Here is a 60,948-nt window from a genome sequence, read left to right as displayed (position 1 = left end):
CATTCCCATGGGACCAGGGCCAGTTGGGACACCACAGGTGAACAGTGGGGCTCCTGTCATCAGAGATGGTGGCGCAGACTGAGGGCCCTAGGTCTCCGTTCCCCAGGAGTGCCAGGGAAAGCATCCATCGTGTGGGATGTTGGATTGGGTCCTCTCAACCCAGCCCTGCAGCCCACAGCAAGTCTACTTTCTCTCCTGCTCACCAGCACGGCAAGGAGTCCAGCCCATAGCGCCCCTATCGGAGGACAGGGCAAAACTGCCCAAGTCTTCCCAGGAGTAGACAGCCTTATCTCCTGTGCAGTGGCTGATGACTTCAAACTGCTGACCTTGGGTGAGCAGCCCAACATGTGACCTATCTGCCACCAGGGCTCCCAGGTTCTCTCTCCATCCCTTCCAATTCTCAATTCCGGGACATTCCAACGATGACCCTCACTCCTCTTCTGCCCACCTCGGAGTGGCCAGCGGTAGGAAGGGGTAGAATGGAATCACCTTTTTCTAACTCTGCCACAGCCACAGCTTCCTCCTGGCCCGACCCCGTTCCTGCATCCTCTGAGTCTGCTCCACTCCTTGGAGCATTTTCTGTACCATCACCTAACCTGCTGGACTGTCTGGTCCCCTCCACCAAGCCAGGGGTAGTTGAAATAGAGCTGAGGACTGAGGCTTGGCGACCCTGGCCCTCGCCGGGCCTCACACAGCGCTGTGGCCACAAGGGGACTTCTGTGAGTGAGGCACGTAAGTGCAAGCCCAGAGAAAAGGTTGACAGGACCATTAGCATCCTTCAACAAGGGACTTGTGTAGTGGGGACATGACCGACCTCAGGTCCAGCTACCGCACTGCAGTCCCTCGGAGGGGCGGGCAGTGCTTGCTCTCCTTGGCTCCCCCACCCCCCTGAGCATGCAGACACCCGGTCAGGAGACAGAGAAAGGACCAAGGGGGTGGGCAAAAGGCCCCAGTTTATTCCCTGGGGAGAGTCTGGGGAGGGTGGTGAGAGAGTTCCACTGGAGCCAGTCGCAGGGGAGGTCTGGTGGAGCTCCCGCTCAACCTCAGAGCTTCTCCAGGTAGGACCCGGGGACGAAGCCACGCTGCCCGTGCAGCTCCACCGTCCACCAGCCGTCCTCTCCTTCCAGGATGACCCCCAGGATGTCTCCTGCGGTGATGTCCAGCTCATCGGGATTCTGGCAACAGATTTCGAACACACCAGGCTGGGGTGGGGGGCATGCGGGGTGGGGCTGGGCAGACCCTCAGGTAGGGGTGGGCACGTCCCAAGGGACTTGGCCTCCAGCTGCACCAGTTTGTTACTGGAGACCACCCACAGGCAGGGTGGCTTCTCTGCTTCACCTGTTCTTGCTTCCTCACCCCACACTTGGGCTCCAGGCACTCAGTGATCAAAGCCAGCCAGGGGGACTGAGCACTCACTCCACACAGACCCACCCCGCCCCCAGCCCGGGGTGTCCCCCTGAGCAGCTTTCCCCAGTACTCCCCACACCCACCCAGCATATAGCCAGCCCATCATATCGGCTCTGCCAGCCTCCCTGCACTGTGGGAACATGTGCAGCCAGGCGCAGAGCCGTGCCCGCTGGGCACCCCCATCACATGTACCCTATGCATGCCTCACATGTCTGCATGCATCCTGGCGTGGGTACTTTCTCAACACTCACCAAGCCTTGGTGCCCACACCAGGTCCACATGCCTGTCCTGTGTATGCCTAGACTCAGGCTCTCAGAGAGACCACCCCACCACCACCCACTCAGTGGCCAGTCCTCCTGGCCCTGGGCAGACCCTGGGCAGCTGTGTGGTGGGCGGGGGTCTGTCAGGAAGCCTCACCTGTGCTTTGTAGTCGTAGAGCGCCCTGTAGTCCTGGGCAGGCAGGGTGGCCGTGTCCTGCCCTGCAATGGCAGCGTAGACAATCTCCCTCTCCGTGGAGGTGGAGCCAGGGGCTAGAGTCTCTGTGGAGGCTGAGAGCCCATGAGGATCAGACCCCGACCCTTTCCAGTGTCCCTTACACAAGTCCCCCAACCCCTCGCTCCCTGCCCCATCCACTTCCCCCTTTGGGCCTCAGTCGCCCCATATGGAATGGTCCCTGTCCCCCGGGGCAGTGTGTTGACCCCTTCCCCTCCCAGCACTCACTGGTGGGAGCTATGGTGGGAGCAGTCTTGGGACTTCCATGCAGCAGATCGGAGAACCTGGGATGGGGAGGCAAAGGGTGGACCCTGGAAGGCTTAAGGGCAAGGAGCCCCCTCAGAGCCCAGGCTCGGTTTTGTGGGATGCCCCCAGGGATGCAGGCTTACCAGGGGGGTCCTCCCACCCTCTCCCACAATAGGCCTATGCTCATTCCCTGCTCCTTGGGGCTCTGGGGTCGGTCTGGGGCTCCCAGGATAATGCCCAGGTCCCCCCACCCACGCACCCCTATCTAAACTCCTACCCACCTCCCCATGGGCAAGTGGGGTCTCTACCAGCCTAGGCCGCACCAGTCTCTGCTCACAGTGTCCAGGCTGGGAGGCTATCCCCTGAACACACTATAGGCGGCCCTCGGCGAGTGTCCACCTCGCCCAGAGCCTGGCCTGAGCCAGCAGTCATGAAGGGTGGTTGGATAAAAGAAAACAGGAGGAGACTTGAGGTTCACTTCGTGGGGGCCACGTGTGTGTGTGCATGCATGTGGGCTGCCTGGCTTCCCTGCGTGAGGCCGTGGCTGCGCTGTCCACAGTGAAAGGCTAACAGGCAGAGCCTGGGGGCTACTGATCCCAGGCAGTGTGGGAAGGGGGAGGACAGACAGGGTCTGTCTCGGTGAGGTTTGGGGAATGGAGTGGGCCAGCTCTGACCAGAGACCCTGAGAGCCCATATTCGGGCTGAGCAATGACTTGGCCTGTGGGTGAGGGACAGGACAGACACAAAGGGACTGCAGCCTTGGCCCCTCCTGGTCAGAAGAACCCAGGACACCTGAGTCTCTGGAGCGAAAGCAGTCCCCCACCCACCCTGTGGGAAACAGGATTTCTCCCAAGCTGTCTCCCCTAAATATATGGCAAACTTAGTTGCTTGCGAATGACCATACACTTGGAGGTCATCAGAAGTAGATCAGGGGTCATTGTCCCTAAGAGCTATCAGCCATCTAGAGCAAGCAGTCACCACTGTTTACCCCACAACAAGTAGGGCCCACTCCCTTCTGATAAGGATAGTAGTTGTCTGTTTCCTTGTAGGAGACCCCAGAGAGGTCAAGCCCACCCAAGGGTGACCAAGGTTAGGCTGCCATCCTGACTCTAGGATCTGCCCATCTTGTCACATGTATACCCCCATCCCTCTTCCTATTGCATGTATGTCCCTAGACCACCCCCTCTCATTAGTGTATTACCTATAGCACAACCTCTTCCTGTGATTAATGTCCTCACCTGTGATTAGGGGGCTTGTATGTCCCCAGAGAAAAATAAAAGCCTGGGCTAGCATTAAAGATTCTCTCTCCACGTGGACCACCAAGCGGGGCTGAGGTGAGCATGCTACCATGAATTGTGTCTGACTCCATTTATTTCAATACTTCTATCTCTTATGCTCTCCATGATTTTTTTTACTATGATCTTTACTTATTATGGCTGTACAATTGCGCCTACTGGACCCATAATGATGTGTTTGGGGCTGGCTTCCCCTGACACCACCTAAGCCACTGGAGTCCTCCTCTTCCTGTCCCTCAGGTCCTGTCCTTTGGGGGCTCTGAAGCCAGGGGCAGGGCTGGTGGGAGGGAGAGGCTGCCGGGAGCCCAGAGTGGTGGGGGGGGGGGTGCAGTCGGCTCCCTTGGATACCTCGGGGCATCCAGGGAGTCTGGGTGTGCTCAGGATGGAAGTGCACAGGCATCGGGCAAGAAACAAGGCTTGCCCAACACAGGCCAGTGCACTGGGGCTGGGGTGGGGGGGCCCTTGGGGCAGCGGGGGCCAGATTAGAGTGGGGAGGGGGCGGGGCATTTGGGTAGGAGGAGCTGAGCAGCTGGGGGAGGGGGAGGGGACAAAGACTATGCCTGCTTCCTGAATCCCCTCCAAGGTGTAGGCCCATCCCACCCTTCTCTCACCTGCCCTGTTTCCCCAAAGTGACCATTGTCAGACCTTCTCCTCTCCTGGGAGTCTCAGCCACTGACTCCTGACCCCAACTCCTCCAACCCCCTCCTTGTTCAGGCTGCCCCATCCGATAGCTCCTGACCGCCACCTGCAGCCAAACCCCAAACCAGACTCACTGCTCTCAAGTCAGGGCCCACTCTTAGCCACCCACAGGGCAGCACAGGCCAGCACTGCCCCTGTGGGTTTCCAACACTGTCGCTCTGCAGGGAGTAGAAAGCCTGCCTTTTCTCCATCGTTTCCTCTGCCCCCAGGACAGAGCTCTTTCCTTCCTTGACGCTGCCCCTTGCCAAAATGACCACCTCTGTTGACATCTAGGCCCTCCCCTAGGGTGCGGGGCAGGTGGGGACCGGTCCCCCGGGGGGTTGTGGAGAGTGTGAGGGGTGAGTGTGTCTGGCCCGCCCCACGCACCAGACTCTCTTGGGGATGTGCTGTGACCCAGCTCTGAGCCCCTGCTCCCAGCCAGGCTTCCTTCATGAGGCTCTGGGGCCTTGGTGAGCCCCCTGCCCACCAGACCCCGCCTCCCCCAGTCAGGACCTGCCCCCATGCTGCGGGGCTGTTTGGCTGAGTTGGTTGGAGACTGCATCGGCTCACACATGTCCACTGATGGTGCCCGCCCCTCCCTGTCCCCAGAGAGACCTGGCTGCTGGGTGGGAGGGGCTCCCTGAGCAGGCTGCAGACCTGTCACCTGAACCAGGAGAGTGCTCAGGACCCAGGACAGAGCAGAGAGCTTGTGCCACACACCTGGGCAACACAAGCAGCATGGCACTAGGACCCTGCCACCAGACAGAGCCAGGCCAGGCTGGAGCCCAGGGAAAGCCTGGGGGTTCTCTGGCCCTGTCCTCAATCCCTCCACCCAGGGAGGCCACCACAGCCCACACAGCCCAGGACACCAAGGGACAAGGCCGTGCTCTCTGAGCTTGGAGCCCAGTCTCCAGTGGGTGGGGTGGGTGGGATGGTCTGTTTCATGCGTGGGCTGGAGGGCGCCCCAAGGCTGGTTGGCACCTGTCTTGTCCCCACAGGGTGTACAGCCCCAAAGTCCTCTGCTGGCCACACAGGAGGGGCTGGGTAAACAAGAAGGGCTTCAAGAGCTGGTGGAGGGACCCTATGCTCACTTAACTGCTTTGTGGCATAACCCCCCCCCCCCCGGGGTATGTGGCATATGGCATGAGCACTGCTTGGCTCGCCTCTGCAGCCCAGCAGCCTCTGCTCTGGCTGCGGCAGCGCAGTGCTCACCTCTTTATCACGCCGCAGGACGGCTGGATGCCAGGACTGCTGGACAGGGTAGTCTCCCGGTCGTAGTAGTTCACATAGGGCACCGGGGCTGCGGGCAGCAAACCCGTGAGGCAAGGTGGCCAGAGGCAGGATGGCCAACGCCTTCTGCCACCCAGTGTCCAGCCTATCCTCACCCAGAGGATGAGGCTGGGGTCCCCCTTTCCCATCCCGGCACCTGGGGTTCCATCGGATACCTTCCCCCTCTGGGTACCACCAAGATGGAAAATTCTGGACTCAGGGTTTAGTGGGGGAACCACTGATGAAGTAGGCTGGGTGGAGACTCTGAGAAGGTATCTCACCTCTCACCTTCATTCTCCCCTCCCTCGGAGCCTGCTTGTCCCCGGGCACACGTCCTGCACTAAAGGCCTCACCTGGGGGCTCGCTGCCCGTGCCCTTGGCCTGGATGAAGCCGTCGATGTCGCCATCCACACAGCAGCCTTCCAGCGTCAGCCGCACCTCCTCGTACAGCTGGGGGAGACCGGAGCCTGTGCCAGGCCTGGCTGGAGCCCTCCCCCAGAACCCCCTCCTTAGGCCCCCGAGCCCTGCCCTGGCCTGCCAGCTCCTCCGACCTGTGACTAGGGAGCTTGGAGGTAAACTGCCCAGACCTGCCTGAGGGCTGAGCTGCACCCCTGCTTCCTATGACGCTCCAGGCCCTGGACAGAGGACTCGACTCCCCGGTCCTCCTCTACGCCACGGTTAGGGATGCTGTTTCCCTCGTTTACAGGTGAGGATGCTCCAAGAAGGAAAGGGACTTCCCCAAGGTCACGGAGCAAGGATGCGGAACAGTAGTGGGTGTTGGATCCCAGCACGAGGGCGTCCAGAGCCCACACCCCTCCCACAAGCTCTACGGAGACTACCCGGGAAGATTGAGTTGTTCGGGCAGAACCCAAAAACCAAACCCAGAGGCTGTGGGCAAGGTGAGGTGAGGATGAGGAGGGAGGGCAGCCACGGGAAACTGAGGGTGTATTCTCAGGGTCGGGGTCCCTCGTGCTGCCCCATACTGCCCATCATGCTGGGCCCAGTGAGGGCCACCAGGACCTCTTGGGGAGGTCTAGGGGCGGGCAGAGACTGGACCCCTGCTCCGGAAGCACTGGGGCTGGAGCAGAGCAGTTGGAGATCCTGTCTACAACCCCTGTGGGCAGGAGACACAGCCTGCCACCCCTCCCCATGAGCAGACAGCACCCGGAGAAAAAGAACAGTTGTCCAGACAGAGAACTGGTGGCCTGTCCTTGGGGCAGTGGGTGCAGAGCAGGGGAGCTGTGGTCTGAGACGCCGGAGCAGGGGCCCCCACAGAGGACGTGGGGGGCTGGCCGACTGAGCCCACCTCGTCATCCTTGACGCATTGCGTGGAGAGCTGGTTGCAGTGTACCCACAGCGAGTTCCGCAGGATGGTCAGCCGGTCCGACTCCTGCAGCTGGAAGGCCTGGCCGGGGGGAGACAGCGGAGGGGTGAGAGGGGTGGCCCCACCCACGAATCAGCAAGGTGATTTGTCTCTCTACTGAAAGTCAAGTCTAAAGACTCTCCCTACGAGGGCCCCCACTCCCAACTCCTGGTCAACCCCTGGGGCTTCTGGGAAGAGGGATTGAGCTGCATGCCCCTCCCCTCCCAGAGCCTGGGACCCATCTCCAGCCCTGCCCCTTGGCAGAAAGCTGCAGGGCTTTGTGTGAGCCTGCGTTTCTGCACAGAGCGGGGACATTTCCAGGTCTGTAACCAAAGGACCCAGGCACAGAGCCAGGTGGTGAGTGCCAGCTACGGGGGCAGGGACCCAGCACAGGGGTGGGTGCCCCTGCAGGCGGGGCAAATGAGCGGATGAGTGAATGAGGGACTGAATGAATGGCACCGTTCACCACCCACACCCGTGTGTCCCCATGAAGCAGTTAGAGCAGCTGGGGAAACTGGGGAGGCCGTACCTGGACCACTCACCTCACAGGTGGTACGATGCTCCTGCTCCCACTCGCCCTGCACCTTCTCCAGCTGCTCCGTGTTCTGTCTGTACACCCGGTCTGCGAGCACAGGCGCCCTTAGGGATGGGTGTGGAGACCCCAACCAACTCCCCCTCCCCCAGGAGCTGCTCCCCAGCCTTTCCTGCCCTGTGTCATCTGACAGGGTGGGGGCTGCCCCCCTCCCACCCTGCTCTGAGCACCAACAGCTGGAGTGTGCTGGGGCCCCACCCCTCACTTTCCAGATGGGATATCGAGGCTCGGAGAGGATAGCAGGTGCACTGGAGTGTTGAGTGACCCTGTCCCCAGATTTTTGGGGGTTACCTGCTCCCAACCAGGGCAGAAAGGCGAGCCTTGTCCAGGTGAGCAAGTGCTCAGTCTGGGGTTGCCAGCAGGGACAAGGGCCCTGGGGGGTCCTGTCATCAGGTGAAGAACAGGAGAGAGCAGCCAGAGAAAGCTGGGCCTGTACAAGTTAATGTGTTCACACCTGCGTGTTTGTGTACAAAGTTTATATGTCTGTGTGTTCATGTATGTTCCAGTGTATTCATGTGTCTTGTTCGTCTGTGGGTGTTGTTTGTGTTCATGTGCGTTTCTGTGTGGTTTGTGTGTTTATATGTGTGTGCTGGTGTATTCATGTACAAGTTTGCGTTTGTATGCGTGTTCATATGTGTGTGTGGTTTGTGTTCGTGTATGTGCATTCGCGCGCGTGTGTGTATTGGTGGTATTTTTGTGTGTTCCTGTACAAGTTTATGTGTTCATGTGTGTGTGGTTTGGGTTTGTGTGTGTGTGCTATGCCAGTGAGTCTGCCTCCTATGGGATGGCACGAATGTGCCCAAGTCCTGGGTTCTGAAGCCTGATGGCCTGGGTTCAAATATAGGCACCACCACTTACTGGCTTGGCAAGTTACTTAATCTCTTTGTTCCCATTTCCTCACCTACTTAAACAAACAAACACAAACAAAGTCCCCCCACCCTCCGCCGCTCCACCCATCCAGTGGGCCTGACTCATCACCACCTACAGGAAGGACCCTGGTTTCCTAGCGTTTCCTAGACTGCAAGTCTTTGGAGGAGTAGACAGCCTCCTCTTCCTCCTACAGGACAGCCGGTCGGTTTGAGTCCCCAGCTCGGTGACTGGCAGCCCGGTGCCTAAGCCACAGTGCCACTGAGATGCTTTCATGCAGGGACGTGGAAACAAGGCTGGTGTGTGTGCATGCGTGTGAGTGAGGGTGTGAGGGTGTGTGTGTGTGTGTGTGAGAGAGAGAGAGAGAGAGAGAAAGTCAGAGGCCCCAGGTTCTAGGGAGACTGTTGGCAGGCTGCCTGGTGGTGGGGGGTGGGATCTGAGGTCGGACTGGTGGGGGGTGGGCACGTACCTGCCTCCGTGGCAGATTCCTTGCACTGCTTCACTTTGTTCTGACTCTGGGGGGACAAAGCAGCACTGAGTCCCTGCTGTCCCTACCCCCCGGGTACCCCCGGAGCTCCACGGACTTCATCACTCCCTCCTCTGGGGCCCTTCTGGACAGATGTCCTCATGACTGCCAGCCTCGCCCCACAGCGGACCAGAGGCAGGTCAAGGTCAAAGTCTAAGGACAGACATGGCAGCCCGGGAAGAGACGGGTCCAAACCAGAGGAAGAAAAGCCGACCAGAAGCCGCTGCATGGTGCAGTCCACTGGCCCAGACTCAGACTGAAACTGCACTGGAGTCCCCCAACTCGCCTGTAGGCCCTGCCACCTCTGGGCCTCAGCTTACCTTCTGTGTCATGGGCAGAACATGTTCTCAGGCCCTGGTGGCTCTGACAGCCCCCCCTCAGCCTGGCCCTGGGAGGCTGTCCTTGGGTGGCCTGAAGGTCAGAGTAGCCGAGAGCTGAGCTCTAGAGGGTCATGAGTTTGGATCCTTTCACTGGGTCTCAGTTCCCTCTCTGTGACGTGGGCCTAGGGTGCTGTGAGGTTCAGTCAGCTAGCGGGTGGGAGTGGGGAAGGGGGTGGTGGGGGGTATGCTGCAGCTTCTGCCCCTCCCCCATGAGTCCGGCTGGGCCTCGGCAGCCCTGCTCTGAGGATCGAAGAGGATCATGTGGCGCCCTCTGACCATGCCCTGAGATTCTAGGCACCCATCCCACAGATGGGGAGGCTGAGGCCCAGGGAGGGTGCAGGGCAGTCGCACCTTCTCCATCTGCTTCTGGTGGCCGTTGGCACTGATGCGCTCGAAGGCCTGTTCCGCGTCATCGGCGTCCCGGCACTTCTGCTCGTAGGTCTTCTTGGACTGGGGGGGCGGAGAGGGTGGGAGAGGTTTGGGGGCTGCCCAGCCCTACCCTGCCCTGAGCTTAACGCCTTTCTCCCTCTTGGGATGCTAGGGCTGGGGTGGGGGAGCACCCTCACCAGGGACAGGCATCTGGGAAATAGAGAATGGATCAGGCTGCTGCCAAAGTCTCATCCTCAGGCCCCTCCCATTGGGAGCGGGTCGCTCTGCCCATGACCCTGACCTCTCTGGGGCATGGTCACAGCCAATGGCTAGCAGATGCCTGAGATGGTGCGCAAACACATGATGCCGACCACTGCTCATGTCTCCCCTCACTGCCCAGTGTCCTGCGGGGTGTCCCTCTGGGTTCCCTCTGCCCTCCACCCCTGCAGTCCTTAGCTGACCACACACATCACCATGGACCACTGGTCCTCTCAGGGGCTTGGTGTCCACTACAGCCTTGACCACCCAGCAGGCCGCAGTGTGTGGCTAGACTGAGGGCCCAGCCGAGCCCCTGGGGACCGAGTCCAGAGCAGTGCTGACCAAGGCCCTGGCACTCACCTCCATTGTCTTCTTGTACAGCGACAGCTTGCTCTTCTGCACACGGTCCATGATGGCCTCATACTGCAGGGGATACGGGGCTCTGAGCAGGGGGCTGGGACCTCAGGATGCTCCCCTATGCCAAGCGGACGGGTGTCCCTGGGATGAGGCACTGCAGCTCGTGGTTCAGAGGGACAGGTGCCCCCTGTCCTGAGAACCGCCCAGATCAGAGCTAAGGAGAAGCCCACCGTGTCTACCTGGCTGCACGTACCTGTGCTTGCTGCATCTCTCTCTCTCTCTCTCTTCCTCACTAGCCCCCTGTACACACAAGTCATGTGCTCAGAAGTGCACACTAGCATGCCTAACTGGCTCACAGTCACACAGGCCTACATGCCCCCCTCCCCGCTTACTTACAGAGACACCCCTGTGAATCCATAAGGCTATCCCAGGCTCGGCCCAGCACAGACCACACCCACTCCCGGGCACACTCAGGCACACCTTCCGAGAGAAGATGGAGCGAGCTTGGCGGGGAGTGCGATTGGGGAGAAGATCTGGGGAGATCTGGAGGTGAAACGCCCCTCAAATGGAGGCTGGAGCCTGTTTGTGCAGAGGGCTTAGTGGGGGGTCTGTGCCAGGGTGGCGGTGGGCGGGGCGGGGGGGGGAAATCTTCAGCAAGTGACCTTGTCCCTGAGGGTCAGGCACACAAAGCCAGAGCAGGATGAGGGCGCCAAGATGTGTCGGTGCTCTCTGTGCATGCGCGTGTGCGCACACACACACACACCTATGTACACATGCACACGCGTGTGCCTGCATGTGTGTGCACAAGCCCCACCTATGCTGGCCCTGTGCTTGCAGGACCCTGGTTGATCACCAGCTTTGGCCAACCCGCCACAGGAAGGAGAGCTCAAAATAGCAGGCCCGTCAAGGCAGGCGCCCTGCGGGCCAGTCCCACCTCGGGACTGCTTGCATCAGCTGGGCTGGCGTCTGGTGCTGGCTTTGGGGACCCATTGTCTGCTCTGGAATCCAAATTTAGAATGCTGACAGCCCGAGGCCCGGCTGGTCTGGTGCAGCCTCGCTGAGCTCTGGTGACAGCCACTGCTGTGAGCTGGTACCCCGCCTGCCCGCCTGCCTGCCTGGCCATGCCCAGGGGGCTGGGCCCAGCCGGGCCCCGAGGCTTGGGGGACAAGGGACAGACAAGGGGCTCCAGAAAGCTTGTGGGGAAATGGAATTCAGAGATAGTGGGGTTTTCCCACCAGCTTTTTGAAGCCCCCTCCCTCCTCTGTGTCCCATCTTGTAAAAGGGAAACTGAGGCACAGGGGGTGGCTGTGGCTTGACCAGGACACCCAGGCTTGGCCCAGCCTTCAGATCTGTCAGGAGAGCCTGCCACCTTCCAGGCCTAGAGGACCCCGTGAGGGGAACCCACCCCGCCGCACCCCGCCTCCCCCACCCTCACCTTCTTCCTCTGCTCCTTCTGCCGCTCCCTGAACTCCTCGAGGCTGCGAAGCTCCTCCCGCAGGGCCAGGGCCAGCTGGATGTGCGAGCTGCCCACGTTCTCCATTTCTGAGCGGCAGCGGAGACGTCAGTCCTGCTGGCCCTTGGCCGCCTACGCCCTCACCCGGCCTGGACCCACCCAGTCCCAAGCCCGCACCTTCTGTGTCCTCTCCCCAATTCCCCTGGTGCCAAGCTGGGCAGGAACCAGCCCCTCTCTGTGGGCGGAGATGGGGTCCCCTGCAGCTTGGGGTGAGCACTTACGCTGTTTCAGGGACTCGAAGGAGGTCCGCAGGGAGCTGCAAACAGAAAGGCGGTCAGCCAGAAGGGAGCACCATGCAGGCCTGTCTACCCACCACGCCCTGCCGTGGCCAGTTCCGACTCACAGCGACACGGTAGGACAGACAACTGCCCCAGAGCTCCAGGACTGTAAGGTAGTGGCAGCAGACAGTCTTGTCTTTCTCCCTAGGAGCCAGATGAGAGGGCTCGAAGGACTGACCTTGCAGTTCCACGACCAACACTGTGTCACCAGGGTGCCTTCTGGCCTCAGGGTCTGATTTGGGGGGGGGGGGCAGCCCTCGGTAGCTCACACGGTGACCTTCAGGGGCTCTGAGGCCAGGTGCACTCTTAAGGAGTCATGAATCAAGCCCCTCTCACTCCACAAGATAAGTCACCAAAACCCCCCTCCATCTGCTTCTAGCTGCTGTCTTAGAGACCATGGGACTGTCTCCCAAACCGACCCTAACACCCTCTGTAGAGCCCTCTCCCCGTCAGACCCAGCCTCTCCCCACCCCCGCAGGCCCCCAGGCCCCTCAGGCCCTCAGGGACAGGTTGTTGAGAGGGAGGGATGTGATGGGCCTCTGGCTGAGGAACAGGGCGCTGCCCAGATGACCGCTGGGCGAGACTCTTCCCCGTCCCTGTCGGGTGGCCCAGTAGGGCACCAGGACCGGAATCAGAGTTTCCTTTTTGGAACAGGCAGCCTGGGGCCCCGAGGCAGCAGGGTGAGCCAGTCTGAGCAGAGCTGCCCGAAGGAGCTCACCACCGAGTCACGGGCAGAGCTGAAGCCTTGGCAAAGGTATAGCCAGGTGAGCAAAGGGGTGCCCTTGGGGGATGTCCCAGGCTGAAGAGTGCCCCTTCCCCAGCCCCCTCAGAGGGGTGAGCTCCTCATCCAGGGTGTAGACCTGGGAAGGGGCTTCTTCCTGCTCTAGAGTTCCACAGGCATTAGAATTGGGCCTTGGAATCAGATGGCATCCAGGCACTGCCTCTGACTTGCTGTGTGACCATGGGCATGTTACCCACCCTCTCTGAGCAGGAGGACTGTCAGGAGTAAAGACCTCACGGTAGCACCTATTCAGAAGCAGGTGCTTCACCAGGGATGGCAGACTCTGATGGGTCCTGGGGGGGTCCCACAGGCCTCTGCAACCTGACCTGAGCTGCCCCCTAGTATGTCCCCCTAAGAACTTACCAAATGCCCCCAGCTTATTGGGAAACCCTCCCCCTCTTTGGGGGCCTGGCCTCGGGCAGGGTCCCTTGCAGGGCAGGCTGGCCTCCCTGTCCACCAGTCACGGCAGCCTGAGAGCATGAGGAACATGTGTGAGCGGTGCCCACATGGACCGAACGTCCAAGCACAAAGACATGGGCACGTGTCGGATGCAAACTGGCCCCAAGAGGAGGCCCCTTCTCGCTCAAGGTTAAAATTCTCTGCCCACGTTGCAGCCCTCCAGCCTAGGAGTTAAACTAAACCGTGGCTTCTTCCGGTTTAGGTGCTGCATGTGATCAAGGCCCACAGGATAACCCAGCCCAGAGCCTGGCGAGGCTTGCCAGAGGAGGTAACCTGCTGCGGTTCTGGGCCCAGCCAGGCCCGCGCCTCTTCCACAGGGCAGCTCGCCTGCCCCCTGGTGTCCACAAGGCAGCATGACACCCATCCAGCCAGCCTGGAGAGGCAGCCTTTATGGGGGCTCCCTCCTCTCATTGAACAACTGGGGGAACTGAGACCCCAGGAAGAGTAGCAGCCTGGAAGTTCCCACAGAGATCTTGGCCTGGGGGATCAGTGTGGTCTCCACAGGCCAGCAGCAGCTGCCTCCCGGGAGCTTGCTGGAGATGCAGCTTCTCAGGCCCAGTGGTGGACATCTTGAAGCAGAAACTCTGGGCTCTGACACGCCTCCATGTGCTGCGGCTGCAAGGTGTGTGCCCTTACTCTTTCCGATTTACAGGTGTGACACCCTAGGGGCAGCAGGGAGGGCTGGGGACGGTGGCAGGCGGACTTCCTGCTGTGCTGGTTGCGTTCAAACGCCCCCTACACAGAGATGCACTGCTGTCTGTGAAATGCCCTGGCATTCTCATTGGAGTGGGGGCCATGTGCTGTTTGTGCACCCGGTCCACCCATCGCCCAGTCTGCGGAGTCAATGTAGGAGGAGTGGAATGTCAGCCAGCTCTGGGAACCCTCCTGTGCTGTCGGTGGCCTGAGCTGCCAGGCCCGAGAGAGGCTCGGGGTGGGGTGGGGGTGGGGGGGGTGGTGACATCCAGGGATGACACAAAAGAGCCACATCTCTCTCAGGTTCTCGCGGGACTATTTTTGGGATCACTTCACTTCCTCTGGCTTTTATCCTCCCCATCTTCCCCTGCCCCAGGCTTTCCACCCCCCTACCCCCACCCCACCCCATCTGCCTTTTGGGGGCGGTGTCTGAGAATGAGCATCCTGAAAGACCTGGGGGGTGGGGGCTGGGGTTGGTCAGCTGAGGGCTGAAGGGAAGCTGGGAGTGTCCCTCCACCCAGGATAGGTTCTATAGGCCAGGTCTGGGGGATGGGTTCCCCCAAGACACAAACCCTATGAGTCTTGGGGACAAGGAGGTGACAGGGGTTGTCACCGGCCATCACTCACACCTCCCTTAAAGAGCCACCCCCCCCAGGGCTGGGGTGGGTTGGGGCCCTGGTCTAAAACAAGACTGTGGGGATGAGGCAAACTGGGTAGTTTGGGAGGGCTTCCTGGAGGAGGCGGGATAGGGTATAAGGGCGCCCTGAAGGGAGGTGATACCACAAATGGGGAAGAGAATGACGTGGCTCTTTTTCTTTTAATTCTCCACTTAGCGCTCACTTGGCCTAGGGCACGCCCACATTAGAAGGCTTAGCAAGTGCTAGAGGCCTGAACGGACTGGTGATGGGGTCCCTGACACAGAGAATCAACATGGACCAAGAGAATGAATGATTAGCCATCCCTGCCGTAGCACCTGCCACATGCATCAGCAGCACTTATTGAGCACCTTCTGTGTGCTCTGTGTCGCATGGAGCACCTCCCTCTCCACCTGCCCTCTGCCCTCCTTCCCAGGAAGTGCTCTGCCCTGTCAGGAAGGCTGCCCAAGCCAGGGTGACCCCAAGCATGGGGGGGACAGGGGAACTGAGACTAATGTTGATCAGGCATTCTGGGGTGCTCAGTTCTCATTGTGACTGACCGCCTTCTTTAACGGTTGGGGTTCAACACTCAGAGTTGGGGGGTGACCACTCCGAGGTCAGTAGACTCTGTCCCTCCCTGGTCACTTCCTGCTCCTCCGTGCCTCCCCCTGGAACTGCCCTCCAGTTCTTGCCTCCTGCTCTCTCTGCTGGTGGCTTCTCCTTCCCTTCCCGGTTTAGGCCCTCTGACTCACAGCCCCCTGAGAGTGCCTCAAAGTCCCAGCCTCTGCACCCACCCAACTCAGGCCACCGGGAAGTTCCCCTCTCCTTCCTTTTCCTCAGTTATGCCCTCCCCATCCACTCCCTCCCCCAGCCAGCATCTTCCAGGCCTGGGCATCTCCATCAGCCTCACACACCAGCTCTGCGGGGGACAAAGGCAGGAGCCAAGTCCTCTGGGCCAGAACCCAACCCCCAGTCAGCACCACTGCCCACCAAGCCCACCCATGGGAAATGGCCTCAGAGAGCTCAGGGGGGCTGCCTGCAGCCCCGCAGCTCACACAGGTCAAGCAGGGAGTGGTGCTCACTCTGACCAGCCAGCCCCGGAGGGTTAATGGGCAGGACTCACACCAGGGCTGCTCCCCTGGCTCCCTGGGGGTGGGGGTAGAGCATTCAGTGGCCACCTCCCGTGGGCAGTCAGGCAGGTCACAGGCTTGTTCTCTGCTGCAGCTGCAGGCTGGGGTCGGTCTAGGGGTCCAGATGTGAGAAGAATGGTCCTGGGGCATCCTCCCCCAGCAGGGAGCGCCCCCTCCCCCAGTGGTGTTTCCATTCCACCATTAGGGAGTTATTGCTTCAGCTGCACTGAAATCCCTCACCTCCCTCCACTCCACCTCCCGGCCCACAGGCCTGCCTCCAAATAGAATCCCAATTGTCCCATGGACAGCTCTTTGTCTCCTCCTCTGAGCCCTGGCTGGGCTCAGTTAACCCTTTCGGGGTGATTCATCACACTGCTGGGGAGGTGGCGGCATGGAAAGTTTTAGTGACCGACCCAAGCTGGGACTTAGACCTAGCTCTGGCCACATCGCTTTTGCTGGAAGCGGCAGGCGGCTCTGGGTAGTGCAGCGCTGGGCTCTGCCGCCTGCCCCCTCAGGACCCTGCGATGTTCGTGAGGCCACCAGACTGTCGTGTGGCTAATCCTTGTGGGCTGCTGGCTTCCTCCACCCACGTCACATCTGGTACCGAATTTGCTCCTACACACAGAGCCTAGTCTCCCAGAGGCCTTCACCCATGGGGCCCAGGAGGGCCATACTCCTGATGTAAGTGACCACACCTGCTAGCTGGGCAGGGCCACAACACCTGGCACCGGAGTCCACAGGTCCTCCCTGGCCCTCCCCAGCCCACCCCATGTCAGGAAAGTGGAAATGCTCCTAAAGGCCCAGAAAGGAAAGGGCTGAGGCCCAGGGATGGGGGTCTCTTACTTGATCTCCGTCTGGCCGCCTGCCTTCCGGGCAATCTGCACCAACTCCTTCCCGTAGCGCTCCTCCGCTTGGGCCCTGCAAGAACCATGTGTGCATGCTGAGCCCCAAGGCCGGCTCGCTGCATGGCCCTAAACCTGCGCTCAGGTAACAGGCATTGCCTCTGCATCACATGAGGGCCTCAAAAAAGTCCAGGGGAGGGGGGAGGGATCAAAAGCTAATGGGATTGCACCTTTGTCTGTTGGCCCAATACAGGGACATCTAAAGGGGTGTCGAAATATTTGCCCCCCCCAAATAATTTGGGGTCTGGAGACAACAAGAGAGAGGATCCCAAAGTTGGAGAGCGGGTGCTCTGAGCAGTGCGGGAGGTGGTTTGGCTGCCAGGAGAGGGGCTGGTGGAGGCGCAGGAGGCACCTTTTGGTGATAAAGAGGTCCCTGAATGGTGCCAATAGGCCAGCACAAAGCCTCAGGTGGTCAGGTTGGAGGCCACCCTGAAGCACTTCAGGGGAAAGGCCTGGTGATTTATTTCTGGGTGGGGAGGGGTGGGTGGGGAGGGAGACAGCCACGGAAAACTCTCCAGAAGACGGTGCTTCTAATCTGATATACACAGCTACCAGGCTGCTGAGTCAAAGCCATGGCCACTGCTTTTGTCTTGTTACCCAGGAGAAGGGGAACAGCAAACCGACTCCTCAGCACCACAGGGCTTTTGGAAAAGTGTCATCAGTAGCCTCTTGCTCCAGAGAGAAAGACAGAGCTTTGCCCCCGCTCCATCCCCGCGAGATCGGGGAGCAAGGCCAGAGTGCCTGCTCTCCCCACTGCCCTGCAGCTCTGTACTGGAAGTCCCAGCCGGAGCAGTTAAGCCAGAGGAAGAAAGAAAAGGCTTCTGAAGGGGGGAGGAAGAAGTGAAATTATTTTTATCTACAGAGGACGTGGTTCTCTAGATAGAAACCCCCAAAGAATACACACCCAAAACAGCAACTAGAGCTAAAAAGTGAATTCCGCAAAGGTGCAAGGCCCAAGGTCAAGCTGACCCGGGCAGGAGCCTCGCTCGCTGCGGGCCGCCGGACTGAGGCTCACCTCTGCCGCAGCAGCTCCTCCACGTCCTTGCACATCTTCCTGCCATCCAGCAGCCGCTGCAGCAGCACCTCGTAGCCGGTGTGGGCCGTGAAGTCCCTGCACTGTGCGACACAGAGGGACACATGACTGCCAGGGGCCACGGCAGTGCGGGGCAGGATGCAAGCACCTCGCTGAGCTGCTTGCCTGCAAGGGGGGCGGGAGGCAGCCTTCTGCTTGACTTCCCTCTGCCCCCTGCCAGGGTCTCCAGAGCTGGGTTCACACAGGTACACATTAGGTGTTTGCGGAGGAAACATGCATGAGAGAGCCCCACTTGCTGGCTGGGCATGGGCACAGCACCCAGCCTGGGAGCTCACCGGCCAGAACTAGCCCGCAGCCCAGGCCTGTGAAGATGGCCAACACCAGAGACACTTGCTGGTTGCCGCCGCTGGGCACTGCTCACATCACCTCCCCCCCACCCAGTCACCCTACCATTTCAACCATGTGAGGTGAACAGTGACCTTGCCCTAGGTCACGGATCTCAAAAGTGGCAGGCCCTGTGCTGAAGCAGCCAGCCGGCTGGAGTCCATGAGCGTAACGTTTGCAGTAGACAGCCAGGTCACCCCTTCCCACCGGCAGTGTGCCAGTGCCACACTGGGCTCTCTCTGGTGGTCTTCTCCCACTACCCTTGAGCAGTGGGCATTGAAGGTGACACCTTGAGCCACCTGGCTAAGAGGCAGGCTGGGCTGGGAGCAGGGAGGTGAATAGTTTGCCCACCCACCCCCTTGGCAGGGCTGTTACCCATCCAGCCCTGCTGTGAATGTGAATCACCCTTAGGTGCTCGGTGTGTCTGAGCTGTGGGAAGTTGGGAGAGTAGAGGTGGTGCTCAAGGACTTTCAGGGGTCAGGGGGTCTCCTAGGGCCTGCTTGCCTCACATCTCTCCTGGGACTCAGCACACAGGGCCTGTACCCGCGGGAGGATGCGCATCCTGCCAGAGGTTTGAGACACCACAGAAACACAGCTCAGTCTCCTCCCGGACTCATCACCATTTTTGTGGGAAACTCCCCACTCCCCAGGGCACTCTGCCAGGCCAAGGAAAGTCAACACCTCCACTGCACTCTCCAGTCCCTCCCAGACACAGGGGCGGCGCCCCGGCTTCTCTGTCAGCCTGCATCCTGTCCCATCTGAGAGCTGGGAGAATCAACGGAGCTTCCCAAGGCCACAGGTACTCGGAGACCAAACTGAACCTGTTCCAGAGTCCAAAGCTGCCACCTCTTCTCCCATGCGGCGCCCTCCTTCCTCTCAAGTCACTGTTAGGGATTGTTTGCGGGTAGGGGGATGGTGAGGGGTGTTTAAATTAAGGAAAGCTTCCAGTAGCAAGAACATTTGAGCCAGGTCCTGGGAAGAGAAGGTACTGTTCTTCAAGGGGCAAGGAGACTCCGGAAAAGCACGAATGACCCCCCCCCCCCATGAGCAAATTCGAAATAGGAAGCCTGGAAGTTCGTAGCTCTCACTGCCATCAAGCTGATTCCGACTCCCAAGGACCCCACAGGGCAGGGTAGAACTGCCCACCCTCGTGAGTTTCTGGGACTTTGCACGAGTAGACGGCCTTTTTATGGCTTCCACGTCTGTGGCTCTTGTGTGTAGCCACTTACCGATCGTAAGCGGGTAGTAAGTGTGTAGCCACTTACCAGCAACAGACCCCAGTTTCCTGCCGCCCTGGCCTCTGCCCCTCCCCCTAACGTCCCTACTGCCCCACAGTCCCAGGAAGAAACCCTCCAAGGGAGGGGAAGGGTTGCCTAGGGACACGGCGCAGAATTGGGAGAAGGATCGGGGTTCCCAGGGGAAGATGGGAAGCTTGAAGCAGCAAACAGAATGCTCTCCCCAACCCATGACCTCCCCCCAGGTGGAAACAAAAGCAAAGCCCAACCTACATTGGCCATTCTGGCAGAGGCAGCGGGCAGGCTGGTCCCCAGGAGCGCAGGTCCCGCCCAGAATGCTGCCGGCTGAGTCCTCAGAGCTAAGGGCACTGGCAGGGGCTGCCACAGTGACCAGGCTATTCCGAGGAAGTGCCTAACTCCCCGGGGGCTGCTGCCCATGACTATGCCTCCCTACACCCCCACCCCCACCCCACCCCTAGTCTGCCTTCCCCTCTTCCTTCCCCACACACCTCCTTAAGGGTGTGGGTTGACTCATTGCAGGCACTGGGCAGACTGGAGACTCAGTATGCTGCTGAGAAGATGCGGGAGGAAAGACAGGGGTGGATGAAACAATCGGTTAACTAGTCACGCAGGCTCGCCATTCGGAGTCCCTTCCTGTGGGGGGAGGATACCCACCAGCTCTGCCCTTGAGGTTCCCAGGGACCCCTTTCAGGAGCACAGACCGGTGCTTCCTTCCACAGCTGGGTCACTCACCTCCGCCTGGCAACCCCCAGTCTCCGTGCCCTAAAACTTGTCTCTGCCCCTGCCCTCTGTGGGATTGCCAGGTCCACTGGCCACCACTCACACCTTCACCTCCTGGAGTCTCCACAGGGAAGGGGCAGAAGGGGTGAGAAGGCCCAAACAGGGAGGTAACTACCCAAGGTCACACCGCCGGTAAAGGGCAGAGCTTGGGTTTGAACCCAGATTGGTCTGTCCCCCAAACCACATGTCAAAACCCGTTGTCTGGTAGACCTCCCAGGAACCCGTTGTCACTTAGAGCCATCCAATAATGACGTCATAAAAACCGTGGTAACAAAACACTTGCCATTTCACAGGCTTCTCGGGGACAGCTCGGCCATGCTCATTGTGTCCATTGGGTGATGCAGTCACCACCGTTGTTTCCATGGCCCTTGACAGGAGCCTAGTGCCCCTCCCCCCAGCAATGACTTGCTAACCACAAGGTCATCAGTTTGAAACCACCAGCCACTCCAAGGGAGAAAGACAGGGCTTTCTACTCCCCTAAAGAGTCACAGTCTCAGAAACTCACAGGGGCAGTTCTACCCTGTCCTACAGGGTTGCTATGAGTCTGCATCAACCCAGCAGTGGGGAGTGTTTTGAGATGAGTATACACTTACCAATTCTACATACTTCCATAAGTGGGCTCATGGAATATCTGTCCTTTGGCTGTTGATTCACTTTGCCCCACGTGTTTCCAAGGTTCACTGTGACGTAGCATATGTCAATGTCTCATTGCCTTCCATGGCTAAATCATATACCGCTGCAGGGGCGTACCATGTTTGGTTTATCCATCCATCTCTTAGGAGCATGTAGGTTGTTGCCACCATGTGACTCTTGTGACTAGCAGGACAGTAACTGTTGGTGTACTCACATCATTGTGTGTTCTTGGCTTCAAGTCTCCGGGGCATAGATCTCCCAGTAGAATTGCTGAGTCATCTGGTTAACTCTACATTGAACTTCTAGGAACCGCCAGCTATTTGCCACCATGACTGCACCATTGTACAACCCCCAGTCCCACCCCCAAGGGATGGATGATGTTCCCAATAGTGATATTTGAAATAGTAATTAAACATCTTTGAAGCCACGCTCTCCACCGTCAACCAGGGGTGCCCTGTGCCCCTATGGGTTCCGGGGTGCCCTGCCCCCAGACTGGGTCTACCTTGCTGCAGCCCTGCAGCAGGGTGGTCCTGGATTTTGCAAACTTGCCAGCTAAAGCCAGTAGACAGCCAAAGGGCACACCCATGGGCACCCAGGGTGCTATGCACCTGGCCCCTTCCTCTAGGAGGCCCCTTCAAACCAGATGCAGGATCTTGGGGCCAAGGCTGGGCTCCAAATTCTGCACTTGCTATGGGACCACTCTGGGCTTCCCCTTGCCCACTAAGGGCTGGCTCCCAGCTCCTGGCCACCTCCCGGAGAACACGGCACAGGAAGCCTTGCAGCTACACAGTGAAGGCCGTGGGGCTCTGCTCTGCCAGGACAGCCCACCATTTCCCTCTGATGTGTGGGCCTGGGTGTGAGCCAGTGGCCAGGCCTGCAAGCTGGCCCAGACTGCCAGGGCCCCACTGGTTGGGTAGAGAAGCAGTTTTGTACCCACCACCACTTCCTCCTTTCACGCCTGTATCACTCTCAGCGGCTGCAGAGCTAGGCCACAGAGACCAGGCCCCGAGCAAGCTGCTTCCGTTCCTGGGACCTGGTTTCCTCTTGGGGGCAGGAGGTCGACGTCTCTCTGGCCTCTGACAGCCCCTCTCCTCTAGACAGGGTGCTCGGGCCCCATTTGGGAAACTTGAAAGACTTTGACAGACTAGATGTGGGCTCTGACAAGTCCTGTCATCATTCTGAGTCACTCCACATGTTGTAAAAAAATGGGCTGAATCGTTTTCCATCACCCAGGCTTGCTCTGCGTGGAAAACAATGGTGTCGTGATGCGCTCAGGAGGCAGTGGCTAACACGAGGTCAGTGCCTCTCCTGAGGCCGGTCTGGACTAAAGATGACCACCTCCAGGTTAGAGATGAAGAGATGGATCTCAGAGAGGCCAACTAAGCTATCCCCAGACCCACGGAGCAACCCTGAGATTGGAAGGACAGGCCCCCAGGTCAACATCTCATCTCTTCAACTACATGCCGCTTCACTTTCAAGGTCCACTACTCTCAGACTGCTCAGGAAATAGGGGGGCCCCATGCCCTGCTCCCCACCTTCTCTGTCCCCTCCCCAGCAGGCAAACTCTTCCTTCAGCTGTGGTCAGACTGGAAGACATGAATTCCTGTCCCCCACGTGTCCCTGGAGCCCTAGAATGACTATATGGCATATCAAACACTGGGAATGGGGCCCAGATTTGGGCGTGGGGGCCCACATTTAACGGCAGCAGAACATGGAGTATCAGAATATGAAGTCCGCAATGCATTGAATAAGCTAATATGGCTCTTTGAGCCAGAGTTTCTGTTAGTCCCACCAAACTACCACATTGGCAGGCTTTGAACCACTAACGTGGCAGTCAGCAGACCCCCACACGTACCCCATACCAGGGAGGTTGTCTGAGTAGCCTGGAGGAGCTGAGGAACAGCAGCACCTCAGCCTTCCACATCCCTTCCCCACCCCTCACCCCGGCCTGCAGAGGTCAGCAGGAGCGTTTATAGAGAAGTATACTTCTGGACGAGCCTCAGGCAAATCTGGCAGAATGGCGTCACTTGTGGGAGCAAGTTTCCCATCAGTCTCGGCGCCGGCCAAAGCGTACTTTCCCACGGAGACCAACCTCTTCTGCAAGGTGGAAACATGATGAGAAAACTGCCCCGTGACCCGGGAGCCCAGAGGGAGCAGGTGGGAAGACAGACACCCATGACAACGGTCGGCTGGTGATGCCTGCGAGGCTTGGTGAGAGACCCCGTGAGGGAGATGGAGGAGCTGCTGAAGAGGGGGCCTGAGGCTAGAGACTCACACTGTGGGGGTACAGGCATGGCCAGCGACGGCTATGCTGGCCCAGTCCTTTGGCAGGGCATTGGAGAGCTCTCTGCACATGTCCCATACATTCCTCGGATGACACCGCAGTCCCACACGCGTGTTCCTCCTACACGCATGTTCTCACCAGTGCACACAAATAGATGCCACAAGCGACTTGCGCTGGTCTAACCTGAAGTCGGTTCGAGCCCACCCAGCGGCCTTGCAGAAGAAAAGCAAGGAGGAAAACACCTCGTCACCACAAGTAGCAAAGCGCCCAAAGATTGGTCATTAAAGAGATGGGAAGAAAGACCGTTATTGGAAACGGGACCAGAAGGCTAGTCCCCAAGCTGTCCCCAGCACACACCTCTGAGCAGGAGCTGGAGCTAGAGGAGGACTCCCGTGTCCACACTGCGTGGTCTGCCTAGCTGAAGGGGTTAATTTTGATGAGTCTTTCCAAAAAAACCCCAACACCTGTGGGTTTGAGTACTTTTTTCTGTTTTTTTAATTTGGCTTCTATTTGCTTTCATGTTTATTATTTCCTTCCTTCTACTATTTTGGGGTTGCCTTTGACTTTCTTTTTCTAGTTTCTTAGAGGTTGATGGTCAGGCTATTGATTCGAAGCCTTCTTTTAAAGTGTAGGCAGTGTAGCTACAGAATTTCCCCCAGCACCGCTTTTGCTGCTGTGGTTTTGTTTTTGCTCATTTTGAAGTATGTCCGAATTTCCCTTGTGATTTTTCTTCTTCTTCTTTGGTCTATTGGTTATTTAGGAGCATCTTTGTTTAATTTCCATTAGATATATATATTTTTTTAATTCTGCAGATTTCCTACAATTATTGATCTTTCATTCTATTCCACTGTGATCAGAAAACAAACTCTGTAACTGTTATCTTTTAACATGTACTGAGACTTCTTTATGGCTGACCACGTGGTCTGTCCCGAAGAACGTTCTGTATCCACTTGATAAGAATGCATATTCCATGATTAGGTTGCCAGGTGAAGCATTCTGTAGACGTCTGTCAGGTCTCGTTGGTTTGTGAAGTCACCTGTAAGACCCCCAAAGTCTTCCATTTCCTGGCTGAACTTCTGCCTACTTGTTTTATTCATTATGAAAAATGGAGTCTTGAACTCTCTGATGATTATTGTTGAATTGTCTGTTTCTCCCTTCAATTCAGTTAGTTTTGCTTCATACATCTGATGTTCTGTTTGACCCTTTCTTCACCATTAAATGTCCATCTTGGTCTTTAGTAATATTTTATGTTAAAGTCTGTCTTGCCAACTATTAGTATAGCCATTCCAGCTTTTGTTTGGGACTATTTCATTTTATTTTCAACTTATTTGTGCCTTGAACTCTAGAGCGAATCTCTTGTAGACAATATATCGTTAGATCATTAGCTTCTGAATATATGTTTAAGGAGAGGGAAATAGAGCTTTCGTGGCACAGTGAGTGGTGAGGGGTTAACGGAAAGGGCTGAGGTTTGGCCCCACCAGTTGCTCGGCAGGAAAAAGATGTGGCAGTCTGCTTCCATAAAGATTTACAGCCTTAGAAACCCTAAGGGGCAGTTCTGCCCTGCCCAGTGGGGTCACTGGGAGTCAGAATCAACTTGATAATAGTGAGAACATGTATGTGCATGCGTGCGTGCATGCATGTGTGTGTATCCTTCCTATATTTACCTTTTAGCTGAGAGTGTAATCTGTTTGTCATGGACATAATTACTGATAAGGATTTATGCCTGTTTGTGGGTGCCTATGTCTTTGTTGGTCTTCCTTAATTGCTCCAGGACTGCCTTCTTTCATGCTAAATAGATATTTTCCAGCATGCCTTCTTAATTCCCTTGTCATCTCTTTTACTAAACACTTTTTAGTTACTTTCTTATTGGTTTCCCTGGGGAGTACCATTAACATGTTAATTTGTAATAATCCAGTCTGATTAATTCTCACCCAATATCAATAACATATGAAAACATTGCTCCTGCCTAGCTCCGTTCCCCTTCTCCCCTAACGCCGTTGGTGGGATATTGATATCTTTGTACATCATGTCCCCATCAACAGATGTGTGTCATGATTGCTTTATCCTGCTGCCTTTTAATGTCAGGCACTGCTGATTGTCTGCATTTGTCACCACCAGCTCATATGACAGGCCCACGATTTGGCGCCTTTAGAACTAGATGTTTTTCAGATTGCAGACAGCTTGTAAGCAGCCCTGCTGGCCTAGAGGTAATGAATTGGACTGTGATCTGCAAGTCCACAGTTCAAAACCACCAGTTGCTCCTAGAGGGGAAGGTGGGGCTTTCTGCGCCCGTAGACCATTATCGTCTTGGAAACCCACCGAGGCAATTCTACACTCTCCCAGAGGGTCGCGATGACTCTGTGAGCTGGCACTAACTCGATGGCAGGGAGTTTGGTTGGGTTTTGGATGGAGCAGGTGTCACACTGCCTGCCGTTAGGGTCTGGAGATGCCCTGGTCATCAGACGCAGTCGCATTTCTGCAGTGAAATGTATGAGAAGGCACTCAAAGCAGGGTAAATGTAGATTAGAACTAGAGTCTTGCTACTTCAAGACAACTTTCACTGCCAAGAGAGTGTTAGTGGCAGACTCACACACACACACACACACACACACACATTCCTGTGTGTTTTTAATTTTTAAATTGTAGGCATTTTTAAATTGCAGGCAATTAAAAAGTTGTAGGCATGTAAATATATTTATATATGAGGATGGGGAAATAGATCTATGTGGATACATGTATAGGTTTAGTATTAAGGTAGCAGATGGACTGCCTCAATGCAAGAATACTTCGTTCTATTAAACTGGCATTCCATGGTGCTCACCTTTCTGACACAATCGCTGAAGACAAAGCAGGTACATAAGCACATGTGGTGCCCGGCTATCAAAAACTCACTGCCATCGAGTCCATTCTGACTTGTGGAGACCCTGCAGGACGGGGCAGACCTGCCCTCTGGGTTTCCAAGATGACAACTCTTCATGGGAGCAGAAAGCCTCAGCCTTCCCCAGCAGGGCGCTGCAGTTTCAAACTGCTAACCTTAAGCTTAGCAGCCCAACGCATAACCACTATGCCACCAGGCCTCCATGTAACCTTTCAGCCCCTGCCAGATAGTTTCCTGTGAGTGCTGTGGGCACTATGGGCTTGTATGGGTCATCTCTGCCTTCTGTGTGACTAGTAGGCACTGCCCCGTTTCACACAGGAGCGGAGGCGTGCCAACATTGCACAGCTCCTCTGCTCAGCCTGCCAAGCTGAGTTGGCAGTCAGGGGTATCCTGGGATAAAACAGTGGGAGAAGCAGGAGCAGATTCGGGGGGGCGTTGAAAGTAGAGCAGGCAGAGAAGCCAGGTAGTAAGTCCCAGGGCAGGTTGAGGGAGAAAACGGGCCAGGACTGGCCTCACGGAAAAAGCAGGGGATGTTCTGTCCATCCCCTGTCGAGGGTCAGCCCTGCCCAAGGGCCCCAGTCTGTGAGTGGCCAGCTGGGACTGCAGACCCATATCAGTTAAAGCCTATCTTGGCCAGGGGACAATGCTCCACTGGGGACACTGGCCGGCGGGGCGTCTAGGTGGGGGCGGGGGGCGGTGTGTGCTCAGGCATCATTCTGCTCTGCTTTCCCCCGCCCCCATCCCCCACACAGCTCCAACTGTGGGATCCTAAGCAAATCACTTAACCTCTTGAGTCCCAAGAGCATCACTGTGAAGCAGGGGTGGACACATTGCCTCTCTCCCAGGAGATGTCGAGGAAGAACTAGCGGGATTAATACAGGCAAAGGGCACCTGGGTGCTTAATCAACTCCCCGAAAAGGGTGTCCCTGAAAGCCATGAAAGGGAAGTTTACAAAAGAGACCTGGGTTTGAATCTGAGCTACGACACCTGACTAGTTGCTCTCAATCTGTTGGCCTCGATGTTCTCATCTGTAGAGTGGGGTGGACACTTCCGCCTTGCCATGGTCTGTCCTGTGCTGGGGCTGTGAACTGCTACCGGGTCAAAGATCGGCAGCTTCTCCTGACTTGGGACTTGCCCAGGAGACAAAATGAGGCCTTAAAGTTGAAGGGGAGCCTCTAATTCCACCCCTATGTCCTCCCCTAGAGGCAGGACAACCTCTTCTTCAACCTCAGCCTCCACTGCCTGCCTCAGTGGGTTCAGGCCTCCCAACTGGCCCTGGGCCCTAGATGTGATGTCCTGCCAGCATGGGAGGTGTGCACTTGCTGATGGGGGCTCTCACGTGGGGCCCCTTGCCCACGCTAGCTCATTGACATGCAGACATCTCCACGTCTCAGTCCTAGACATAGAAGCGGAGTTAAGATCCCAGTGTATTTGTGGGAAGGAGCCCTGGTGGCACAGTGGGTTGAACATTGGGCTGCTAATTGCAAGGTCAGCAGTTCGAAACCACCCGCTGCTCCTAAGGAGAAAGATGAGACCGTCGACCCACGTCAAGATGTTACCCTCCCAGAAACACACAGGGGCAGTTCTGTTCTGTCCTCCAAGGTCTCTCTGAGCCAGCATTGACGAGATGGCAGTGGGTTTGGGGAGGTTTTTTGGTTGTTGTGGTCGGTTGAATTGTAAAGACCCAAAAAATAAGACACACAACTTCTGGTTTCTGTGAACGTGACCATGTTTGGAAACGGGGTCTTTATCAATTAAGACGAGGTCATAACCAGTAAGATGAGTCCTAATCTAATCATAATGGTGTTCTTAGGAGAGAGGGACAGGGAGACAGACAGGGACAGAGGGACAGGAGAAACAGCCATGTGACTGTGGAGGGAGGCTGGCTGCAGCTGCAAGCCCAGGGAGTCAGGGGAGGGGCTACCAGACACTGAGAGAGGAGAGGGATCTTCCCAGCCAGTGCTCTGAATGTGGTCTCCTAACCTCCCAAACCGTGAGGCAATGCATTTCTGTTCTCATAAGCCATCAGTTTATGGCGTGAGATAGTTAGGGTTTATTGTGCCAACCTGGCCAATAAACACACGTGGGGTTAATTGAAGAGCGGAGGGATAAATGGCTCGGTAAGCCTCGCCTTTCTAGTTCTCCGGTCTCTTGCTTTCTGATGGTTGGACCAGGGTGCAGCTGCCTTAGCCAGTTCCCTACTTCAGCTGGCAAGGCTCACTTCCTGCGAGACATCCTGAGAAGAAGCCACATGGACCTACCCTGATGCAGCCCTGGGTGTGGAGACCCCTGCTAGCGCTGAGATGCTTACACGTTCACTGATTCGGCTTTCCTCCTGCAGTCGGCGTCATAGTATGTGTTTTGTGAGATGGAGGAGGACTTTGTGGATCGGTGTCAGACATATGGGCTAATGTTGGACTTATGGGTTTGGACAGCACTGGAGTGGGATGCTTTCTAAATGTGCACTTAGCCTTTATGTAAGACTCTCTCTTATACACATGAGTTTCTGTGGGCTTGTTTCCCTAGTTTACCCAGACTGACACATGGCATTTTGTGTGAAGGCTGAGAGAAACACAGGACTTCCTGCTCCCCTGAGAGTGACCGTGTCTGAGACCCATGGGGGGCAGTTCGACCCCGGGTCACAGTGAGAGGGCGAGGAGTTTGGTTTGGGTTGTGTTCAAATGGTCCCAGGAAGCTCATGCAGATGCTTCTGGACAAGCAGCCAGGGCTCAGAGCCAGGGTCTCCCAGGACCACACCCCGAGCACAGCAGAATTGAAGCTGGAAGGTGGGCAGGCTTGGCTTCGACAATCAGAATGTGGACCAAGATGGCGCCCTCCTAACCACGGTTGTGTTGGACGCTGGGAAACTGCTCCCCAAGGCCAACACCGCCAGTTTGGCACCTCCGGTGGGGGCTGTGCTCGGTGGAAAACAGGACAGATGGGCCCTAGGTTCTAGGGTTTCCTGAGAGAGCCTCGCGCTCTCTGGGGACCTTCCCTTTAACTTTTCGCCTCAGCCCCTCACACCCGCCAGCTGTGGGGAGGACTCAAAGGAGGACTACCATGCCTGAGAAGAAACATACCCCCTCCAGGATTGAGGGTCATCTGAGGACTCAGAAGAGATTCCAGCAGCCTGGTGGTGAACACCCCTACCTTGGTCCCACTCTCAGCTGCTGGCTCTCACTCATGTCCTAGAATCAGCAAACTTGTTCCCTCGGCTCCAGGGAATCCCAGAGAGTCATGGGCCAGCCCACCAGCAACCGCCGTGACTGTGTCCTTTCCCCCCACCCCCCACCCCTGTGCTGCTCAGGATGCCTTCCCCTGCTTTGTTTAGTAGCTCCAGGGAATCCAGTCCAGGACTCCAGTGCCCACCTCCCTGCCCACCACCCCTCAACTCTGCTTGCCTGCCAGCTGAACTCTGGGCCCTCCTCCCAGAGTTCCCATCCACACCTGGAAGGACCGGCCTAGAGCTGGTCCAGACAGAGGGGACAGTATCCAGGGGGGACCAAGGGAGGCCATTCTGCCTTGGCAGCTGTGGGCAGCAGTGGGGCAGACAGCTCCTCCTTTTCCTGAGCCCATCCAATCTGCTCAGTCAGAGGCTAGAGCAAGTACCCATTGCCTGAGGGCAATTGCCAAGGGCCTTCCCACTCTGCACTGAGGATGCCCGTGACCTGAGGCCCGTCCCCAGATCCTCACAGGAGAGTCTCAGAAGCAGGGGGCCTGCTGGGGCGGGGAAAGCACAGGAAGGAGCCCACCTCCCTCCCCAAGGCAGGTGCTCAGGTCGGGGAATGTTACAGGTGAGGGGATCTCGGGCTGAAGGCTGGTCCAGGCTGAGCAACCTCACCCAGCGCAGGTCCAAACCTCAGTCTCCTCACCTGTAAAATGGGAACAGGAAAAACTTACTGACTTCCAGCTGAGCGTCCGCTGAGGCCCCGTAGAGAGTAAGAGCCCACTCCCTGCTCATTTCTAGAACCAGCCATGAACTCAGAACCCCCCATGTGGGTCTACACCAGTGGCCGCATGTGGGAAACATGGGGAACATCACAACACGACAGACCCTTGGCCTGGACAGGGAAGATCCTGTCTAATGGCTGTCCTCCAAGCTCTGGCTCCTCCTACATTTCTGACTTTGTCCCGATACCCTGCCCCAGTCACCAGCCCCCACCCCTACCCCCATGCCTTGCACACTTCCTGTGCGCACCTGCCTCCCCAGGAGGGGTTGCCTCTCGTTTCCCTGTTTCTTCAGCCAGCCAGGAAACTCTGAGTTTCAGCTGGTGACCCCATCCCCATCCGGATCGCTGGAGTTCCAGTGGACATGCCCTGTTGCCCAAGAGTGGGGTGGGGGGAGCTGTCAACACCACAGAAGGGACTGTCACCCACTTCCTGCTCGGTCACCCGCTGGCTCAGGGTTCAAGGCCTGGGAGAGCTACCACCTCTTCCCGCTGGCTCCAAAGGGCTCTCTCCAGGCCAGGCCTGGGCAGACCCGTCTGCGTGGCTCCAGAGGAGCCTGCTTTGTCCATGCCACCGAAGCCAAAACACCAGCCTCCCAAGACGTGGTGGAAGCTCGGTCACCTTCCATGGAATCAGAGGCATCATCGCGAATGGCACTGATTGGCAGACTTGGGGGACAGAGTTGGGGAGACGTTCTGGAAACAGGGAGACTCCCCACAAAAGGTTCGCCCTGAAGAGGATTCGTCACAAAAGCAGTGAGAAGCCGGGTTTCCTGGAACTCTTTTCTGGTGTGCTAACTCCCGTGACAAGCAGGGGACAGGGGCCCCAGAGAATGGCCCTTGGCTTCCTCTTCTTCAAAGCCTCTACATGAGTCAAACCTGGCTCAAGGGCATCACCCCAGGCACGAGGAAAGTGAGGTTCAAAAGGGGGACACTGCAAAACTACCCAGCAGGTGAGGGTGTGGGGTGCAGGTCAGCCTTCCAATACAGAAAATAGAGAGAGGCTGGCTTATATGGGAGGGACCTTTCAGGGTCACCCCCCCATCCCCCATGCCTGCCCCCAAGGGAACCCTGCTGGGGCGGCCCCCAGGGCACTTTCGATGGAAGCAAAGGCAGTTTCAGTTTGCACATCAAGTTCCCTCCAGCGAGTGGTTTGCAGCGTCAGCCAGGCCCTGGACGAGAACAGAGGGCTTCCGACCCACAGCCTGCAGCCTCCAGGCCCTTATTGCATAAGAAGAGAGGAAGGAAACAGCTTGTTCTTCCCTTGCTGTCAGTCCTTCCTCATGCCACTCACTAGAGTCCCGCTCAATCTCTGGGCCCGAAAACCATCTTCCAGGCCCACTGTGCCCACCCCCTACCCCCACCCCACTCCTGTGCACACCATTCCTTCTATCTGAAGCGCTACTCACCCTCCTGTCTTCCACAGGATGGATGCTCACCCACCGTGGCACTGTCTGGTAAGCCTTGGACTGCTAGCTGCAAGGTTGGTGGTTCAAACTCCCTAGCCGCTCTTTGGGAAGAAAGACGAGGCTGTCTGCTCCCCAAAAGATTTGCCATCTCAGAAACTCTATGAAGGGTCCCTGCGAGTCAGAATTGATCAAGGGCAGTGGGTCGGGTTTGGGTTATTCCCGGACCAAACAAAGCCCTCTTTTCTGGTGGGGGGTGGTAGGTGGTACCGCTGGAATGTGCAGGGGCAGCAAAGGAGCCAAAATAAAATCAAACGTTGGAGGCCCTGTTCACGACCTGGACACTGCAGCCGGTAAATCTTAGAGGTGACAGTCTGCAGCCATCGGGAGAGCAGATCCAGCAGGACCACAGCCTTTGCAGTCTCCTCACACTGGCCTACCTCCTGTCGTAGAGGAGCCACCAAGAGGGCAGGGAGTATCGGGAAGAGGCGCTGCTCTCAAGTCACAGAGGGAGCCTGGCAACAGAAGACAGAAATGCCTTCGTTCCATTTTTCATCGTTTCCCTCCGAATGACACACGTAGTCTGGGTTCACTTGCAGGAAATCAAGTGTGTAGGAGAGGAGGAGGGAAACCACCCTGACAGAGGGGTGAATGAGTTAGCTTGCTGCTCATACCAATACTAGAAATATGACACCATTTTAAGGTTGAGTTGTTTGAAATCTCAAATACAAGAGCCCCCTCCCTTACGGTAAAAATTAATTTATCGGGCTCCCTGGTTAAGAGAAGGGTGGTAACTGGCAAAGGCAGCGACTCAGGCACTTTGGTCTGTGGTCGCAGGAGTGCTCCGATTCTCGTCTGTGCAGTACTTAACCGTCCCCATGTCCGGCAAATGGGCAAAGACCAAGAGCACCAAGAAGCGCCCTCAGCGGGCAACAGCCAACGTGTCTGGCATGTTTGACCAGTCACAGGTTCAGGAGTTCAAACCCGAATCGAGATGGCTTCATTGACAAGGAGGATTTGCATGACATGCCTGCCTCCCGGGGAAAGATCCAACCAATGACAATCTGGACGCCATGACGAACGGGCCTCCAGGCCCCATCCATTTCACCATGTTTCTTACGATGTTTGGGGTGAAGCTGAATGGGGCAGAGTCGAAAGACGTCATGCGAAATGCCTTTGCCTGCTTTGACCAAGAGGCAACTGGCACCATTCAGAAAGCTGCTGAGGACCGAGGGAGGTCGCTTCACGGAGACGAGGTGGGTGAGTCACACAGAGAAGCACCCATCGACAAAAGGGGAGCTTCTGTTACATCGAGTTTACGTGCATCCTTACACAGGGAGGGAAAGACAACGATGACTGAGCGAACTTCAAATTCCAGCCAAACCTTCCTTGCAGCCATTGTGGGTATTGCTGAGACTTTCCCTGGGAGCCCATTGCGCGCCCTGAGCATGACCACTCTGCCTTCGTGCTGTATTTATTCTCAGCCATCTGGGGCACATGCATCTCTGTCATCGGACTGGAAATGGGACTTGGTAAAAGTAGGACTGGGGAAAAAAATCAATGCTTTATCAAAGCCTATGGAAAATATTCTCAGGTTTTTTCCCCCCAATTTACTGGACTTTTGCTTTTTATGGGGGGCAGGGGAGAATAAAAACTTTTAAAAGAAATGTTATGTCGGAAGCAAAACAAAGACGATTCATTAAGCAAGGCCATCAAAGACAAACAGTGGAGGATGAGGGTTCGGGGGGCAGGGGTGGTCTGACGGCTGTGGGACAAATGGAGGCATCATCCCTGTGACCACTGCAAAGCCTGCCCTTCTCTGTCTCATTGTCTGGAGTACCAGTCGGAGCCGGGGCTCAATGTAACACCTGCTACTTGCTTCCCACCACCATGGTACAACCTGCTTTGTATCGCACGGTTTAGGGTAGATGACTTGTGTGACTTTCACTGGGTCTGTGAAGCAGTTTGGAGGCAGTAACAAACCCTGCTGTTTTCGTGTGTCTCGTGCTTGCAGAAAGAAACTTAAGAGTTTCTCAAATCAACCTGGTCTCTGTCTTGGACTGAAATAGCGACCATCAGGGACTCCTGTTCCTGGCAACGATCCTGCTTCCTAATCCACAGAAACCAGTGTCAACGTTTTGAGGGATGCCCATTCCTCTATCTGTGCTTCAGACACGTATGATGCCTGAACCAAGAACACAGGGGCTGAGTGTGCTGGAGTCTGACCGACTGGGGTGGGAGGCCCTGCTCTGCCATGGTCTGGGTGACCTTGCACTGGGCCCTTGACCTTCACAGCCTCAGTTTCCCCCCCACAGATGCAGGAAGACACTGGCCAGCCCTTCCTTGCGGTTGGTTTGGAAACACATGGATTGGCTGGCCCAGTGCCGGGCATCGAGTAGGCACTTAGCCAACAAGCACGGCGGCCACTTCTCTGTGGATGATTTAAGGAGCTGGGACTCAGAAAGAGGCCTCACCATGGAGTTTTAACTAAACATGCCCTTTTTAATGCCTCGGTATTTGGAATAAGTAATATATTGACAATGGCTCAGTGACCGAAGGGCTGGGCTGCTCATCGCTAAGTTGGCCGTTCAAACCCACCAGCGGCTCCGCAGGAGTAAGAAAGGACATTTCCACTTGAGGACAATTTCCTTGGGAAGATTCTCAGAGGAAGGGCCGCTGTCTAGCTCTTGACCCTTGTAGCCATTTGGGGGATCCCGCACATCCCTCTGGTTAAGATTCACCGCTGTGGAGCGGATGCTGACACCTAACAACTCCATAGGCCTGAACAGAACTGCCTTGTGGGTTTCCGAGGCCGTGAACCTTTACGGGAGCAGAAAGCCTCATTGTTCTCGTGTGCAGTGGCTGGTGGACTTGAACTGCTGACCTTGCCATTAACCGTCCTAGGCACCAGAGATTCTTTCTGGTAGCACAAGCCTGTTCCAACAAAAATGCTTATTTCCCAAACTTTTCACACCAGGTTACTTGCCAGATGCACTGTTGAGCACTGTGCATTCCATACTTAACAACTCAGCTTCAAGAACTTGCCCAATTAGTTCAGACAGAGTGGCCTCATTCCCACCCACCAGCTCCACAGTGGGAAAGCAGGAGGGACAGCCAAAGCCTCCCACTCTGCACCACCCCCAAGTCCTCCCCCAGAGAGCCAGTTCCTCAGCTCATGGGTGCCCTCCATCGGCAAGGCTGCAGGGAGTCACCCTCCTGGAAGTCTTCCCACAAGTCAGATGGGCCCAGCATACTCCAAAACCTTCTAGCCCCTCCTTGCTGCCTAAAAAGGATCCTTCCCAACCAGGAGCTCTTGTTTCCTAGCAGTTCATACCCACCAGCCGCTCCTTGGGAGAAAAATGAGGCTTTCTGCTCCTCTGAAGATTCAGAATAGATTCTGCTAGTTCTGCTCTGTCCTATAGGGTCACTGTGAGTCAGAATCACCCCACGGCAGCCAATCATCACGAGAGGGCCTTTGGGGATTCTGAAATGGCTACAAGTGCCACTCCAGACAACCCCCCTTCTCCTGAGAAGCTACCCAAGGAAATTATCCTCAAGTGGAAAAATCTAAACAAAGACCCACCTATTGCACCAGCATCCGGAATAGTAACTAGCTGAGATAGTGCCCAACCCGAGGGGACTGGACAAATCATAGCACATTCACCCCATGCACAAGCAGTCCGACAATCTCACCACTATCAAAGGTGATACTGACAACACGGAAATCACACCTACCCCACAACCGCCCCTCCAAAGTTACCTTCAAAAGCAAACAGAAACAGAATGCAGCACACTGCCCCCAGCATGCTCACACCTGCATAAAGCAGTCTTCTGGAAACAGTACCCATTGCCTCTGTGTGAGGAGATGGGGGTGCCTGAGTCCTACTGTTTGTACTTCCCCACATTCCTGTTAGGACCTGTGTTCATTCATTTACGTCTCTTGAAGAGCCCAGGATAGAACAGGTGCTCTGTGAATGCCAGCCTCTCCTGGTTTCCCATGATGCTCCTGGGGCCAGAGGACAGACAGTCCTAGAACAAACTCATGTGGACACCCCCCCCCACCCCAGCCTCCTTCTTTGTAGTCTCTTAAATGGGGAACCTCCACATCTCAGAAATGGGAAATGGAAAAAGCAGCCGTTGCCGGGAGGGGCAGCGCCGCCCCCCCACCCCGCCACTTAGGGTGGGCCACTCCCCTGCCCATCTGGAAAATCTTCGCCTGCCTAAATGGTGGGGCTGGGAGACTCGGCAGTTTCCAGTTTGCCATCGAGGTTTCTCCAGGAAGATGGAGAGAGAGGACCACATCTCACGGGAGATAGTGCAGACTCACTCCCTTCACCACCCCTTGGGGAAACCAGAGCTGCAGGGGTCCCGGTCTGTGTGTGTGACCCAGCCTCCTCGGGCCCTTTTCTTCCCAGGGGCACCTTGGTTAAAGCACTCGGCTGCGACTGACTGCCGAGGACGATGGGGCCGTCTGCTTCCATCAAGATCTACAGCCTGGGAAACTCTATGGGCGGTTCTGTTCTGTCCCACGGGGTCGTTAGGAGTCAGGATCGAGTCAGAGGCCACCTTCCCCCGCCCCAAATGATAGGAGAGAAGAACTCAATATAATCTCGATCACAAGTAGATTCCCACAACAGAACCCCAGTAACGTCCTTCCAAGGCTATTAGATATATAGGTCTGGGCAGCACAGCTCAGAGCGCTGGTTTGGAAGGCCGCTGACGGATTGGGCGAAGTTCAAGGGTCCAGCTTGACTGACCTACTGGCGCCGGTAGACCTGGCTAGGAAAAATGTCTGAAGAATACATCTGAAGCGAAATCAGATTCCAAAGGACGGGGGGACCCTGGAGAACAGCACTCTTCACCCAGCCTTTACTTAGCAAGCACCTCACTTTCTAGCCCTGTGACGAAAGTACAGACAGACAGAGGTTCTCACGGCATGGTTTCGGGGGGCCCTGGGAGCAGAGCCAGTGGTAAGCTGTGTGTGTGTGTGTGTGTGTGTGTGTGTGTGTGTGTGTGTGAACAGGCGGTCGATGTCTCCTCTGTGACCTTTTGACTCAGTTCTGGGCCAGGACGTGCACGAGGTCTAAGGCCCTCTCAGCTCAGACGCTTGGGATTCCCAGCCTCACCTTCCTCTCACTGGCTGCTTCGCTCTGAGCTCAGCCACAAACTTCCTGCTCTTCATCATTCAGGAGCCTGGCCGAGTGGTGGTGGGTGGTTCAAGTCTGCCAGCCTCCCAACGGAGAAGGATGCAGCAGTCTGCTCTTGTGGTAGAGATTTGCACCCTTGGACACCCTCGGGGGCCATGCCACCAATTGAAATGGCCCCGTGGCAGTGGGTGTACGTTTTCTCCATCACTGAGTCTGCACAACAGACGTCAAAGCATCCTGGCCCTCCCCTGCCGCCAGCCCACTCCCACCTCACTCCCCGCCTCCATCTGAGTGTCCCGGGGCAGATCCAACCCACACCCAACCCACTGGCATGGTTCGTTCTGACTCAGAGCGACCCTGTTGCAGGCTTTCTGGGGCTGTCAGTCCTTATGCGAGCAGACAGCCTCGTCTTTCTCTCTGCTGAGCGGCTGGTGGGTTTGAGCCACTAACCTTGAAGTTGGAAGACCCATGCTTCTTCAACAACGCCCGAGTGACCCCATAGGCACAGCTGACAGACAGGCCTATGGAGGGACGGAGGGACGGGGCTGCGTCTGCTCCCGCCACGGCGGAGCTATTCTGTCTGCAATTCCTCATTGTCCAGTCTCCTTCCCTTCAAGCCAGCAGCCTCAGCAAAATCCCCTCTCACTGCCCAGGTTAGCATGCCCCAAACTTTCCCCTGAGCCAAACAAGCCATAGGGTCCTCAGACTGTCATCCCTATCGCCCTGGCTTGTGTGTCAATGATGCCGGAGGGCCTGCCACCAGAATTTCCCACACCAGCAAGGTCACTGACGGTGGGAAATGTTCACTTCCAGACTAAGACACACTGGGAGGAAAGGCCTGCGATCTGCTTCGGCCAGTGCAAACCTGCTCCCTCTGGACACACGTCACATAGGGTCAGTCCCTGGAGGGGAGACTTCTGTGGAGGTCAGTTGGCACGAGAGCCAGGGCGGGACACTCAACATGCTGACAGTGGTGATGTAGGACCGGGAAGTGTCTCTTACTGCTGTACGTCACAAGTTAGAGTCTGCTCTAGGGCAGTTACCTATAGGTTAAAAGTGGGGGCAAGATCGGAGTGTACAGGCCCCAGCAATAAGCACGGAGGCCCCTCCTCTGAGGAAAGCACAGGACCTTTGATGACAGTGCTCAGTGACACCCCTTAAGCTCCCCAGAAACCATGTCTGTTCCTCCCAGCCCAGGGTACACTGTGCCAGGGCAGGGCTGGAGGGGGTGGGGGTGGCAGGGTGGGGAAACTGGGGACAAGCAGGCCAGGCATGTCCCTAACATGTCCCACTCCTCCAAGAGTTGGGCCTTTTCTCCTTGGTCTCATTTGCCACCGGAGCTGCAGAGCCCTGCTCTCAACATGTTGTCTGGGGCCGACCGACCCCCCTGGGCAGCAGGAAGCAGAGAATCTGTCCTGTCACCTCACAGACACTGGCCGAGGGTCTGCAGATCTGGGGATTTGGCAGACAGAGGAGAAAATGTAGCTCGGCCAGCCTGTCAGAGTCACCCCAGATAGGCGACCCTGGGCGAGTGCCCTCAATTCCCTGTGCCTCGACTCCCTCTTCTGAGTAACAGGGTGACGATAGCAGCCACCTCACAGGTCGCTGTGAAGGATGGCCAGGAGCCCTGGCGGCATAGTGGTTACCCTCTGGGCTGCCCTCCGCAAGGTCGGCAGATCGAAACCACCAGCGCTCCTTGGGAGAAAGACGGGGCTTTCTACTCCCATAAAGAATTATAGTCTCAATGATGTAAGACATGAAAATAACAATCTATAACTTATCAAGGGTACATGAGGGAGGGCAGGGGGAAGAAATGGGGAGCTGATCTCAGGGGCTCAAGTGGGAAGAGAATGCTTTGAAAATGATGATGGCGGCGTATGTGCAAATGTGCTTGACACGCTGGAGGAATGTACGGACTGTGATGAGATGTAAGAGCCCCTGATAAAAGTATTTAATACTAATAATACAAAAGAATTACAGTCTTGGAAACCCACAAGGCCAGTTCTACCCTGCCCTACCGAGTTGCTCTCAGTTGGTAGAGGGTTTGGCTTTGTTTTGGAGTGAGGATGGTGGTTCCTGTCTAACTCACTGCCGGCGCTGCATTTCCCATCAGACTAGTAGACCCACAGGGCTTTCATCGGCGGATGTTCAGAAGCAGATTGCCAGCCCTTTCTCCCTCATCCATTTCATGCTAGCACCGCGGCTGAAACCTGTTCGGTATCAGAGCGGCACATAAGGCGTCACCAACGGGCACCTGGCGGCTGCCCAGAAATTGAACCTCGGTCTCCCACATGGAAGGTGAGATCCCTACTGCCGAACCCCCTCTGCCTTGCTGTGAGCATTCAAAAAAAAAACCTAACCCAAACTCCCTGCCGTCAAGTCCATGGCAACTCACCGGGACCCGACAGGGAAGAACTTGGTTTCTGAGAAGACTTTTCCCCCCACAGTGTTTTATGAGGCGCTAATCCAGACAGGATACCATTCCATCGCTCAATCCCATCAAGCACCATTGTACAACGGCTCCCACGCTCAGTTTCAAATCATTTGCTTCCTTCTTGAACTCCTTGATTTCAGCTCCCCTTCTCGCCCCTCCCCCCACCCTACCCCCCCAGGAACCCTTAATTTAATCTAATTTTTTTTCTCTATGTCCATCGAGGTTTCTGAGACTCTTTATAGGCTTCACAGGAGTAGAAAGCCTTAGTTGTCTTCCTCAGAGAGACGGGTGGTTTTGAACTGCTGACCTTGAAGTTGGCAACCCAATGCATAACCGCTACACGGGCAGGCTCCTTTGGCTGTGAGGATTAGCTATGTTAACATGTACACAGACGGGCCTGAGAGCAGCGCCTGGCATATTGCTAGTCTCTAGTGAGTGTTGGCTGTCATCTCCATGGGGCCGGGCTGAGCAACAGAGAGAGATTAGAATTCAGAGCATCAGCTGGGGACAGGTGATGTTGATGATGCCTTGAGGGGGGTGGGGGAAGGGGCATCTGCCCAGGTTCACTGTGAGGGGCTCCCATTGGCCACTTCTCTGCCCCTCCCCACTCTGGCCTTCCCTGGGGCAGCTGTCGCCTCACCCAGGCCAGGGAGCAGCCACAGAGGAGAGGAGGCACCTGGAAGCCACAATGCCCACAACCGCTAAGACATGGGGTAAGCTCTCTGCTCAGGAAGCTGAAGCTGCCACTGCCACCACACCCTGCTTCTTGTGCCACCTCCCCCTTCTCCTTCCTACCCACCAGCCCCTGCATGGGGGCTGCTCCTTGCCCTAGGCCTGCCTCAAGGAAGACAGAGCCCTGGACTGGCCTGAGCTGCAGAGCTGCCTGGATTTTCCAGTTTAACCCCATCCCAACTTTGCCTTCTGGTCAAGGCAGGGACATAGTTATTCTCTGCTCCCTACCCCCTTGGGGCTCCAGCTGCCAGCCCCTCAGTGAGCACCCTGGTGCTCAGGTTGAGCCCGGTCAGGTCTGCCTTGGGGAAACAGATGCCCAGAGCCCGGGCAGGGTGTCCTCCTCGGGCTGGGCCTTTGCCCACGATGCGGTCACCGGAGGCAAGATTGGGACACGCACACGCTGGCCACAAGCCCCTGAGCAGAGCGTGGCCCAGAAGGAGAGGAAGCAGGCCCAGCTCATCAGCTCTCTTCCCTCTGGCAGCTGGCCCCAGGAAAGGGCCCAGGAGGGCCAGGCAGTTGGCTGGGACAGAGATTACTAAGCACAGGGCCAAAGAGCCCTCTTCAGGACTGGAGGAAGCATCCTAGGTCCAGCCTTTGCCCTCTCTAACCAGAGAGGCTTCCAGGCGCCCCTGGGGACAGCCAGAGCTCAGGGAGCAGGGAGGCTGGTGAAAGGCCAAGGGGGTCTGAGATCCAAAATGGGCTTGCTAGCCATGAGACCTGGGTCAAGCCATTTTACCTCCATGAGCCAACCAGGTATTTCACCAGGTGAAGGGAGGGTGACGGCTTAGGTCTATACTGGATTTAAGACAGGAGGTCAGGAATTTCCCAGGCCTCCTTGCTACCTGGAAGACTCCCCCAGGCCTCCAAGGGGAGAAGCATGGAGTGAGGGAAAGAGAAGGCCCATTGAGAGTACTGCAGGGAGCTGAATGCTTTACTACATTCAAGCATCTTGCTAACCTCCCATTCACTTGATCGTTTTGTTATTATATATCGCTATAGATGGGCAGGAGAAAGACGGGCCTTTCTCCTGTGAACAGCCAGTCTCTAACCCCAGGGGCAGTTCTGCCCTGCCTTACAGGGTTGCTAGGGGTCAGCATGGACTCAGGGCAGTGCCTTTGGTTTGGGAGAGATGGGAGGAGGCCTGGTATCAGAGTGGGTCGGCAGATCGAAACCACCAGCCGTTCCGGGGAGCAAGAGGTAGAGTCTCAGAAGTCCCTGTCCTACGGGGTCGCCGTGAGTCAGAATCAACGGGCGGGCAGTGAATTGGGTTTGGGGTTGGGTATAGGAGGGGCAGCTGGGGGATCAGACACTTGCACTGCCTTTCCCAGGCTATAAGTAGCCAAGCCCATGTGAGCCCAAACCGGAGACCTTCTCCAACCACCTGCCTCCTCAAGCCCCCACCCATGAGCTAGGGTCTCCTGAAAGAACTCTGGTTGAGGAGGGGTCTCCCAGGTGGGAAATGAGCCCATGCCCCGCCCCTCTGTGGAGAAGCTGGCAAAGAAGTCAGAGTCCCCTTGGCCTTCTAGCTTGGAAGGCAGAGGGGCCCACGCCACCTCCATGATAACTCAGCTACACTGCAATCACGACAAGCATACCCTCCTGAACTTCCATGGAAAACAGGTATCCTGTAACCCATTCCACTCCGCTAACACTCCCCCGGACCCCCTCCTCCTCCACCCACATGCCCCCACTCCAGTAGCCTTTACTCACCCAAAAGGCATCTTTGAACTGCAGCTGGGGCATCATCCTTGGGAGTCTGCCGCGGTGGAACACGCTCTCCTGCCCTGGACAGGGCGATCTGAGGGCCAGGAGCACCGTCTAGTGTCTCAGGCTGAGTTCGGCAGAGCTGGCCCACGCGCACCCCACTGGGCCTGGCTGAGCCCTCTGCAGCCGCTCAGAAGGCAGCTACAAGCCAGAGCTCGGAAAGGGCTCGACCTGCTTTGTTTTGTTGGGGCCAGGATCTGTAGCAAAATGAGGAAGGAGCAGTGGCCAGTGATGGGCGGGCGGGCCCAGTGTCCAGCCCAGCCCCTCGGCAGCCAGGGTGATGGAGAGCGCAGGCCAGGTCTGGGGCAGTTGGAGGAGATGCCAGCCCCAAGCAGGAGGCAGCGGCTTCCAAGAGAGGTAGGCTGGCCCCCAGGCAGGCCTGGCAGGCAGGCAGGCAGGCAGCCTGAGGCCTGCACAGGAAGGTTTGTGCAACCGCCCCTGGGGGAGGCGCCAGGGCCCTCTCGTCCCCAGGAAGTGGAGCTCCGGGGGCCCCTCTGTGCCTGCCACCTGCCACCTCCCTGCCTGCCTCTGCTTGCCTCTTTCCGATGCCCGAGCCTGTGATGAGTCTCGCACCGGGAGGCCCCAGACATAGCATTTAGAGCTTGCTGTTAGGCGCCAAGTCAAATGTTGGCGCATAGCAGTCCGAGGTGACTGAGTTGAACGGCCCCATAGGGGTGTCTGGGCGGTGCCTTTCTCCCGAGCAGCCACAGGCTGGGCACAAACACAACCTTCGGGTTCATAGCTGAGTGCTTCACTGCTGCACCCCAGGACTCCTTTTTAGGGAGCTAGGTTCACACTAAAGTTCAGAGCAGAAGGGCTCGGGGAACTTCAGGTTCTACCTCTCACCGCCCAGGCCAGCTTGACTCCCGCTCCTCACAGAAGGCTGTCTAGAGGGGCACATGCCCCCCTTACCCCCCCACGCCGCAGATTAGACGCGCTCAGAAGATGAATCTTCAGGCTTCCAAGAACAGAGTTGAATCTAGAGACCGGCAGAGAGGTAAACCCCGCTCAAGACTCGGTGTCTATGTGGTCTGAGCATGGCCCTTTAGGGGCTGTGGGACCTCGACTGGCCCTCTGACTCTCAGTTTCCCCATCAGCCATCCCCAGGCTCTGGAGTGGAAACAGTGTGGCGAATAGTTCTTGAATTGCTGGTGTGGCTGGGCAGGTGCTTCAGGCGCTGTCCAGTACTACCTTGGGAAGAGCCCTGGGAGAGAGCCCCAGACAGCCCCAAGGAGCCAGGCTGTGCCCACTCAGCAGAAGATGCCATCAAGGCAGGCTGGCAAAAAGGGTTGAGTCAGGGAGTGTCCACAAATTACCACCCTCTCAGAGGTTCCCCTTACAAGTGCCAGTTAGGCGTACTTAGCGTTTAGAGAGCCAGGGGCCCACCCCGGCTTCTGAACATATGGTTTGTTCAGTTCATTTCTCGCCCTAAATAATTTTAGCTGAGAGAGAAAGAGAGAATTGCAGGGCAGCAGGGTTAGGGTAGCTCTATTGCTCCAGAAGCCCCCCCTCCTCCAGGCTCCTTGTGGTAAGAGCTAGTCAACATCTTCAGTGGTTAAGGCTCCCCAAGGCAAGATTGCTTTGCAGCTGAACACAGGCGGAAGCTAAGGGGGTAAAATACCTCACGTCCCCAAGGCCATGTGCCGTGACTTCACCTCTCCGCACAGAGGCTTCCCCCATCGCCTTTACTAGCACCGGCTTTGCCTCTCTGGGCTCAGTCTTCCTATCTGTCAGATGGGGTGGCGGCTCTAGCCACCTCTCAAACCCACTACCATCCCGTCAATGCCGACCTTTGAGGGTAGGGTAGAACTGCCCTGTGAATTCCTGACTCTGAAACTCTTTACAGGAGTAGAAAGCCCAGCCCTGTCTTTCTCCCATGGAGCAGCCGGTGGTTTTGAACTGCCAACCTTGTGGTTAGCAGCCTAATGCACAACCACTAGACCACCAGGGCCCCCAGGGCTCCAGCTAGAGCCCTGTCAATACAAGACTCCAACCCTGTGCTTGACAGAAATCGTTACCACCGAGCCCCCTTTTACGCCTGTGCTCTGTTGCTCTCACAGACTTCTGCTCCAGTCAGACCTCTGCCCTCTCCCCCAAATCCCCTGCCCTCCCCCTCCCAGCTCCACACCTTTGCTCCATTGCTCCGGCTGCCTCCTTTCTGGCCAGCGTTCCTTCATCTTCCTTAGCTGGGAAACCCCTCCTCTGCCCCAAAGCCCCGCTCCAGGCTCCCACACAGGCGGCTTCCCTTCCCACCAGCTCTGGTTCACGCTGAGCAGTCCCTGACAGGAGGCCAGGCTACCCTACCTTTCGGCAGCTGGCTGCCAGGGCTTGGTGACCAGAATAACCACGTTCACACCTCCTCACTCCCTCCTGTGGGAGACACACATACTACTATTATCCCCAATTCACAGATGAGGAAATGAGTCATGAGGGAGGGGCTCCCAGGCCTCCACGAGGCCGGCTCACTTTGGATGGCCAGCCTTTTCCTCCCCACAGGGGTCACGCTTCCTTTCCTTGGGCCTCCCTCCACTTGGGAGGCAGGAAAACAGAGCCCAAGGAGGCTGCTGACGGTGGCGGTGCTGTTGGGATGACCGATTAGCTAGCCTTGGCCCGGGCCTTCTGAGGTCGCAGTCAAGTCTGGATCCACTGAGAACCCATTCAGCGGCAAGGAACATGAAGCCACAGGGGCTGGGGCGGAGGGTGGCACCCAGCAAGTCTGTCCCGCAGAGCTCCGGGTGTGGTAAGTCAGGGCTCCGACAGTTTCCTGGAGAAGCGATTCTCCGTTTGCTGTCTCTCACCCTGGCTGGTGCCCAAGGAACTGGGGCAGCTCGAGGCTCCAATGACAGACGCTGCCACGACATCTAGGAAGGAAAGATGGGTCCCTCTGTGGGTCTCGTGGTCTTGAGAGCCCTGTGAGCCTCCCTGTGGGTCACCTCCTCTCCCTTGGGGGCCCCCAGGAGCAGGATCCCTCATTACAGTTGTTGGGAGTCATTCTCTGTGACCACCAGGTCCCTTTCCTCAGCCCAAGTCCACAACCTCTGCTTGGTGACCCAGCCAGGGGCTCACTTGGTCTCTGCCCTGGGGGACCCACAGACTGGTAGGGCCTAAAAAAAATCTCTCCCAGCAGGAAGTGGCCTGGAACAGGGAGAGCAAAGGGATACCTTGAGGCCAGGGCAGGTGGGTGAGAGGGTGAGGGGAGTGCTTGTGGGGTAGAGGGGCAGGACTGAGGGCCCCAGGTGCCTCTTCAGAAAAGAGACCTTCCCTGGGCCCCTTCCTCCCTTGTCAGTTGCCCACATCACCCCAGCCTGCCTAACCCCCTGGGGAGGCAAGCCCAGTCCTGAAAGATCACTGCTCTTTAGGGACTCTTCCAGATGCTCAGAGCACCTTGCCTTGAGGTCTGAGCAGCTGTGTCTCAGGCCAGGCAGTGGCTCTGTTTTGCAAAGGGCAGGTGGGCACAGGGACAAGCAGACAGAGGCTCATCCTGTTTTTATGGCATTTGAACACATCTGCTGGAAGCATTCAAGAAGCAGGAGGCTTCTGGATCTGAGGATTCCGAATAAAAATGAAAAATCAGGTGTTACAACCCCCAACACCCAGCCAGCCACCCGAGGCATTCCAGGCACGCCTTCCAGCCCCAGCCACGAGAATAACACAGATTGCAGAAACAAACCCATTGGGGGGGGGGTGTCGGCCCCAAGGCACGAGGGTCTCACGTGCCTCACAGGGTTTCCAGTGGTTGAGTTTTTGGAAGGAGATTGCCAGTCCTTTCTTCTGAGGCACCCCTGGGTGGAATTGCGCCTCCATCCTTACCGTTAGCAGCCCAGCATATTAACCTTTGACATCACCACAAGCAAACTAAACCCAAACCAGGCCTACTGCCGCCCAGTCGATTGCAGTTCACAGTGAGCCTACAGGACACAGTAGAACTGCTCCTTGGGATTCTGAAGACCACAAGTCTTTACCGAAGCAGACAGCTTCGTCTTCTCCTGCAGAGCAGTTCGGGAAGGTTTGAACCATCCACACCTGACCCACAGCGCCACCAGAGTTCCTTGGCACTACCCAAACTCAGGTCATGGACACAGAGTCAGTTCTGACTCGTAGCAACCCAGCGGGACAGAATACACCGTACACTGCGGGTTTCCGAAGCTGGAACACTTCACAGAGGTAGAAAACCTCATCGTGTTTCCATGGAGGAGCTGGCGGTTTTGAACTGCTGACCTTGCTGTTAGTTGCCCAACACCTACGTCATCTCATGGAGTGCTTACTGCCAGACCTTGCTGAGATTGTGCAGAGGTGCAACGTGAAAAGGTCCAGTCTCTTATTCAAAAGAGCAGGGAATGTCATTCAGGGTACTGAGAGAGAATGTGTTTTCCTTTGTTTCTGCAGTCTCTCTCGACCTGTCATGGGGCTTTCAATGGTCTAATGGTATGCTCCTTTGGGTGTGGGAATCCTTGGGCACCTGCGTCCCCTTGCCGAAGACTAGAGATGTGTCCAGCCCACCAGCTGCCAGTTCCCTACCTTCCAGCCACCAGGGGAAGCACTGCCCCTTCCCATGAGCCCAGCAGCCGAATCTTCAGAGCTGATGATCCCCGAGGTCACCCCCACTCTCCGAGTGCTAGGTCCTGAGTCGGGAGCAGATGCAGGCACCCCCTAGGAGTCCCTGCACGGCCAGCTTGGGACACAGACCGATACCTCTCAGACCCTGTGTCTGACCCTGACCTCTCCTCCACCTGCCCCCAGGCCAGTGCTGGGGCCCTGGGGGCAGGGAGGGAAAACTAGGTGTGGCTGAGGACCCCTCTGGTGGTGAGATGGAGTGAGAATGAGCGTCACAGAAGCCGAGGCTCCACACCCCTGGTGTGTTCTCTGTTGCCCCATTGGGCTTCTCTTACAAAACACAAATTCAAAGATAAAACTTAAGAATTTCAAGACGTGCCCTCAGTGCATCACACCCAAGTACGAACCCTTCTGAGCGCAGGATCTTAAGCCGTGACACTCAATGAATATCCACCAAGTGAGCACCTGGCTCGGGCTCCCTGATGTTGGTCAGGACATTAGTCCTCGTCTCCATATGGCCTGTAGACCCTGTATGATTTGGCCCCAGCCTTTCTACCCTCTCCCCATTGTCTGGGATGTCCTTTACGGCCCATCTCAGGCCCTGGTCCACTCAGCTCTCATCAAAGGTGGTGTCTTCAGAAAAGCCTTCCCTGACCTCTCAGCCTGGACCAAGAGTCCAGCCACACACACTTAAAACCAAAAACCAAAATCAGTGATAGCAAGCCAATGCCGACTCATAGCAACCCTGGAGGACAGGTTAGAACTGCCCCCGTGGGTATCTGAGACTGTAATTATTTACGGGAGTAGAAAGCCTCACCTTTCTTTCTCAGGCTAACTGGTGGTTTCGAACTTGCAATAAAGCAGCCCAAAGAGGAACCCACTCCACTGCCAGGGCTCCTGAAACACATTGAACACTGGTTGGGTTTTTTTGGTACAACGGCATCTATGACTGTATGTACACATTTCAGTGTGATGGGTCAATGTCTGCCCTTGATTACACTTGAACAACCCAGCAGACAGACCCTGGGTTGGCTCTAGTTAATCTAGATACCCCAGCCCTCAGCACGGTCCTGGGCATCTGATTAGTGTTCTAACGAGGAAGCTGGCTCTATTTCACAGATGTGGAATCTGAGGCCCAGGGAGCACATCACCCAGCTAATAACCAGAGAGCTGGGCTTCTGACCAAGCGAGGGCCACACTACCCTCCCTCTCTGGCTCTGCCACATGCCCTGCTGTCCCATCCAAGAGTCTCCTTCCTCAGTCCCACCCTCTCACCTTGACCCCAAACTGTAAGCCTGTGTCTCATCCAGTCCTAACAGCCACGTGAGGTGCAATGATCTCCACTTAGCAGACAGGGAAGCTGAGGCTCAGCGGGGTTCCATGACTCAGCAGGCAATTTCTCTCCCAGAACGTGGGGCTGAAAGTGAGGGTCCAGGCAGGGCGTGGGGCAGAAGCAGAGGTGGAAAGGGCAGGAAGGAGCGTTCCCTGCTGAGGAGGAAGTGCAGAGACCAGTGGCTGAGGGTGGGAAGGGTAGTGGGGGGAGGGGGCTCTCAGAGACAGACTGAGCTACATCCAACTCCAGGAAATGTCCTAGCCGGGGACCCTCACAGGGTGAAGGGGGGGAAGGGTACACCAATTTCCTTACCAGGAGTCATGCCTCCTCCCACACCAGACGGTGCAGAATCTTGCTCACTCACTGCTGTGAAGCCCATCCTGCCACATAGCCACCCCAGAGGACAGCGTGGACCTGCCCACGTGGGTTTCAGAGGTGGTGGCTCTCTTGGTCGTGGTGTGGGCCATCCCGTTGATTTGGTCTCACGGTGACCTGCGTACCGCAGATCCAAACACAGCTTGGGCCCACGCCGTCCTCACAGCTGTTCTGATGTCGGAGCCCGCGGTCGCAGCCGCCGTGTCCATCCCTCCTGCCCAGGGCCTTTCGCTCCACCTTACCACGCACGGCATCTTTCTCCAGGGACGCGTCTCTCCTGACAGCGTGCCCCATGTGTCACCGTCCTGGCCTGTAAAGGGTGTTCTGCTTGTTCCTCTTTGCCACTCTTGGCAGCAGATGGCAGGTTCTGATTGCTGGTCTTGTGACCAACGCTTAGCCCCCTCCCCAAAGGACTCAATCTTTGGGTAATGCTGATGATCAGCTTTAACCCTGGAATGGTATGGGATAACACTACTGGTCAATTGCTTACATGTAATACTTCCTAGATCAGGGGTCCTCAAACTTTTTAAACAGGGGGCCAGTTCACTGTCCCTCAGACCCATTGGAGAGTCGGACTGTAGTTAAAAAAACAAAACTATAAACAACTTCCTATGCACACTGCACATATCTTACTTTGAAGTAAAAAACCAAAACGGGGCAAAAACACCCGGCAGATCGGATAAATGTCCTCGGAGGGCCACATGTGGCCCCCAGGTCATAGTTTGAGGACGCCTGTCCTAGATTGTATGACTACTAACAGCAAACATGGGATATCTTTATGACTAAAAAGAATACATTTCTCCAGAAACTGCACAAACATTTTACGGACAGCCGTTCAGGTGTCACCCGTGTGACATGATCGCCCAGTGTGCCCGCATGTTCCTAACCTGGGGCTCCCCCCTCCCCTCTCAGTGCAGGATTTAGAGGCCGTCTTTTTGTTTGAGGACCCCTGGATACTGTCAGTCTTCAGAAGCTACATGCACCCACAGAATACAGGAGACAGGGGAGTGTGAGCAGTGAGACAGGTGGGGTTCCAATGGTCCCCAAGAATCACCAGGCCCTGAGCTTGCTGGTCAGTGCCCTTCAGAACCTCTCGTGGAGCTTTGTAAATAAAGTAAAATAAAATAAAAACATAGACTTAATGAAACTTGGGTTGGGGCCGGGTGTACACACATTCTTTATGTTTCCTCAGTGAGTCAGAACTGCTATTCTCTTAAACCAGCGGTTCTCAACCTGTGGGTCACGACCCCTTTGGAGGGCAAACGATCCTTTCACAGGGGTCACCTGATTACTAACAGCAGCAAAATGACAGTGATGAAGTAGGAACAAAAATAATTTTATGATTGGGTCACCACCACATGAGGAACTGTAGGAAAGGGTCGCGCCCTGAGGAAGATTGAGAACCACTGTCTTAAACCAAAACTCAAAGCCAAATCCACTGCGGTCGAGTCTACTCAGACTGGAAGCAGCCCTCGAGGCCAGAGGAGAACTGCCCTATGGGATTTCCAAGGCTGCCCCATCTTTCTCCCTATGACTGGTTGTTGGTTTTGAACCCCTGAACGTTCAGTGCTTCGCCACTGTCCCTTATAGCTCATTGTTCTGAGATGCTGTGGGGACGAGGGGCTGGCTGAACTGGGGCAGGGCAATCATGAAAACCCGTGGAGCGGTTCTCCCCAGAAACACCTGGTGTGGCCGTGACTTGCTTGGGCCCAGCAGCAGCTGGCATGGCTTAGGGTTTTTTAATTTCCGGGGGGAATCTGAGGGCCAGGGGAAGGAGGCAAGAAACCCAGTAAGCAGAGGTCTGAGAAGGGGACCACACATGTCACTGCCTGCCTTCTAATCCTGTCTGCATTTATGAGTTGGCATTCCTTTATAAAGAAGAGCTCTCTTTTCTTCCCATTTTAAAATTCACTGATTTATATTAGTATGGACTTAGAATTTCCTATTCCATTCAATGGACTCTATCCCTTCCCAAATCAAGCCTACTGCCGTCAAAATCTCATATGACCCTATAGGACGGGGTAGAACTGCCTCCTGTGAGTTAGTGAGGCTGTGCTATGAGTAGAAAGCCGCATCACTCTCCTGGGAGAGACTGGTGGTTTTGAACTGCTGACCTTTCAGATTGCAGCCCAATACATAACCACTATGCCACCTGCCCCACAGGGATTCCAAGGGTGTAAATGTGTATGGAAACAGACTGCCACATCTTGCTCCCATAGAGCAGCCAGTGGGTTTGAACCGTCGACTCTTCTGATAGCAATGGAGTGCTCAACTATGGTCCCACCAGGGGTCCTTTATAAGCCATTCGTCTTAGTGGTAATCAAATGATACATGACACTAGGCAAATCTGCTCCAAAAGACCTCTTAAAAGCGCTCAAAAGCAAACTGTCACTGTAATGAACCGAGGTGTGTCTGCTCCAAGCCATGGTGTATTCCATGGCCTCAGATCCATGGGAAAGTTGGACAACGAAGAAGGAAAACTGAAGAAGAACTGATGTACTTGATTTCTAGAGTTAGTGAAGGCAACTGAATCCGAGTAGACCAGGTACAGCCTGAAGAATGGATGCACCTGTCTTGGATGAAGTACAGCCAGGATGCCCCTTAGAAGGGAGAGCGAACAAGGGGAGGGTATTGTTTATATGTCCACAGGCGAGGCAGAGGGGGACCAGACTTCCAACCGGTGTGCCAAGACATGAATGCAACATGTTGGCAGGAAGCAGGGAACCAACACAAAGGTCTGAGGGACCGGGCCCAGTCATCCCAACTACCTGGACCCACCCCACCCCCACCCCCACCCCACCAAGAATGCACTTCAGAGTATAGCACTGAAGCTGCAGCTCAGGGAGAGGGGTGCTTCTGATCATTTGTGACTTTTTTTTTAATCAAGGGGAATATAAAACCAATATAAGAACATGCAAAGGCCCAGAACAAAAAACCATGTTGATGTGAATGAGGGGGCAAGCATAATAGAGACCCAAAGCCCATCTTTAGACCACTAGACATCCCCTTTCAGAAGAGTCACAAGGAAGGGACAAGCCAGGCAGGGTGCTGTATAGTACCGTTGAAACATACAACTTCCCTCTAGTTATTTAATGTTTCCTCACCCCATGATCATGACCCCAATTCTACCTTACAAATCCAGCTAGACCAGAGCATGTACACGGGTACAGATAAGAGCTGAAAACACAGGGAATCCAGCACAGATGAACCCCTCAGGACCAATAATGAGAGTAGTGATACCAGGAGGGGTAGGGGAAGGGGGGGGGGAGGAGCCGATCACAATGATCTACATAGAACCCCCTTCCAGGAGGACAAATAACAGAAAAGTGGGTTAAGGGAGATGTTGGTCAGTGTGAGACATGAAAAAATAATTTATAAGGTATCAAGGGTTCAAGAGGGAAGGGGGAGAGAAAAATGAGCTCATATCAAGGGCTCAAGTGGAAAGAAAATGTCTTGAAAATGATGACAGAAACGTGTACAAATGTGCTTGACACAATGGATGGATGGATTGTGATAAAAGCTGTATAAGGCCCCAATGAAATGATTAAAAAAAAAAGTGAGGGTGAAATCAAAGACTGCAGCTTTCGGTATGGATTGCCACTCGACGTAAAGAAGACATGAATCCTCACAACTGGATCACGAGACGGCAGGATAGATGGGGAAAAGATAGAAGTTGTCAAAAATTTCATTTTGCTTCGATTTACAATCAATGCTTATGGACGTGGCGATCAAGCAATCAAGCCCGGTTGCCTCGGGCAAATCTGCACAAGAGCTCTTTGCAGTGTTAAAGAGAAAGAATATCACTGGGGGGGGGGGCTGTCTGCGTGGCTCGAGCCACGGTATTTTCAACTCACTGGGAGGGTGAGCACAGGGCCAGGAAGTGTTTCATTCTGTGCCACGTAAAGTCACAATACAGACTTGGCAGCACCCAACCACCACAATGTAAGTGCCCGGGCTTTGGGGGAACCTAGCAAAACATGAGCCCTGTTACTGGGCTAGTGAGATCATTTACAACAACTTGAAGATATATAAAAATGTAGGGGTGGTAGCCAACCTGTCAGTCAGGTCACCGCCTGGGTGGTGCCATGCCTTGTGGGCATGGCCTTCTCATAAGGAGGGTCCTGGGAACCTCCCTTCTCTCTATGCCTTCACCCTCTTACTGGCTGACCCTAATAGCGGCAGAACCACCGTCATTGGCTCTACATGGTTGTGCACCGACCCGCCTATGATCTTCCTGCATTCTGCATCATTGCATGTGGCTTCGTGACTGTGATGAGGGACTTATGGACTTGAGTTGGATGGGGCTGGCATGTTTTCTGGATATATTATACCTACTTCTTGATAGAAAGCTATTTCTTATGAGAGCCACTGAATTTGTTTCTCTAGTCAACCCAGTCTCCCATGGTTACCATCAATGAAACATGCACCAAGTCTCTGTTAGTGCTTCCAGGCTGAGAGGAAGTATGCCAGCTCATGCGGGCATCATATGCCAGGGTAAGGGTTGGGATTTCCAGCTAAGGTCACGAAAGAGCCATCCCAGGTTTCACCTAGGGAGCCTGAGCGTCCCCTCTTCCCCCTTCCCTTGAAGACTCGAGTCATGTCTTTCTCAGGCTCCCTTCTCACGCCCTGACTTCATGGTCTTGTGGGCAGATCACACAGAAAGAGGAGGGGGAGTGGTTTTGGCCTTAAATGTAAATGAAGAAAACCCCGACAATCTCTCCCAGCAGAGAGCAGATGAACAGTCTCAAGAACTAGGGCCACGGGCTGGAGGGGAGGGAAGTGATGAGACATGACAAGGCACACCTGTCAAACCTGCCAGACCAGGAAGCCAGCGACCAGCGGACCCAGTGGATACAATGCTCCCAACCAGGACTCCCTCGCTCCAAACACAATGTTCTGCGACGCGATCCTTTCACTCCCTGCCCACGTTTGCCACAACCTCTGGGCAAAGCCCATGTTTTGGTCCTTTAACATTTCTCTCCCCCCACCGGGCTATCATGTGCATGCAGGCAGATAGGTGACTTCCTGCCGGAGGAGCAGCAGACTCAGAGATCTGCTGTCCAGCCTGCAGGGAGTGTGGTCCGCAGACAGCCTCCAGCTACCAGTTCCCACCGGGTCATCCCAGCTGCAGAGCCCAGCAGGCCTGGGGTCACGTCCTCAGGGAGGCAGCCCTGGCCTGGTGACTGAGTGAGCCAGGAGTCCCAGGCCCAGCCCTTGAAGTCCCGTGCCGGAGGATGTCTCACGACAGGTGGGCCCACTGGGCAGGGCCTCTTGGTTTTCCCTCTGTCCAATCCTGCTTGCCCGCTTCCTTTCACGGACTCTGTGGTAAACTGAGGCCTTGGTAGAAAGTATTTGACCTACATTCATGACCACAGCCAGGGAAAACTAGCCCTGTTTTGAGAAAGATCTTCCTTGTTCCAGGATAGAAATGTTTTCAAATGCACATTCTCCAGGCTGTATAACGTGCTCCCCTCCTCCAGTAGTCCTCCATTCAGGAGTAGTCTCAAAAGAGCTCCCATAATAGATGAATCATTTTTGTGCCTGAAGGTCACCTGTAGATAAGAGCAATCAGGTTCCATAGCCAAACCCACTGTGAAACGTAGCGACCCCCGGCCTGCGACCTTCCTGTATTCGGCATGATTGCATGTACTTTGTGAGTCTACTAATATCAGATATATGGGCTAATATCAGACTTATGGATTTGATCTGGACTGAGCTGGGATGTTTTCTCAATATACAATTGCCCTTTGATATAAAGCTCTCTCACACACATGACTGTCTCTGGATTTGTTTCTCTGGTCTACCCAGCCTAACACATTCTGGTACCAGGAGTGGGGTGCATAGGGTGGCGATGAGTTGGACCTGACTTGACAGTGCCTACCACGAACAACATTGTCACCAACCGATCTCCGTATGACATGAAGAACTGGCCACATCCGACAGGGTGCACCAGGAAAATCTTTACGGAAAGTCACTCCGAAGTAAGTCCTGGACTATTATCTCGAGGGCTTTAAAACTGTTGCTCTGCTTTACCCAGGAATTCCTCTAGCTGTAGATTTAGACCAAGGGCAGAAAAAGAGACACGGGGCATGATGTATGTGCACAGATGTTCGTAACAGGATTCTTTTTGAACTGTTTGTGATGATGTACATCCAAGACTTCTTAAAAGCAACATAACGATAGAAGTGTATGCTATCTGAATTTTATATCAACAAGTTTCAAAAATTATTTAAAAACCAGTACTGTGTATAAAGGAAAAAGAAAACAAACTAAGCACTTAAGCTTAATTAAATCATGGCATTGATGTAAAAATGCTTCCCCTGGAAATATTACCAAAGAGTTCAGCAATAGCATGTGGGAATTCTTTATGACCTATTGCCCAGTAGCAATAACGAGGTGTAAAATTATACTGCAGCTTGATCCCAACCACAGCATGCCTGTCCCCTGTATGTCCCCTGTGCCGTTTAGGACGTCTCTAAGTCAGCGGCATATACCTCCACGTCAGTGTGTGGCCAGGGCATGGCGCAGCATGCCTGGACAGACCCTCGGGACGGGTGTGTTCTACGCGCCATTTCCTCTGACGCCTGGCACTGAGATCTTACCGTGTAGGGCTCCATTCTTATTCGCAGAAAGGAAGTCTCAGGGAAGGTCCCAAGGCCTTTCTCTCCCCTCCAAGCTCCTCCATCTAGCAATGGCAGAACTGAGATTTGAACCTGGAGCTCCACAACCCGTGTTCTTGTCTCTGCGGAATTGTGTAAATGGCCTTGGGCACATCGCTTCCCTCTGGTCCGAGCTTTGGTTTCCCCATCCGAACAGTGAGTCACTAGACTCAGAAGGCTGAGGGATCCCTTAGGAAGCCCCACGGCAAACCTCCTGCACCCCTGCCTGGGTCCCTGGAGGCCTTCTGGGCCAGTCGGCCTGCCAGCTGGAAGCCTGAGACCTCGCCTGCCCAGTCCCTCACAGGCAGCCACTGTAGGAAAGGAGTCCCTGGTCTGTGTCTGCAGAACAACGCCCAGAGACATGTGTGCACTTCACCTCCATCCTCACAGACGTGTGTGCACGGGGCTGCCAACCGTTTCCCCCTGCACCCATCCCTGCTGACGCTGAGGTTCGCTGCCGGGACCTCCTGCAGGCAGGCTGTAGAGGGCAATGAGGGTGCTGTCCCAGAGGAAGGAAAGGGATGTTTGCCCCAGCAGAAAGCTCTTCTCAGGCTGCCTTTCCTGATCATCGGGCTGCCCCCCAATCCTCCAGCTCACCCCCACCCTCCTCGTTTACCCCACCGCTCCTACTGCAATTTTCAAGTGCGCACTTGGAGGCCCTGGTGCCGCCAATGGTTACGGATCCTTTGGACGAGCCAAAGGGTTCATGCCTCGCAGAAAGGCCTGGTGACGGGGATCTACTTCTGAACATCCCAGCCTTGAAGCCTCTAGGAGCCCCTCCGGTCTGCACACCTGCTGGCTTGCTGTTGGTCTGTCTCCTCTCCACCATGCGGCAGGACCCACATTCATCTGTTCACCCTTGTATACTGCAATTTAGCCCAGTGTCCAACACAGAGACTCAAAGAGCAGCTGCCGAAGCAATCCTCTCCTTACTCGGGGACCCTCTCCCCAGGGAAGGAGCACGCTTGTTTCCTGGGGGTCTGCCACCCACCCCCAGAGGCTCTGGCACCCGTAGCTCCTACTCTTCTCCCACCATCCCTGGCCCCCAGGCCCACTGTCTGTTCTTGGGACTGTCACTTCAATGCCCCAGGTACAAGGGCCAGAGGGCATTGGGAAGTCTTCCCCAGCCTCTCCCTTCCAGTGCGTGACTGTGGGTACCAGTCCCCACCATGGAAAGGGTTTCAAGGGCCAGTTGTGCAATTCAGAGGTGAAATGAAAGAGACAAGAGAACGCATGTAAGGGACCACCCTGACTTCAGGAGCCAGACCCACAGAAAGAGAGAGAGAGAGAGAGAGAGAGAATATTTCTAGCTAAGGCTTATATACATGCAAGCCCCCCTAATTACAGGTAACAAAGGGAACTGTACCCTAACTCTAAAGGTCCCGAGTACATAGAAGGAGTAACCTAACATCAGTTCCCCAGGGGCAGGTAAGGGGGAGTGGCTGTCTTCAGAGCCTAGGGGGAGATGTCGTGAAAGCTGCAACCAGCCTGTGCTTGTGAGAGGTCACTTTGAGGTAGCACTATTATGGGAGGCGATAGTGGGGAACAATATTAATGATAAGAATATTGGGACTCACCTCCAACTCACAAGGGCAGAGGCCTCCCGTCGTCACCCCCAGAAACCCAGCCTTCCAGGCTTCTTAATACATGAGAATAAATGATTCATCTGTAAACACTCACTTCCGGTTATCTGCTTCCCACACGTTCCCACAGAGTGCTGTCTGTCACTATTCAGAAGTTGTGGCTGGGAGGAGGCAGACAACGGAACTGCAGGAGCAGGGGACCGATGCCAGGCTGTGCAAACAGAGCCGGGCCTAGATCTAAGGAACTTGTTTCTTCAGGCTCCTGGGGCAGTGGTTCTGATAGTGAGGTGGACTAAAAGCTAAAGAGGAAACATCAAGTTGCACCAGAAAAACCCTGTAAAGAAGCCAACGCCCGGGGAAACTTCCAGAGCCCATTATCCTCCAGGCAGAAATGCAGGAGGCCAGTGTTCGGGACCGCAGAGGGAAAGTCCTGGTTGATATTAGAAACTATTGGTTGGGTCCAGCACGTGTCGCCAAACCACGAAGAAAAGGTCCTTCTTCAAACCCCGAGCGGTGAGTCCGCTGAAGGAACAGACCCTGACACCGGTGACACCAGAAGAAAAGTGTCGAATCGGAGCCACGTCCAGCCTGCGTGGTTCTCGCCCGTCCTTCACACCGCCTTGCATTTTCTAACTGCTGTGTGCCGAGCTAGTGTATGTTTGGATGGCGGACTGACTTCTTTTTAAGACGAATCCTTCTTTTTAAGGTGCGTTATTAAGAGTGCTGGGGGGAGAAGGGTGGGGAGCTAACCGCCCACTTCATTAAGGAGGATTGCTGGTGCCCACCGCCTCGCGTGAAAGACAGACAAGGAATACAGCCTTGACCTTTAGAGCCGGAAGCATGGGGACCGCAAAGGCCTAGAGTCACACGTTGTAAACCTTTGAACTTCAAAAGAACCTGTTGTCTTCAACTTAGAAAGTCTTGATTTGGGAAATGCGGACTTCCTGTCTTCTCTTCCAACCAAAGGCCTGGACCGGTTCGGCTTCTCTGCCCCAAGAGTAACGTCCTCCCCTCCCCGCTTTCCCTCCATTCTGTCAGCTTTTATTCTTTGGATATATTATGCGAGCTTGCGACTGTTGGTGAAGCGCGTCAAAGTCATGTTTGGAAGGCACTTGTAATGAGAACGTGTTACAGGAGCTGCCCTCCCGGGCTCTACTGCATTCCATGTGAAGAGATGGCATCTGAGAGCCCACCAGGCTTGTCCGGAAACTCCGAGCAGGCGCCGCTGTAGTACTCTGTGGAGGCGTGATCTCACCTGTTCTTCGGTCTCCACAAGATCAGGACTTGGATGTGTCACATTTGCTTTCACTGGTTAAGCGTGTCCTCCAGGGGAGGGTGGCTCTAAAATGAGATACTGTCGGATTGCATAAACAGGGTGAACACTTAAAAAAATAAAAGATGGAACTGCAGGGTCAGGCGGGGTGCAGGGCGCGGTCCCTCTCTTTTGATGTGTATTTAAGAATGCCATGGAGCCCTGGTGGCATAGTGCTTAACACGTTGGGCAGTTTGAAACCATCAGCCTCTCTGTGGGAGACTAACGGGGCTTCTGCTCCTGTAAAGACGTATAGTCTCAAAAACAATAATTTATAAATTATCACATGTTCATGGTGGAGGGCAGGTAGGAGGGGGTAAAATGAGGAGCTGATACCAAGGGCTCAAGTCGAAAGAAAATGTTTTGGAAAAGATGATGGCAACATATATACAGATGTGCTTGACACAATGGATCTATGTTTGGATTGTGATAAGAGCTGTTAAGGGTCCCCAATAAAATAAAAACATTTTTAAAGACTTATAGTCTCAGAAACTCACAGGGGCATTCAACCCTGTCCTGTGGGGTCACTCTGAGTCACCATTGACTCACTGGCAGTGAGGGTGGGGCTTGGGTGACGCAATAGTTGAGCATCCAGCTGCTCCCTGAAAGGTCAGTGGCTTGCGCTCACCAGGCATGCGTGGGACAAATGCGGCAGTCTGCGTCCGTAAGATTTACAGCCTCTGGAACCCTTGGGGGTATTTCCACCTTGTCCTGTAGGGTCCCTGTGAGTCAGACCAGACTGGGGGGGCAGTGCGTTTGGTTGGGGTTGGGATAAACAGAAGGGTCTATGGGAGAGAGAAAGGGCATCCAGGCCTGGGTTCTCCTGGGGCCGATTACCTCTCCTCCTCCTCCAGGCCCGGGAGCTGCTCTGGCTCTGGCTCGCCCTCCTTGGATGCGCACTGCCCCTGGAGGCCAGCTGCTCTCTTTGGGATTGGGGGACCTCGTGCCAGAGCCAAGAGGGACCTTTCTGGGTTTGACTTCCTTTGAAGCCCGTACTTCTTCCAGCAGCTGCACTTGCAGGGATGAGTGAGGCAGGAGTTCCCGGGGTGCTCAGGGCTTCTGACGAGGCTGCTCTGTGTACCCCAACGTCTCCTCGCCCTTCAGGTGAGGAGTAACTGTCCACCCCACCCCACCCTTCCTGCCCTGAGCTGGGTGCCTAAGCAGCAGGCCCAGTAGCTTCCGCTTTCTAGCCAAGTACCTTCCAAAGACATTGGGCTGCTAAGGGATGCTGGGCCACTGTTGGGTGAACATCAGATACTAACCACAGAGATGTTGGGCTTCCTGTCCGGACCCCAGGGTGACTTCTTCAAGAGCAGAGTAAGGGGACTTTCAGGTCCTCGATTCCAGTCTTCCTAGCTACTCAGAATCCTGTCACTTGGGGAGTTAAGGATGGGAGGTAATGTGGGTCCTCCAGGCACAGGGAGGGGCATTGGCATCTTCTGGGCTGAGTAGGACCCAACTCAACAGCAATGGGTTGGGTTGGGTTGGCTTTGGGTTTGGGTGCTAGCAGACTTCTAGTCTAAAGCCACCAGGTCAGATCTGGGACCTGGAAATGTTGTTCTTGTGCCGCTGGGGGAGGAGTGAGTGTGAAGCAGCCCACGGAAGGGTGACGCCGGTGGGCAAACCAACGTACAGCAAACTCAAGGTGCTCAGTGACTAAAAGAGGCCCTAGCTTTGATAACTCAACACCATCCATGTACATTAAAACAACGTGCATGGATTGTGGACGAAATGTTGGGTGGAGTGCCGATCTGCTCTGTAAACCTGTCATCCAATCCATAATAAAATGTATTCAATAATTCATAAAAATAGTGGTATTGACCTAGGTACATCTACTTATATGGCAATACACTGAGGAAGTGGACGGACTTTAGGCCTCTGTTCAAGCCCTGCCCCAACGCAAGAACACTTTGTTCTAACAACCTGGCATTCTGTGATGCTCACCCTGCCAGCACGATCACTGAAGACACAATGGGTGCACAAGTAAATGTGGTGAAGAAAGCTGACGGTGTCTAGCTGTCAAAAGATATAGCGTTTGGGGTCTTAAAGGCTTGAAGTTAAACAAGCAGCCATCTAGCTCAAAAGCAACAAAGCCCACATGGAAGAAGCACACCAGCCTGTGTGATTATGAGGTGTCGATGGGATCAGGTAACAGATACCAGAAGACCCAAAACAAACAAATAAACATATTGTTGAGAACAAGGGGTGGGGGCAGAGCAGAGACCCCAGAACTCTTCTGTAGACAGTGGGACATCCCCTCACAGAAGGGTCAGAAGGAAGGAGGGACGAGACAACCAGGGCACAGTACAGAACCAATGAAACAACATTCCTGTTCCTTGAGGCTTCCTCACCCCCTACGATCATGACCCCAGTCCTGCCTTTCACTGAAGGCTAGGCCGGAGCATGTGCACAGGTACAGATAAGAGCTCACAACACATGGAGTCCAGGTCAGATAAACCCCTCAGGAACAGACATGGGCAGAGTGATACCAGGAGGGGAGGGGAAAGGTGGAGAGAAGAGGGGAGGACAAGGGGACCAATCGAAATGATTGACACCTAGAAACTGTGGAGGAAGGGAGACAGCAATCAGTGTAAGATATGAAAGTAATAATAATTTATAATTTATCAAGGGATCTTGAGGGGGAAAAGGGGAGGGAGGGGAAAAGAGGAACTGATACCAAAGGCTCAAATAGAAAGTAAATTTAGAAAATAATGATGGCAACATATGTACAGATATGCTTGAAACAATTGATGTATGGATTGTTATAAGAGCTGTAAGAACCCCCAATAAAACGATCTTTAAAAACAAAAAGTATTAAAAAATACATGCATCAATCAATAGCCCTGAAGTGGACATGTAGAAATGGTCAAATGGGCGTATGTTTTGCTGTGCATATTCTCAACAGCAAAAGTAGATTTAAAATAGATAAATAAACGAACCTGCCTGCATAGATGCATACTTGGTTGTAGCTCGTGCCGTTGCCTCTGGTTCTGATGAAATGAACACCAGATGGTCCCGTGCCATGGGGTCAAGTCTGACTCCGGCTGACCACGTGCTGGGCAGAGTTGAACTGTGCTGCGTCATAGGCATTCCAACGGCTGCTTCTGTGGAAGTAGGGTGCCAGGCCTTTCTTCTTGGGTGTCCCTACGTTAAAAGCCGACTGTGTTAACTGATTATACCACCAGGGGCCCCAAAAGGAAACTCCCCACGGCCCTCAAGTCAGTTCTGACTCAGAAACACCCTCCCAGTGGTTTCCGAGGCTCTGAATCTTTATAGGAGCAGGCAGCCTCTTCGTTCTCTCTTGGAGCAGCTGGTGGATTGGAACCTCTGAACCTGAGGTTAGCAGTGCAATGCCAAATGTCCCTAACTCTCCCCTCCAGTCCATCCTTCTCACAGCATCCTTCTTTTCCTCCCCTTTATAACATCTCTTCATGTTTATATTTTTATATATTTTATTGTGCAAAAATTTCAAACACAAACAAAAGTTGAATAGTCGAGTGAACTTCAACACACCTGTCCCCCAGCTTTAGTGATTGTCAACTGGAAGCCAAACTTGTTTCAGCTTTACGCTATCTACTTCCTCCTCCTAGTCTATTATTTTGAAGCCACCCCCAGACGTGGTATCAATTGAGCTGTAAATAATTCTGTATTTCTTTTTTTTTCTGTATTTCTTTAAAAATTTTTTATGATGTTTTGTTGCTGTTGAGAATATCGTCAGCAAAGCATCCACCAACACAACAGCTTCTACGTGCTTCATTCCTTGCTGTTGAGTACCGTCTTTGAGATGTCCGTACTTCTAAATGATTCTTGTTAGGTGCCATCGACTTCTTGCAGTTACTGCGTCCGTCCATCTCACCGAGGGCCTTCCTCGCTTTCATGGACCCTCGACTTGATCAAGCACGATGTGCATCTCCAGGGGCAGATCCCTCGCGACGAGACGGCCAAAGTTCGTGAGATGAACCAT

General features: G+C 55.3%; 1 protein-coding gene and 1 pseudogene across 1 annotated transcript; one reads left to right on the top strand and one right to left on the bottom strand.

Moving 5' to 3' along the window:
- Positions 1-1,043: 1,043 nt before the first annotated feature.
- Positions 1,044-47,724, bottom strand: PSTPIP1 (proline-serine-threonine phosphatase interacting protein 1). The gene is made up of 16 exons (XM_075535558.1): positions 47,556-47,724; positions 41,115-41,188; positions 17,506-17,606; positions 16,432-16,506; positions 11,834-11,868; positions 11,535-11,641; positions 10,103-10,165; positions 9,467-9,565; positions 8,679-8,724; positions 7,293-7,372; positions 6,694-6,792; positions 5,741-5,837; positions 5,331-5,418; positions 2,128-2,183; positions 1,825-1,955; positions 1,044-1,175 (listed from the first exon to the last, which is right to left on the bottom strand). Exons 1-16 carry the CDS (start codon positions 47,722-47,724, stop codon positions 1,044-1,046), a joined length of 1,452 nt encoding a protein of 483 aa, XP_075391673.1.
- LOC142430723 (myosin regulatory light polypeptide 9 pseudogene) lies at positions 31,970-32,451 on the top strand (annotated as a pseudogene).
- Positions 47,725-60,948: the final 13,224 nt, after the last annotated feature.

Source organism: Tenrec ecaudatus, chromosome 17, assembly GCF_050624435.1.
Source record: "Tenrec ecaudatus isolate mTenEca1 chromosome 17, mTenEca1.hap1, whole genome shotgun sequence".
Classification (NCBI taxonomy): Eukaryota; Metazoa; Chordata; class Mammalia; order Afrosoricida; family Tenrecidae; genus Tenrec; species Tenrec ecaudatus.
This window is presented reverse-complemented; position numbering and strand designations above follow the sequence as displayed.

Coding starts and splice junctions, on each gene's coding strand:
- PSTPIP1 (XM_075535558.1), bottom strand. CDS start 47,724: ATGGGGCACGCTGTCAGGAGAGACGCGTCCCTGGAGAAAGATGCCGTG. Junction 2,184..5,330: donor TCCTGCGGCGTGATAAAGAG/GTGAGCACTGCG, acceptor TCCCCATCCCAG/GTTCTCCGATCTGCTGCATG. Junction 1,176..1,824: donor TCTACGACTACAAAGCACAG/GTGAGGCTTCCT, acceptor ATCTGTTGCCAG/AATCCCGATGAGCTGGACAT.